Below are 71,098 nucleotides of genomic sequence, written 5' to 3'. Positions count from 1 at the left end.
TGTAGCACAACGGTTTCAATGGGGCTTCTGCTGGCTTTCTTCCCTGTAAAAAGGAGCCAGGCACAGAGGCAGAAGAGAAGGTAGTTAGAAAGAGAGAGGGGGAGACCCCCTCTTTGAGGCATTCCAGTATGGCTTGTGTTATTTGTCCGTGGGCATTGTGCTGGAGGCCCGCTGCCGCGTTGCATAAGCACCCGGGCGGCTTCTCTGGCATGCGGGTTGTGAATTACCACAGCAGATGGTAGGGCCGCACTCCTCTTGTGTGTGAGTGTGTGTGTGCGTTTGTGTGTCTCAGTGTGTGTGCGTGTGCGTGTGTCTGCGTGTGTGTGTGTGTGCATGCGTTTGTGTGTGTCTGTGCGTGTGCGTCTGTGTGGGTGTGCGTATGTGGGTCTGTGGGTGTATGTGTGCATGCGTTTGTGTGTGTCTGTGTGTGTGGGTCTGGGTGCGTGTGTGTGCGTGCGTGTGTGTGTGTGTGTGTGTGTGCACATCAGGGGGATTTCAGGGAGAGGCGAGGGGAGGAGGAGGTTGTCAATGTTCCGGGTCAGGTGCCCCCCCCCCACACACACACACACTCTCAGGGCTCCGGGACACAAAGGCCCGGGGGGGTGAATATCGCTCGCTCGTGGCGTGCCAAGCAACAGGCAGCAGGCCCCCCCATCAATCAGCCCCCCCCCCCCCCCCCCCCTTTAGAGCCGCCCGCGTGACGGGCCGACCACGCAGCCCGCCGCCCCGCCGCCCGCCGACCACCAGGGCTCCCAGTGCTCCCAGTGGGACCCACTACTGGGGCTCGGACTGGGGAAGGGAGCCCCCTCACGATGGTATTAATTCACTGGAATTGATAATGTAGCAGAATGTAGTCATTATCAATAATAGTAATAATAATAATAAAGATACGTATGGTTTATATAGCGCTTTTCTAAATTCTCAAAAAACGCTTTACAGAGTGAACACAAAATAAAATAATTGAATAAGACCGTATATTAGTAAATATGCATTATTATAATAATAATGAATTCAAAATATGTTATTATTCATGAAAAAATAAATTTTAGTATTCACAATGATGATAGAAAAAGTATTAATACGCATGATTCCTGAATTTATGAATTAGTATACTAATTATCTGACTGGCCCTGGCGTCTCTAGAGGAGCTCATCGTCCCTCTGATTGGCCCTGGGGTCTCCAGAGGAGGTCATCGCCCCCCTGATTGGCCCTGGGGTCTCTAGAGGAGGTCATCGCCCCCCTGATTGGCCCTGGGGTCTCTAGAGGAGGTCATCGCCCCCCTGATTGGCCCTGGGGTCTCTAGAGGAGGTCATCGCCCCCCTGATTGGCCCTGGGGTCTCTAGAGGAGGTCATCGCCCCCCTGATTGGCCCTGGGGTCTCTAGAGGAGGTCATCGCCCCTCTGATCGGCCCTGGGGTCTCTAGAGGAGCTCATCGTCCCTCTGATCGGCCCTGGGGTCTCTAGAGGAGGTCATCGTCCCTCTGATCGGCCCTGGGGTCTCTAGAGGAGCTCATCGTCCCTCTGATCGGCCCTGGGGTCTCTAGAGGAGGTCATCGTCCCTCTGATCGGCCCTGGGGTCTCTAGAGGAGGTCATCGTCCCTCTGATCGGCCCTGGCGTCTCTAGAGGGGCTCATCGTCCCTCTGATCGGCCCTGGCGTCTCTAGAGGAGCTCATCGTCCCTCTGATCGGCCCTGGCGTCTCTAGAGGAGCTCATCGTCCCTCTGATCGGCCCTGGGGTCTCTAGAGGAGGTCATCGTCCCTCTGATCGGCCCTGGGGTCTCTAGAGGAGGTCATCGTCCCTCTGATCGGCCCTGGGGTCTCTAGAGGAGGTCATCGCCCCTCTGATCGGCCCTGGGGTCTCTAGAGGAGGTCATCGTCCCTCTGATTGGCCCTGGGGTCTCTAGAGGAGGTCATCGTCCCTCTGATTGGCCCTGGGGTCTCTAGAGGAGCTCATCGTCCCTCTGATTGGCCCTGGGGTCTCTAGAGGAGGTCATCGTCCCTCTGATTGGCCCTGGGGTCTCTAGAGGAGGTCATCGTCCCTCTGATTGGCCCTGGGGTCTCTAGAGGAGCTCATCGTCCCTCTTATTGGCCCTGGGGTCTCTAGAGGACCTCCCCTCTCACAGCTCCAGTGGTGGAGGCAGACGGTGGAGTGTGTCCCTTCAGCTCCTGATTCAACCGGGCTCCAGCTCTAACAAAGCTGTGAGTTTTGACACCCTGGGAGCGATGGTCAGTGTGCAGACTCTACTCTGACTAACGTTCTGTGATTCGTCAGGAGTTCCTCTTTACTGACCGCCCTTGTCTTCTATTGGCTGCTTCGGACAGGTGGAGAGGAAGTTATGCTTATTTGCTTTAATACTTTTCTTTTTTTTTTACTTTTATTGTCCTTCATTTTCAAAGACATTTTTTGTTTTGATAAAACAGCAACGTTTAGTATGTCTAGTCTGTCTGTATACTGGGTCTGTGACTGGGAAAGAGAGTTAAACTCTGGTCTCACTGGTGCTGAAGAGGTCTGCTTCTTGTTCTCTGGTAATTCGAGGCAGCATGCATCCCCTAATGTTGCATTACTGCCATCTTCTGGATTAATTTGGCCCCTTTTCTCCCACGATTCTGATTAATATCAGTGTATTAAAACAAACACTCAAATTAATCACCCAATTAATCATCGAATGAATCACCCAAACCAATTAATTTATTTGCAATGCTTATTGCAAATGTATTCGTGCCCACTTTTTTCTTTGTGTCCACTTTGACTTTACTAACCAGTAAGATGGAGACTTGATTTTTTCTGTGATTGGTTCTGGGAATCCATCTTGTCGGTCATCACAGGTGCATGAAATGACAGTTTTCAAAGTTGGAGAAAATAGGAAATGAGTGGCTATGATTTTGTTTTAGTTTCAAAATCTTGCTCTCTTCCTCTCTCTGCTGCTCTCTCTCTTTCCAACTCCCGAACCTCCCTTACGGAAAACAGAACAAATAAAATCAGCTTATTATAGGAAGAGGTTAAGGACAATGAGGGTAAACTAATCTACTGTTATTCTTCTTCACGTGGGGTTTGGCTCCAGCGCAGTCGTGCCACGAATCCCAAGCCCGGCCACAGCAGCAGAAATGATCTTTGTAGTGAGTCAACACGTCTATCTGCTTGGGTTTCCTTTCTCCGCCGATGTTTGAACAAGGTCAGGTGACACGGACTGCACAGTATTTGTGAATGAACAGGTTTTCTCACTGCTTGTGAATCTGTGTGTGTGTGTGTGTGTGTGTGTGTGTGTGTGTGTGTGTGTGTGTGTGTGTGTGTGTGTGTGTGTGTGTGTGTGTGTGTGTGTGTGTGTGTGTGCCTGTTAAGAGGTGTCTATTCATACATTCCTGCCTCCCACAGTAATCTGAAACCAGTGTGGGGAGGAAGGGGAGGGGGAGGGGGAGGGGGAGGGGGAGGGTGGAGAGAGAAAGCAGGGGCAGGAGTTCACAGACTTCTAGTTATGTGGACAATGCATCTTAAAACACAAACTCAACAACCACACACACAAGGCTCCCTGATCAAAACAAATGAATGAATGAACAAGACATGTGCCCTAAGTTGCAGAGTTAACACCAAGAAGTAGCGAAAGATGATAAATTACACATTAATTATTATTCTTTATGAAAACAATAACAGAAACGAATCGTTTGATGGCTCGCTCTCCAAACAATCTGAGGAGAAAGATGATGCAAAATGTGTTGCACAGCAGAACATGACATTAACGACATATATATTAGTATTGTCTAGAATCGTATCGACTATCTCCCACCGTGCTTTGAGCGTCTGTTTTGACTCACTCCGGTCAACAGAGAACATACGTGTTAGATACGTGTTATATGCATGTTATATACATGTTCATCCACAACAGAGCAGGATCAACATGTAGATCAGAACAAAATAAAAATACAGAAAGCTAACCAGAAACACACACACACACACACACACACACACACACACACACACACACACACACACACACACACACACACACACACACACACACACACACACATACACGAGCAGGGCTGTGTCTGGTTTGTGTCTGGTTGCATCCGTCCCTCCATCCTCTGACCTACAGGCATTTAACCTTTGACCCCCAGCGCCAATATTAACTCTTGTCCAATTGTCCCGCAGCAGCAGACTTCCCCTGGCCGGCCCTGAGAACATTCCGGCAGCCCTGTTGCTAGGAGAGGCTCTTGTCACCGCGCTGACCTGCTCTATGGGCTGGGGTTAGCCTTGATCTTCTCCCACACACACACACACACACACACACACACACACACACACACACACACACACACACACACACACACACACACACACACACACACACACACACACACAGATAACCGATATGCACGCTGGATGCTTCCATGCACAGATATCCCCGTGAGTGAGACACATTTACCAACCCTGAGCCAGCAGACGTCCTCGGGCCTGGAGGTACTGCTCTGCTGCTGGAGGAGAGGCCACCCAGTCTGTCGCTCTATAGATCTATAGATCTATAGATCTAGACCTATAGATCCAGCACTAGATCTATAGAGCTAGCACTAGATCTATAGAGCTAGCACCATGTCAAAATGCAATGCATTATATGTTTGACGTTGTATTAATTATGTTCAGTATGCATACGTGTGTATTTGGTGATATCAACAAATATTCAGCTAAATGTGTTCAGACAAACAGCATTTTAAACTAGGTTCAATTCCCTCCAATGATAATCTGTTGGGGTTGCTAACTGTAAGCAGCTTATTGTTGCCCCCACCCCCCACACACACACACACAAACACACAACACAAAACATGCAAGATACACTAGATTTAACTTTATTATAATCACGCAGAGGACGGGTTCTTCATCACACAATATGTAGAGCGACAGTGACGAATGGAAGGTTGGACGTCCGGTATGACGAGCATGTGTCGAGCTTCCTGTGTGGTTCCTGACCTCTGACCCCTAACCCTAACCCCTAGGAACGCCCCCTCCCCCTGACCCTCAGGGCCGGCCCCTAAACCCCAAGGAACGCTCTTCCCCGAGGCTGTCCCTCAACCCTCGGGAAGGCTCCCTATCCCTAACCCTTGGGAACGCTCTTCCCCTGCGGCTGTCCCTCACCCTGACCCTCGGGAACGCTCTTCCCTGAGGCTGTCCCTCACCCTGACCCTCAGGAACGCTCTTCCCCGAGGCTGTCCCTCACCCTGACCCTCGGGAACGCTCTTCCCTGAGGCTGTCCCTCACCCTGACCCTCGGGAACGCTCTTCCCTGAGGCTGTCCCTCCCCCTAACCCTCGGGAACGCTCTTCCCTGAGGCTGTCCCTCACCCTGACCCCCGGGAACGCTCTTCCCTGGGGCTGTCCTCTGCTCCCTGACCCTCGGGAACGCTCTACCCTGGGGCTGTCCTCTGCTCCCTAACCCTCGGGAACGCTCTTCCCTGGGGCTGTCCTCTGCTCCCTGACCCTCGGGAACGCTCTTCCCTGGGGCTGTCCTCTGCTCCCTAACCCTCGGGAACGCTCTTCCCTGGGGCTGTCCTCTGCTCCCTGACCCTCGGGAACGCTCTTCCCTGTGGCTGTGATCCACCACTCGTATCGCCCATCACTGTGCGGTTGACAGCACTTCAACAACAATGTCGTTTGCACTATTCATACACACTCAACCTCCTACACTGTCCAAACAAGCTTACTGTAATTATAACTAATTGTCCAACATGTTGTTGCACTTTGCATACATATGCTGCTCATACTGTGCACACAACATCGCGTTGGTAAATAACCAACTGTCCGTAAAGTATGTTGCTCTAGTCTACACAGGTGTACACCGAATGTACACACGCTGTTCACACTGTAGGTACAACCTTACCTTTGCACTCTATTTTGAGTATTGTAACTCTCGACTGTCCATTCCTGTGCATACTGTTAGACATAGCACTACTGTACGTTGTTGTAATTGCTGAGTACAGGTTCAAATCGAAATAAACGTGTTTGGCATGGTCAAGCGACAGTGCAGGACTGTTCGTCGCTTGTCGTTTTAGAAATCCAATAGTTTGTGTACTCTCAGTTTCCTCTCCCTGTAGTGAGCGTCAGAGCAGGTCTCTCCAACAATGTGAATCTGAACCGCAGTACCCGTTCTAAACACTTGGTGTCAATGTTATGGTTCCTTTAATGCTGATGTCGGAATATATGTATAATTTATTTAATGTAACATAATATAATTGTGTAATTTAGAAAACAGGAAATAATGCTGTGTTTGTTTATGGTCAGAGGTGGGAAGTGGGAAACGTGTCATTGCTTAAGTACAGTTTTCAGGCATCTTTACTTTACTTGCTACGTTTTTTCCAGTCCTTACAACTGGCTATATACTTTAGTATTAATGTATTTCAGAATAATCAATCATTATTTTATTTAGCATCATTGCGTGCCTCCCAACATCAAGATGAATGTATGATCTGGCCAGTGTCATCCAGTGACAAAATCACGTTAGAGAATGTGAGCATATTTCCGACCTGATCAATTCTAGTTGATGTATTTTATTTAGGTTTGGGTTCCTAAGATTTCCTCCATGAAAACATAGATGGTTTAACTTGGTACATTTCCCGCCTCACAAAGTGAACACAGACTGCATCTGAAACTGTAAACACTGAATCCTCAGATTCTAAAGCTGACCCGAGTGCATTCAGAGTAACCGACCTGGATACGTCAGTCATCTTTCAAAAGACTGGGGACAGTCGAACGGTGCCACGTTGGGCGGCGGCCCCCTTGACGTACCTGCGGCGCGGTCTGACCGGTCTATCGGTACCGATACAGCCGCGTCCTCGACCATCCCTTCAGCGAGGGAGCCCCGCACAATGAGGAACCAAAAGGGTGCGTCTGGGGGAAGGCTACCTCCGAGGCTCTCCAGTCCGCCCGGGCTCCCTCACACATACAGCTGTGTGTGCGTGCCACTAACGAGGGGATAAGGAGGTCATCTCCCGGTAAACAGACGGCCCTCCTGTGGAGCCCCGTCCCACAATGACCACGCTTCAGGACGCGCCGCGCTCCCGGGCCGCCGTGTGGGTGCCACAGGGTCAGGGAGGGGTCGGGCTAGCGTGAGAAAGGCCTGTGGTGTTTTATTTTCTTTATTTGATGGAACCATACGGTAGTGGCCGCTGCCCGGCCACTGGCCCCCCGTCTAGCCACACGCCGGCGGGTTGGACGGCGTGTGGCTATCGGGGGGCCAGCGGCCGGGCAGCGGCCACTGGCCCCCCGTCTAGACACACGCCGGCGGGTTGGACGGCAGGCGGCCGTTTAAACGTGGCTGTGGGAAGCAAGAAGTCTGTTCTGAAGAGGATCAATCGAATGTTTACCTGGTCTCTCCACTGATGCAAGCAATCAATAAGAAGAATATATTGATAAGATAAACTGATGGACGGTGGTTTTACACAAAACATGTTATTCACTTAATCATCAAGAACATTTTGTATGTAGTGTGAGCGCCAAAGCTAGTGTGCTCTGGGCTATATTAAGAATAACTTTCTGTGCTTTGCTTCTGAGCCAGAGCCGCTGAAAAAGACTGAAACAAAAGAAGCACCTGTCCCATCGTCAGCATGTTCCCACACACCCGTCACACACTGGTCTGCCCGGGGCCGACTGCGGTCAACACATCAGCAAAGTGCTGGACACTAGGTTGGGCGTCCGAAATAAAGCCAGCCAATAGAAGGGAGAACAAGGCTTTGATAAGAAGAACAAGGAGATTGAGAAAGCCATTGGCAATTGATTCCATTTATTTTACAATGAAAAAACAAAGGACGTGCTTCAAGAGGTCGGCTTCAACCGGGTCAAGGTTTAGATTGTTTTAAGTTTCAATGCAGCGTCAAAGTTGAAAGTCTATTTCAGCCACATTAAAAATCCCTGTGTAGGATTTGTATTCATGTTTTTATGCTGTTTTCCTCCTCCTTTATGACATTAATTGCCTAACATTAGCTGCCAATTTTGTAATTGTCCCCAAAGGACCCAGGGCCGGGAGTTTGGAGAACGCCTGGGACGTCAGCCAGCCTCCAGAAAATGGGTCCCAAAAGAAGGATTCTAAGACTTTGGGGTGTCACTCCATGTAAACGTGGTAAAGATGTGTTTGTAACAATGTCAATTGTTACAAACACATGGAGGATCCCGGGCTCCTCCAGACCAGGACGCTGGGTGCTGCTGTGGAAATATGGTTTATTGTAAAAGTTTGAAGACAACGATACATGACCTGTTGCTCCATGTGGCCATTCAGGCGATGTCCCTCTGTGTGCGGTGATGGTTGGTTAACCTGTGCAGACTGATAGCTCAACGTGCGACAGGTGTGCTCACTGATAGCTCAATGTGCGACAGGTGTGCGGCCCCGGAGTACAATCAGTGTGACTCTGGCCAGGTGAGGCCGCTTACACCCGCCCTCAGCTATTGTTGGTATTATGTGATCGTCAACAGAGTAATCTATGCCCTTTGGTCAGTGTTACTAAATAAGGCCGTGATTCTGAGAAAACAGGAGCCGAATCCTTTTCTCTGCCAACCGCTTTGTGAATGTTCCACCCAGCCCCAACGGTCGGAGGCCTTCATGTCCCGTCAAGGCGCCGTGGTCCTGGATGTGTTAACTGTAACTTTGAAACGCCAACTCGGCCGTATTAACTGGGTTCTTTATTTAATTTGTAAGTGTCTGTAACGGTTTAAAATCAACACTAGACTGGCCACTGTAAAGAACACAACTTTTACTTTACTATTTCAATTCCACAACTGTGTATTTAACTGAATTTATTTATTTCTGCCTCAGTGCATGCTGGGAAGGATGTAGCCCACCGCGGGATGCTACGATATCTAACGAACGATACGGACTGTCTGCTCAGCTTCCTTCAGTTATCAGCTGATTGGTCCCCAGTCCCACGGTGCGCTGGTGTGTATCCGTGGTAACCCTCACCTCAGTGCCCTCTCCTGGAGCCGGGCCGCTGCCCTTCTCTGACTTTGGCGGCTCAGGACGTGGATCGCCTTAGAGTGGTTGTACTCCGTGTACTGGTTTGTGTTTGTTGAGCCTCTGGCGGGGGCGGGTTTCATGTTTGTTCACTGGTCTGTAATTCACACACTTCTTCTAGACTCTTCTATCGATGGTCTGGCCCGGAGCGGACTCACAGGGCTTCTGAGTGAGTACTTTAGGCTGCAAATAGTGGCATACAAATATCTCCATCAGGCTTTTGTTTGTGATATATAAACATGATATTTAACTAAATGCCTATATAAGGGAAATGTCTTTGTAGAATACAAAGTATCAGCCTTTATAACAGCAACTTTACAAGGATATTAATTTTTCTGATTAAAAAAGCATTGATATGTTGCTTTGAAAAACCTTTACTACAACTATGCTCCATAACCTTTGAATAAGACTTAACATAACATATCACAAATCTTAACATAAATAAAAGCTAAGGTAGCTCAGGTAGGTCATTCCAAGGACATTATACACCTAGATGAAGGTTAAGTCTTGATAAGTGATAATGTTTTATCTTTGTTGTAATTTTAAGTAGGTCACAGATTTTAACTGGGCAGGTAAATTAGGATAGAATCCATTAAATACATGATTGGTTTAGAGTCCAGTGAGGACAATGAGTGGATATACATTAATACACAATCAAACTTATTTATTTTCTGTTGTGTATTGGTCTGTTTAGTTTTTTAATAAAATAGATGTATGCCATGTGGAGAAAGTTACTAAGAAATGGTTACAGTGTCAACGTGATGGTCACATCTCAGTGTAGCTAATTACTTAATTTGAACACTATGTTAAACAGCCAACCGTTGCATCCTAAACGTTTGTGTGCTATAATAAAGGAGCCCGGCTCAAAGCGCACTCCTAATGAGTGTTTGGTTGATAATGGCGTAGAAAACACAATACTATTGTTAAACAATATAAATTCCACTCATGTAAAACCATTATGTTAAATTCAAGCTCTTGTGTTCCTTAACTTATGTTTCAAACAAGTTGCGAGAGTAAAACTCCTGGCTCAAAGAATAGGGTTAAGAGAGGGGGGAACGTGAGGGGATGGCCTGGTGTTGGGGGACAGTGAAAGGGGCTGATTGTATCCGTCTCTTTCTCCCCGGGACAGCCTCGCTTGTAAAGAAAATGGAGAAAGATTTAGGGAGAGAGCGCGCTGGGTGCTAGGGGAAGCAGCTCGCTGTGCAGCTGCTCTGGATGCCTTTGGATTACATCAGAGTGGCTGAGAAAACAAGAGGCAGCGAGAGGGAGAGAGGGTGAGGAGGAGACACACTTCACACATCACACATGTTTCCACTGCTTGCTTTCTTTCCTAAGTACACACACAGACACACACTTGGACACGCGCACACACACACACACACACACACACACACACACACACACACACACACACACACACACACACACACACACACACACACACACACACACACACACACACACACACACACACACACACACACAATAAGTATTAATCACACAATCATGCAGTCACCAGTCACCACAGCTATGCCCCGCTGCGGAAGGCTACAGTTGTCTACGGTGAACTCATCTGTAAACTGCCCACACTGCATTGGTTGATTAAACCTCAGATTATAATGTTCCTTTAATTTTTCCAATCAAGGATGTTTACCATACGTCACGGGGTGTGTCTGAAACTATGAATCCTGAAAAATAAATGTTTATTATTTATTTTACAACGGAAGGATTATCAATAATCTAATAATCTTTCGAAAAAATATATGAATTACGCAATTGTTTTTATGTAACGTATGTTAGACTAGACTCATCTAGACTCATATTGTGTCTCTGAAGTTGAAGTGCTATGACCCCTTAATGCTCCCATTTGAACGTGATGTAAATGTACTCTGTTTAATTCGCTGCCTTTGGTTTCCTGCAGAGCTCGAGTCGACACCTCCAGGGCGGCCTTCACCAAGTCAGTCACTACAGAAGAACACTGCTGGTGACGAGGTATTCACAATGATACTATTGTTATTATCGAGAAAATAATTTGTTAACTTAAGCTAATTATACAGGCTCAAACACTTTGAGATCGTAACAAAACGTTTCACGTCAATTTACAGTACATTCCCGCTTTCATTTCTCCAATATGTCATAATTATAATTATTGTCATAATAATCCCATGTGTAAATGATGAATGAATCGCATGAATGTTTTAGTCTATACCTTATCTTATATACCTTACCTCATATACATTTACATTTAGGGCATTTAGCAGATGCTTGTCAGAAGAAAGAGAACCAACAACATATCGCTGTCGGTACAGTAAGGATGTTGATAGAACCAAGGGCCAAGCACTAACCATCACTAGGTTAACCCATTCCACGTATACAACAGAGATAGCTAGGGTAAGATGCTACACAACCGAGTACCACTTTAAAGTGCCAGGATGTACAACATACACCTCACCTTATTGACCTTACCTTATATCCCTTGGAGCCCCGTTCTGGGTCTTGTAAAGGTATTGTCGTGTTGTCGTTTCAGACCATGTTCTCTGGGGCTCTGATGGTGTTGCTGGTGGTCCTCATCATGTGCAGGAGGGTCATATGGCACGGGATCTGCCTGCTGATTGGTCGGATGTTGTTTAACGAGCCTGTGAGGGATAAACAAAAAACTAATAAAGTTTTGTGAGACCAACGCACCGACTGAGTCAATCATTTTATCTGATTTTCAATGACGAGTCTTCAGCTCATGGAGCTCAGGGTGAGACCACAGGTGGATCAGCGTTGTGTTGTGTGAGGAGAAATGTTCATGAGTCAATTGGCACAATATTGAATAGCTAAAAGTTGTTGTAGGATCTTTGATCATATTATATATGAGCCCTTTTCATCACATGAATGTAAAGATTAAATAGATTTACAAAAGTTCATGAGATTTAAAATGAACTAGGAAATCATTTATGACCCTGACTTTCACTACTGAGGATGCAGATATTATCTGAACGACCAGTCTACCCTGTAATCATTCATGATCGGCCCACAACGCACAGGGGCGCCACCTGCAGGCCAGGGGGGGAACCCTGTTTACTCCAAATGCAACTAGTTGGAAGTTCCCGAATTATTGATTTTTGAGGAAATTTGGGGGAAATGAATCGACCCATACGGTCCATCATCCTCTAAATCACGGAGGATGGATAGTGACTTGCGTACTTACTTACTTGCCATGCATCCAACGCGCCAGCAGAGGGCGGTGTGGTACCACAATAAGTGTTGTGGTAATGCGGTAAACCACAAGCAGTCGATGGCCCTACATTTCATAGTCCACTGACCCTAACCCTAACCCCATCCATGACCTAACCCTAACCTCTGAGTCGAATCAGAGGCGGAAAAGGCAGTACTTGCCCCTACCATCCATCCTACGAAAAAAAGATGAGCTGCCCGCACATTGGTGACTTCCTGCTCCCGGCCACTAGTCTGCCTCGAAGCTCATTGATTGGACACAGAGGTGGCGCGTGTATACATTAGGTATCCTATGTAATACCTTGACTGTAGCTCTTGAGTCAGTTAGCACAATATTGAACAGCTTAAAACAGTCATCTCTTCGATCATAAGCCCTTTTCAGTACATGAATTTAAAGATTTCATATATCACAATAGTTCATGTTTTCTTTGTTAAGTTGTTAATAAATATATATGGCATGAATCCAAAAAGGAAGAGTCGACTGCATCCATGAGGGGTCCTACAGTATGAGGAGGAGGGTGGCCTATATACATGATAGTAAACGTTATTTAATGTAATGACGCGTCTCACAGTATGGCTGGTTGAGGTTGGACTTGAACCGGCGACCCCACGGTCATGAGGCCAACGGACTACTACCACTGCACTACACATATCCCCAAAAGGTCTTATATTAGGTGTTACAGATGGTCAGTTTAGGACGGTACACTTAGAGATGGTTAATTTAGGTACTAAAGCCTAGAGATGATTAGATTAGGTACTAGTTAGAGATGATTAGTTTAGGAACTAGTTAGAGATGGTTAGTTTAGGTGCTAGAGATGGTCATTTTATGTACTAGGCCTATGATTAGTTTAGGTGTTAGAGGCGGTTGGTTACGGTGTTAAGATGATTAGTTTAGGTCTTAAAGATGGTTAGGTTAGAGGTGGTTAGTTTAGGTTAGAGGTGGTTAGAGTCGGTTGGAGGTGGTTAGTTTAGGTTAGCGGTGGTTAGTTTAGGTTAGAGGTGGTTAGTTTAGGTTAGAGGTGGTTAGTGGTGGTTAGTTTAGGTTAGAGGTGGTTAGTTTAGGTTAGCTGTGGTTAGTTTAGGTTAGAGGTGGTTAGTTTAGGTTAAAGGTGGTTAGTTTAGGTTAGAGACGGTTAGTTTAGGTTAGAGGTGGTTAGTTTAGGTTAGCGGTGGTTAGTTTAGGTTAGAGGGGGTTAGTTTAGGTTAAAGGTGGTTAGTTTAGGTTAGAGGTGGTTAGTTTAGAGGTGGTTAGTTTAGGTTAGAGGTGGTTAGTTTAGGTTAGAGGTGGTTAGTTTAGAGGTGGTTAGTTTAGGTTAGAGGTGGTTAGTTTAGGTTAGCGGTGGTTAGTTTATGTTAGAGCTGGTTAGTTTAGGTTAGCGGTGGTTAGTTTAGGTTAGCGGTGGTTAGTTTAGGTTAGAGCTGGTTAGTTTAGGTTAGAGCTGGTTAGTTTAGAGGTGGTTAGTTTAGGTTAGAGGTGGTTAGTTTAGGTTAGAGCTGGTTAGTTTAGGTTAGCGGTGGTTAGTTTAGGATAGAGGTGGTTAGTTTAGGTTAGCAGTGGTTAGTTTAGGTTAGCGGTGGTTAGTTTAGGTTAGAGCTGGTTAGTTTAGAGGTGGTTAGTTTAGGTTAGAGGTGGTTAGTTTAGGTTAGAGACGGTTAGTTTAGGTTAGAGGTGGTTAGTTTAGGTTAGCGGTGGTTAGTTTAGGTTAGAGCTGGTTAGTTTAGGTGTTAGAGATGATGTTTACAGAACACTACCCGAGCATCAGGGAGCCCTCCGCCTGCAGGTGGCGCCGTCAGCCGCTAGCTGGGCGGTGTTCCTTCTGACGCTCACCGTCTGTCCGTCACGACTCTACCATGACGTCATCTGTCTGTGTTCGGCTGGGAGGAGGTTTGTCTTCGGGTTCATTATCTTTGATGGAAGTGTGACGTTCTGATGAGAGGGAAACGTGTAGATTCAATATTTAGAGAAAAAGGTGTGGATATCAAATATTAATTCTGATTGTAAAAAAACTAACGATGGTCAGTCCATCTCACACAGTTCAGTTTTGAACGAGTCTACTTATTGAGCAAAATACTATTCATATATATGATATATATTAGCTAAGTAATAACTTCTATGCGACTTTCGGCATGAGACGCAGACGGTGGCGCGGCTCATGGTGACGTCACGCTGTAGTAGCACGGGTCGCCCACTAGGGGGCAACACGACACGATACGGGGATGTTTTTTTATTATTGATGCATTTTAGCATAATAATTAAATACAATTGGATCAGGAGCTGGACATTTTGATGTATATCATTTTCTGTGTGGTCCAAGGAGGACCAGTTCGCAGCACCATGAAACAGTAAATGAGGAGAGAAACTAGTCGGTCGCTATGGAGACCGATGACTTCCTCAGCAGATGAAGACGATGGTTCTGAGTCCAGTGTGTGAGGAAGGTATCCTGTTGTACGCGTCAGGACGGGTTCGTCTGGAGGAGTTATGAACGACATGAATCATAGAACAGGCCGACACATGTTTATTGTAAGAAATAACCTTTAATTGATTAACAGGAATGGAATCACAGTGATCTGAATGTTGTATTATTGTTCATTTTAATTGTTGTCGCTTTCTGTGTGGACCCCAGGAAGACTAGCGACCACTTTGTGGAAGCTAATAGGGATCCAAATAAAGAATAAAGAATGAATAATCACAATTCATACTAATTAATGCCACAATAATTAATTCATTATCATGTTCTATATCATTGATTTCATCTCTAAACCCTGGAATTAAACCCTAACACCTTTCTATACCCTGTGTGAATATTTATAAACCGATACGTCCCAAACAGTGAGGGTAGAGACTAATACACAGACAGGAATGAACAGCATTGACTAAAACCAAAAGTAATAGAATTACATAACCAATCGTTTGATAGATGATTGTTATCTTCACATGTGATTCTTAGTTTTGTGTCAGCAGACTGAGTTGTGTTAATATTACTGGTTTCTCTCTGTGTGTTTCTATTGGTGTTTCTATTGGTTTCTATTGTTTCTATTTCTACTGGTGCTGACCCAACTGACCTTAACCATTACCGGCCCATCTCCAATCTCCCTTTCATCTCCAAAACACTTGAAAGGGTGGTTGCCGCACAACTACAGTCCCACCTCGACATTAACAATCTCCACGAACCGTTCCAATCTGGCTTCCGTCAAAAACACAGCACTGAAACAGCCCTAGTCAAAATCACCAACGACCTCCTCCTTGCAGCCGACTCTGGATTACTCACCATTCTCATCCTCCTCGATCTCAGCGCAGCATTCGACACCATCTCCCACCCTCTGCTCCTGGACCGCCTAGCTGGTATTGGGATCACTGGTGCTGCACTCTCCTGGTTTACATCCTACCTCACCGGCCGTCAACAATTTGTTCAACTAAGCAACCACAAGTCTGGGTGTTCAGGTGTCTCACTGGGTGTCCCACAGGGGTCAGTCTTGGGTCCACTCCTCTTCACCACTTACCTCCTCCCGCTGGGCACACTCCTCCGTCACCATGGGGTCCATTTTCACTGCTACGCTGACGACACACAGGTCTACATCTCCACCAAACCCACCGCTGCCATCCCCCCCACCTCCCTCATCACGTGCCTGGAAGAGATCCGGAGCTGGTTGAGCAGGAACTTCCTCAAACTCAATGGAAACAAGACCGAGGCCCTGCTCATCGGATCCAAATCCACCCTCACTAAATCACAACACCCCCCAGCTCCACTCATAATTATCGATGGATTCCCAGTACCCTTCTCCTCCAAAGTCAAGAGCCTCGGCGTCATCCTGGACAACACCCTCTCATTCGCACCCCATATTCACAACATCACCCGGACTGCATTCTTCCACCTCCGCAACATCGCCAGACTCCGCCCATCACTGACCCAATCCAGCACTGAAATCCTAGTTCACTCATTTGTCACATCACGCATAGACTACTGCAACGCCCTCCTCACCGGACTCCCCACCAAACTCATCAACAGACTGCAGATCATTCAGAACTCAGCCGCCCGGATCATCACCCGCACCAAATCATCTGACCACATCACCCCTGTCCTCATTCAACTTCACCTGCTCCCAGTACACTACCGTATCCAATACAAAACCCTACTCCTCACCTACAAAGCTCTCGACAACCTAGCCCCCAGTTACCTCTGCGACCTCCTCCAAGAATACACTCCCTCCCGCTCCCTCCGCTCAACCTCTGCTGGACTACTATGTATCCCCACATCACGACTCACTTCAATGGGTGCCCGGTCATTCAGCTGTTCAGCACCCAGGCTCTGGAACTCCCTCCCCCCACACATAAAACAGTCAGACACCATTACAACCTTCAAGTCACAACTCAAAACTCACCTGTTCAAACTCGCACACAACGTCTAACTGATCACTGTTTTGATTGTTGTTGTTTTTTGTTTTGTTTTTATCTTGTTTTTGTTTTATTTATTTCTTATTGCTTATGTTTATTTATTTATTTTTTCCACAATGTCTTGTTTTTAAAAAAAAATGTATGATGACTATATGCTCTGTAAGGTGACCTTGGGTGTCTTGAAAGGCGCCTCTAAATTAAATGTATTATTATTATTATTACAGACCCTCAAATTTAACATACGGAATCCATTCATAGCAGTTAACGAGAAAACACACACATCCCTCACTGTTAATGATCCACTGGCTGCACTGAGACCTTCACTGACCGTCTATGATACTATACTTGTTAGATAAATACAAATATATATACATAGATACATATATATACACAATACTATATTTATGTGTGTATATATATATATATATATCTATATATATATATATATATATATATATGTATATGTATATATATATATATACATGATATTTACATATGTGATTCTATGTTTCTATATACTAGGGACTCTAGCAGGCAAACATAACTGAAAAAGTCACGCAACCACACACACACACACACACACACACACACACACACACACACACACACACACACACACACACACACACACACACACACACACACACACACACACACACACACACACAAAAACACACACAGGTCAATCTAGAGCTGAGTGTGTGAGGAGACCCCACACACTCTAACATCTATCGTCCGGGATTCACCTGCTGCTCCAAGACTAAACCAAGGGAAGATGTTTTCAGTGAAAGTGTGTTGATGGGTGTAGATGAGAGTATTGTCTTCAGGGTCGTAGAAGGACACTTCCCCTCCATCATGGTCCAGCTGGACTCTGATCCTCTCTGGATTCCTCTTCAATGTCAGGGTTATACTCTTACCCTGAGTGTACTTTCCACTGACATGAGATAAACACCAGATTCCATTATCTGGTGAAGCAGTACACTCTCCGTTCCTCTCCACTGACTCTTTAGCAACACCTATTAGCCAGTCAGGATGGTCTCCCACCTCCACCTCCCAGCAGTGTTCCCCTGAGCTGAAGCCCTCAGAACCCAGAACATTACGGTACCTAGTGAACCTCTCTGGGTTGTTAGGGACCATCTGGATTACGTCCATGCGTCTTACGCTGGTCAGATCATCAGACAGAGAGAGCCGGCGTGATGCAGTGTTTGGGTCCAGAGTAACGGGGCTGAAGGTGGTCCTCTGCCCCATCTCCTCCCAGACTCTGTGGGCCAGGTTTCCCAGGTGTTTGGCCTCGTCCAGCAGCGCTCCAGGAAGCAGCTGGGGATCAGAACCGGAGAGCAGGGCTCTGGCGCTGGTCCGGGAGCGCGTGGAAGCGCTGAGGAACGACAGGCCGTCCTTCTGCAGGTCTGCTTCTACAGCCGAGAGACCCTCTGAGAGAGACCGGTTCTGCTCCTGAAGGGTCTTCCTCTCCAGGAGGATCCTCTTCCTCTTCTGCTCCTCTTCCTCTCTCAGGGCCTCCACTCTGGCCTCCTCTTCCTCTCTCAGGAACCGGTGAAGCTGTTCAAACTCTGCTCTGATCCGCCTCTCGGTCTTCACCCGCTGTTTCTTGAGGTGAGGAACCATGGCCTCATACGTCTCCTCCAGCTCCTGGTGTCTGCTCCTCCTGGCCTGTAGAGCCGTGAGGTCATGTGTCAGCTGCTGCTTCAGCTCCTGGACTTGTTCTTCTAGAGGAACCACTGTGTGACCCTGGTGGTGAGGGGACTCACACACAGGACACACAGCTCTCTGCTCGTCCTTACAGAACCACTTGATATCCTTTAAGTGCTCAGTGCAGACCACCTGGGCCTCATCAGAGGGGTCAGACCTCTGGGAGGGTTCAGGGCAGACCACCTGGGCCTCATCAGAGGGGTCAGACCTCTGTCTTCCAGCGTAGGAGTCAGCGAGCTCCTTGATGGAAAAGTTAACGACTATACCCTTTGAGGATTTCCTCTTACAGACGGGACAGTTCTTGTTCTTAGCTTGGGCCCAGAAGTCGTTGAGACAGCTGGAACAGAAGCTGTGGTGACAGCCCAGAGACACCGGGTCCTTGAAGATCTCAGTGCACACGCTGCAGGTCAGGAAATGTTTGAAAAGAGGGTTTTCTTCAGCCATCTTAGCGGAGGTCTAGACAGGAAGTCTCTCCGGATGCGTTCCTTAGTCCGAACTCTTTGTTAATAAACTCCAGGGGTAGTCTGTTCTTACAGATTCAGGAGGTCTAGAAAAGATAAACATTCATCAGCATAACCCGACAACAATAACTCATCAAACAATAAAGATAGGTTTGCATTAAATACATTGTATCCTCATTACTGTAACGCTAGAACAGGCTTCATTGGCCTTTGCTTTACAATCATCTCTAACGAATACTATCCATCATCGGCAACTTAATATGTATACATAACTTTATCTAACTTTATCCAAACTGAATACACCTGAGCTTGCCCGGAATATGAGGCTATCAATCATACCAACGACATGTCTTTACTCACTTTGGTTCATGTGTGGATCATCGTCCTCCGACGGAGTGGAGGTCAAGTGACTGAAACAGTTCTCCTTACTGCAAAAGATCCCTCTGGTCCTTTGAACACTCACCTCAAGTCATTCCTCTTCAATCTAGGGCTTCCCATCCTGAAGGAGACCAACTCCACGTACGTCTGAACGACTAAACTCTGATCCCAGGTTCGTAATTAAAAGATCTGAATAGTGTCTGATTACAGGTTTAACATTAACAGATCTGATCAGTGTCTGATTACAGGTTAATCATTAACAGATCTGATCAGTGACCCCCATTTGGACCTGAAAGAGTTCTGAACGACTTGTTGTGCCGCGCCACTCAAGTTAGGACGACGCTCTGAGACATTAGGACTTATTTCAGAGTTAGAACGGAAAATAATAAATAATGTTGACTTCAGGAATACTAAATACTTCAAATGGATCCCAATCATTATAACATCCATTAAAACATCCACCATTGATTCTACAGCAGTCCTTTACCGTTTTTAATTGGTCAGCTCTACACGTTTTCTTTATAGCCCAGACTACATTGATTGATATTAAAACATTATATTTTCAAACAGAATTCAAAAATCAAATCCATAACACTAAACTTGATGTGAATGAATGTCTTGAGGTTGGAGGATAGGCCAGAGAGCTGTTCATTAAGAGCCCTTTATGATCTTTTATTGTCTTTGTTCTCTGAAGCACAAAGTTCAAGTCATTGCACTGGTCATGTGATGCGTTGGACTCTCTCCCGTCCTATCGTCTGGTTAGGGAGAGGAAGTCTGAAGTCCAGCAGCAAACGGCTGCTGAGCTTCATTCTCTGGTCACCCTATGAGTTCTCTGACCAAAGTAATGAGTTCTGTTCATCTGTTTCTTTGTGTATTAAAGGATCCTCATGAGCTGAGAACACTGGTCAGCTGAGGGTCCTAGCTAGGGGCATCAGCTGAGGGTCCTAGCTAGGGTCCTAGCTAGGACCCTAGCTAGGGGCCCAGCTGAGGGTCCTAGTCAGGGACCTAACCCATAGGGTCCCTAGCCCTAACCCTTGAGAGATCCTCATCATGCCTCATGGTGCATGGATGATGTATAACAAGTTCCCTACTTTCTAGTGGAAACGGCAGCTTGTTGAGTGTGTTGCACTTCAGAGGATTGTTATAGCGCCACCTGTTGTTCATTCTGGCCCATCCTTTGCATCTCTAACTAACTTTACGAGTTCTACAAGCCTGCTATTTTATACAACTTTTGACCATGTCGTTTTTGAGACATGTCGGGAAAATAATAATAATACTAGGGTCCTGCGTTTATGTAGGACCCCTAACTAGGAAATCATTAATGGCCCTGACTTTCACTACTGAAGATGCAGGTATTATCTTATCGACCACTTCTGTCTGCCCTGTAATCATTGAAGATCGGCTCACAACGCACAGGGGCGCCACCTGCAGGCCAGGGGGGGAACCTCGTTTTCTCCAAATCTGACTGCCAGTTCCCGATTTATTCATTCGTTGGAAAATTTGGGAACAATTTCATCGACCGATCATTTTCCAAAACGCGGAGGATGGAAAGGTACTTGCGTACTTACTTACTTGCCATGCATCCGACGCGCCAGCAGAGGGCGCTGTGGTACCACAATAAGTGTTCTGGTAAACCAAAAACAGCCGATGTATCAACATTTCATAGTCTACTGAATCTAGCCCTAACCATGACTTAAATCTGACCTTGACCTAACCCTTACCTTACCCTTTTGATATCAGAAGACCACACGTAGGAAGACGTGGTTATCAGTTAATATTGCCTCCACATGTAAAATCCTTTATTACGCAAGCGGAGGCATTAAGCAAATGTGAATGAGGCGACAGAGGAAGAGGCATGTATTGAAGCCTCCACCATCTGTGGATCTCATTTAAACTGAACTCTGCGGTAACATCAAGGTTTTATTCTTTATCAACAGGTCGGTATTCTCAATTTGACGCTTAGACCAGACAATGGACAGCGTGTTGATTTGGGGTGCAGCATTGGGGATGTCTGGGAGTCTTGCTGAAGGTGAGTTGGGGATGGAGAGCGGAGAGAGAGGCGAACAATTCGCTTCTCCCCAAAATTAACCAACCTTCAAGGGCCTCGGGAAGTTCCAGCCCACAAGACTCGTTGTGGGCTGGAATCCAAACTTTTGGATTCCCATTAATAATATTTTTATCACATTTACCTTACTTGCAATAAAAAAATTTTTGATTGCGTTGTCGATAAGTTTGCTCTCAAATCTATTTTTTGATTGCAGTGTGGAAAGTTTTTCTCTCAAGCCTATTCTGTTTGATTGCATGATAAAGACACAAATCTACCTCCATAGTAAACGAGGCTACAAAGTACAAATTTATGTGACTTTACGCATGAGACGCAGACGGTGGTAGTGTGGCGCTGCTCGTGGTGACGTCACCCTGTGGTAGCACAGGTCGCCCACTAGGGGGCAACACGACACGATATGGGTGATGTTTTTTATTATTGATGCAGTTTAGCATAATAATAATAAAAAATTGGATCCGGAGTTTCAATTTTTTTATGTATAGTTTCTGTGTGGTCCAAGGAGGGCCAGTTAGTAGCACCATGAAACGCTAAGTGAGGAGAGAAACTAGTCGGTCGCTATTGAGACCGTTGACTTCCTCAGCCGATGAAGACGATGGTTGTGCGTCCAATGTGAAGATGGTTTCCTGTGTCAGGACGGCTTCGTCTGGAGCAGTTGTGAAAGACATGAATCAGGCCGACATGTTTATTGTAAGAAATAACATTTAATTGTTAACAGGAATGGAATCACAGTGATCTGAATGTTGTATTATTGTTTGTTTTAATTGTTGTCGCTTTCTGTGCGTACCCCAAGAAGACTAGCGAATAATCACAATTCATAATAATTAATACCACAATAATGAATTCATTATTATGTTTTATATCAGGGGTATTCAACTAAAGCCCAATCATCAGACAGAGAGAGCCGGCGTGCTGCAGTGTTTGGGTCCAGAATAACGGGGCTGAAGGTGGTCCTCTGCCCCATCTTCTCCCAGACTCTGTGGGCCAGGTTTCCCAGGTGTTTGGCCTCGTCCAGCAGCGCTCCAGGAAGCAGCTGGGGATCAGAACCGGAGAGCAGGGCTCTGGCGCTGGTCCGGGAGCGCGTGGAAGCGCTGAGGAACGACAGGCCGTCCTTCTGCAGGTCTGCTTCTATAGCTGAGAGAGAGTGGATCTGCTCCTGAAGGGTCTTCCTCTCCAGGAGGATCCTCTTCCTCTTTTGCTCCTCTTCCTCTCTCAGGGCCTCCACTCTAGCCTCCTCTTCCTCTCTCAGGAACCGGTGAAGCTGTTCAAACTCTGCTCTGATCCGCCTCTCGGTCTTCACCCGCTGTACCTTGAGGTGAGGAACCATGGCCTCATACGTCTCCTCCAGCTCCTGGTGTCTCCTCCTCCTGGCCTGTAGAGCCGTGAGGTCAGGTCTCAGCTGCTGCTTCAGCTCCTGGACTGGTTCTTCTAGACGGACTAGCGTGTGACCCTGGTGGTGAGGGAACTCACACACATGACACACAGCTCTCTGCTCGTCCTTACAGAACCACTTGATATCCTTTAAGTGCTCAGTGCAGACCACCTGGGCCTCTTCTGAGTGGTCAGACCTCTGTCTTCCAGCGTAGGACTCAGCGAGCACCTTCATGGCAAAGTTAATGACTAGATCCTTTGAGGATATCATCTCACAGACGGGACAGTTCTGGTTCTCAGCTTGGGCCCAGAAGTCCTGGAGACAGCTGGAACAGAAGCTGTGGTGACAGCCCAGAGACACCGGGTCCTTGAAGATCTCAGTGCACACGCTGCAAGTCAGGTAATGTTTGAGAGGAGGAGGGTTTTCTTGGCCATTTTAGCGGAGGTCTAGACAGGAAGTCTCTCCGGATTCCTTCCTTAGTTCTGAACACTTTGTAAAAAAAACTCCAGAGGTAGTCTGTTCTTACAGATTCAGGAGGTCTAGAAAAGATAAACATTCATCAGCATAACCCGACAACAATAACTCATCAAACAATAAAGATAGGTTTGTATTAAACACATTGTATCCTCATTAACGCTAGAACAGGCTTCATTGGCCATCATCCCAGCCCCCCACTCTCATCAACAACGACACAGTAGAAACAGTTGACTGCTTTAAATACCTCGGTCTCACAATAGACAATAAACTCTCTTTCAACCAGCACACAACGGACATTCAAAATTCGAGCCAACAAAGACTGTATGCCATCCGCAGACTTAAAGGACTCTATGTTGCACCCCATCTCCTCCTACTGCTGTACCAATGCATTGTCCAGCCCATCCTGCTCTACTGTTCCACCTGCTTCTTCAACATGCTCACTGTCAAACACCGGGTCATACTCACACGTGTCACAAACATAGCTGCCAAATTAATCGGTCTCCCCACACCCACACTGTCAGAGCTTAACCTAAAGGCCATTTCACGCATCGCATCCACAATAGCACAGGACAACTCACACCCACTCAACTGCCACCTCACCATCGTGCCCTCTGGACGCAGGTACAGGTCCCTGTTGTGCAGGAGGGCACGCTATGGCAAGAGCCTGGTGCCTGCAGCCATAGGAGCCTTAAATAAAATGCCAAGATAACTCACTCCTGTTCCACACTATTTACATATTCTGTCTGCATTTTGTTTGCATGCTGTTTTTGTTGTGTATGCTGTATATCTGTTACTGTCTGTTGGCGTGCGGCCCACAAATGTACTATGGAGTGAAAAAGAATTTCCCCCAGGGGACAATAAAGTAAAAGTCTAGTCTACAATTATCTCTAACAAATACTATCCATCATAGGCAACTTAATATGTATATATAACTTTATCTAACTTTATCTAAACTGAATACACATGAGCTTGCCCGGAATATGAGGCTATCAATAATACCAATGACATGTCTTTACTCACTTTGGTTCATGTGCGGATCATCGTCTTCCGACGGAGTGGAGGTCAAGTGACTGAAACAGTTCTCCTTACTGCAAAAGATCCCTCTGGTCCTTTGAACACTCAACTCAAGTCATTCCTCTTCAACCTAAGGCTTCTCGTCCTGAAGGAGACCAACTCCACGTACGTCTAAACGACAGTGTTTGGTTACAGGTTAATCATTAACAGATCTGTGCGTCAGATTACAAGTTAATCATCACGTTTTTAATTTGGTCAGCTCTTCGCGTTTTCTTTATAGCCCAGACTACATTGATTGATATTAAAACATTATATTTTCAAACAGAATTCAAAGATCAAACCCATAACACTAAACTTGATGTGAATGAATGTCTTGAGGTTGGGGGAGAGGCCAGAGAGCTGTTCATTAAGAGTCCTTTATGATCTTTTATTGTCTTACTGTTCTCTGAAGCACAAAGTTCACGTCATTCCACTGGTCATGTGATGTGTCTCTCTCCCGTCCTATCGTCTGGTTAGGGAGAGGGAGTCTGAAGTCCAGCAGCAGACGGCTGCTGGACTTCAGACTTTGTTTCTCTGCTGCAGCCAGGCCGAATGTCAATGTGACCAGGAGGCCTGTTGAGGTAATCATGTACCTAGCTGTGCCTGATGCCTAAGAACAGCCATACAGCCAAACACTATCCTTGTTTTGTAGTTGTACTCCATCAGCTCCGTTCCCCCTCTCTCCCAGCGTCCCTCCAGCCCTGCCGCTGTCCCGTCTGGGAGAAGCCCTCCGTCAGCTACCCCACCTCGAGTGACGCCCCCTTCCAGTCCCAGCTTCTACAGGCCTGTCCCCCCTTTCTCTCTGCCTCCATCCAGCCCTGTCATGTCGGCGGTGAGGACCAGCTCTTCCCCTCTGGTCAGTGCAACTGTAATGACCTCTATGCAGGTCTTACATTCTGCAGCGTGCAGCGGATAGAGGATTTATCATCTTTTTTCTTTATGTAGGTTGTATCAGATAGGAGTCCTGCTCCTCCTGGTCTCCTCCTGGTGTCCTCCTGGTCTCCTCCTGGTCTCCTCCTGGTCTCCTCCTGGTCTCCTCCTGGTCTCCTCCTTTTCTCCTCCTGGTCTCCTGGTCTCCTCCTGGTCTCCTCCTGGTCTCCTCCTGTTCTCCTCCTGGTCTCCTCCTGGTCCTCCTGGTCTCCTCCTGGTCTCCTCCTGGTCTCCTCCTGGTCTCTCCTCCTGGTCTCCTGGTCCCCTGTTCTCCTCCTGGTCTCCTCCTGGTCTCCTCCTGGTCTCCTCCTGGTCTCCTCCTGGTCCTCCTGGTCTCCTCCTGGTCTCCTCCTGGTCTCCTCCTGGTCTCCTCCTGGTCTCTTGGTCTCCTCCTGGTCTCTTGGAGGGGGAGTTCAGATCATGAAAGCAAACATCTTTTTTTATGCAGCTCAAATCATCCTGCCAGTAATCCAGCATATAGCGATATTTGATCACACTAAACCTTAGAATATCAATATTAGATAGAAAATACTTCTAACATTTTGCCAATAGAAAACTCTTTGGGTTAGGGTGAGGGTACGCTACAGGAGAGGACCCCAACAGCTCCCCACGCCTGGCCCAACAGCTGCTGGAGACCCCCAGCGAGGAGTGGCTGCAGCGTTCGGCCGCTACATGGAGCTGTGCAGTGACTTTACACAGCAGGCCCGGTCTCTCCCCTGTGGTCTGACAGAGCCCTCGAGCCTGGGGCTGTCCCGACCAACAGGTGGCTCCTGACGGTGTACGGGAGGGACTTGATGAGCCGTATGGGCCATCAAGGCCTCACCTCCACCTTTGGCTCCATTTTAAACATGGATTCCACAAAGAAGGTCAAAAGGACAACAACAATGCATGAAATATCCCAGCTTGTGAAGGTTATAGTCACAAATGTGTCAATGTTTATTTGATGTGCATTTTTGCGCGTGTAAATCCCTATTTTATGTGTTTATTCCTAGATGTACTTTTGTGTATATATTTAGCTTCTGTTTTGTTCTTATTCTTCGTTATATTATTGTTGTGAAAGCACTCTGAATTAGTTTATTCTGTTTAATTCCAGACGACCAAAAAGCTGGCTGGAGCCGCCAAGGGGACGGCGCTCTTGGTGTCCTCCGTCAGCAACGAGAAGGGGCAGGTCCTGATCAGCGCCCTGACAGCCCAGGAGGGACCTGGACCGGATGGTGTCAGGCCTCATCAGGCGCTACAGCGAGGCGGGCGTGGACCGGATGGTGTCAGGCCTCATCAGGCGCTACAGCGAGGCGGGCGTGGACCGGATGGTGTCAGGCCTCATCAGGCGCTACAGCGAGGCGGGCGTGGCTCCCCCTATACTCCTCTACGTGGACTGTGGCTGCTGCAAGGAGACGGGAGGGGAGAGCAAGCTGAAGGCCAGGTTCGGCGGCTGGCCAGACCTCGTCATCCGGCTGGACGTCTGGCACTTCCTTCGGCGGCTTGCGGCCGGATGCAGGACCGACGCCCACGCCCTGTACCCCATCTTCATGGCCACGCTCTCAGTCTGCCTGTTCGAGTGGGACCCTGAAGATGTGGCCCTTCTGCGCCACGCCAAGAGGGAGGAGCTCCGGAGGGAGGGTGTGCCCGGCATCTCCGAGGCTCTGGTGGACGGCCGATTAACCAAGGCCCAGTTGGCGCAGTACTGCAGGCGGAGGACCCGCGCAGAGGAGGCCCCCGTCCGCCAGGTGGAGGCCCTGCTGCTGGAGCTGATGGGGGACAAAGGCGGGGACCTGCTGGGGGTTCCCCTCCTGGACCGGGGGAGGATGGAGCACATCTGGCGAGTTCAGAAGAGGCACGTCCTGCATCCAGGACCTGCCAGGTGTGCCTCTGTACACAAAGACTGGCACCACCACCACCAAGGAGGGAGTCGTCCTCACCAAGTACAGGTGTGCGCGAGGTTCAACATCCCTGGAGTCCTTCCACTGCCACCTGAACCGCTTTATTCCAGGTGAGTTTTGATGGCATCACCAGCGTCTAACACCCTGATGACCATTTACTTTATTGTTAATAGATGTTCTACAATACAATATTCTCTACTTTCAGGGACCCGGGCCAATGACCTGACCCTCCAGCTCTACCTTCTGGACGGGCTGAACCGGTGGAACCAGGACCGGGCTGCTGCTGCTGTGGCTGAGAAGAGGTCCGCTCTCCTCGGCCTCTCGGGGGATCTGGTACATTGTGTCAACACATGTGGCACCAATGTGTTTGGACAGATGTTTGTCCCCTCCTTCCGTCTCCCCACCAAGTACACTAGTAAGTTGCACTGAATACTGGATACTTCACACTGGGACATGAAATGATGACCAGGCATGTATACGTTTGAAATAAAATGTTTTTAATTCTGCAAAACAGATTAGATTCACATATTTGCATATTCGGTCGTCCAATCTGTCATCATAAATATAATCATAACAAGAAGGTGCTATAATCAAATAATGAATGGGGGCTGCACACTTTCCATCTTTATTAAGACCAACTTTAATATGGGTTCCACACATGTTGATGTACTCATTCAGATAATCCCAATATTGTTCCAACATGGATCCTGAGGGGGAGGAGACGGAGCAGCTGCTGGAGGACCTGGCCGACCAGGCAGAGGATGAGGGCTTCACAGACGACACCGAGGCTAGTCTGGAGCTCTTCTCTGCCCTCATTTCTATCCAGGGGCCCAACAGCAGGGTGTCTCCGTGCTGGGCCAGGGTGTGGACCTGCCTGCCCCCCCCCTGTGGCCACCGGGGTCTTAACTCACACACACTGACACACCGACAGCACCACATGACGGTTGGTCGAGGTCGGACTTGAACCAGCGACCCCGTGGTCATGAGGCGCCGTCAGCCGCTAGCTGGGCGGTGCTCCTTCTGACGCTCACCGTCTGTCCGTCACGACTCTACCATGACGTCATCTGTCTGTGTTCGGCTGGGAGAAGGTTTGTCTTCGGGTTCATTATCTTTGATGGAAGTGTGACGTTCTGACGAGAGGGAAACGTGTAGATTCAACATTTAGAGAAAAAGGTGTGGATATAAAATATTAATTCTGATTTAAAATAACTAACGATGTCTAACAAGGCTTTGTCCAACTCACACAGCGCAGGTTTGAACGGGTCTACATATTGAACAAAATTCTATATCTATACATGTATATCATCTACATGTATATATATACATGTGTGTATATATATATATATGAATATATATATATATGTATGTATGTATGTATGTATGTATGTGTATATATATATATATGTATGTGTATATATATATACATATATATATATATATATACATATATATATATATATATATATATATATATATATATATATATATATACATATATATATATATATATATATATATATATATATATATGTATGTATGTATGTATGTGTGTGTGTGTGTATATATATATATATATATATGTGTGTGTATATATATATATATGTGTGTATGTATGTATGTGTGTGTGTATATATATATATATATATATAAATATATATATATATATATATATATATATATATATATATATATATATATATATATATGTATGTATGTATGTATGTGTGTATATATATATATATATATATATATATATATATATACACATGTGTAGGCTAGATATATATATATTAGTATTTGGTTCGATATGTATAACCTCTAACACCTAAACTAATCATCTCTAGTACCTAAACTAACCATCTCTAGACTCTTGTACCTAGCGTCTATATATATGCATAATATATATTAGGCTAAAGTAATAACTTTTATGTGACTTTGCGGATGGTTGTGAAGTGTGTGAAGAAGGTTTCCTGTTGTACGCGTCAGGACGGCTTCTGGAGGAGTTATGAACGACATGAATCATAGAACAGGCCGACACATGTTTATTGTAAGAAATAACTTTTAGTTGGTTAACGGGAATGGAATCACAGTGATCTGAATAATCACTATTCATAATAATTAATAACATAATAATTAATTCATCATTATGTTCTGATTGATTTCCTGTAACTAAACCCTAAACCCTGGAATCAAACCCTAACACCTTTCTATACCCTGCGTGAATATGTATAAACCGATACGTCCCAAACAGTGAGGGTAGACTAATACACAGACAGGAATGAACAGCATTGACTAAAACCAAAAGTAATAGAATTACACAACCAACCGTTTGATAGATGATTATTATTTTCCCATGTGATTCTTGTGTAGGTGTTAACATAACAATATTGTGCTAACAATATCATTGATTTTTCTACATGTGTGGTTCTATTACAGACCCTTGTTATCAACATTAAACGTACAATTCCATTTATACCAGTTAACAAGAAAACCCCCACACCCCTCACTGTTAATGATCCACAGGCTGCACCGAGACCTTCACTGACCGTCCTCTACCGCCTATGATACTATACTCATACACAACTAGATAAATTGATCCACATATATATATGATACGATCCATATATATATATATATATATATATATATGTAACTGCAGGCAGTGTTTTCTTGTTCTGTGGACTATATGATTCATTCCATACATTGACCACAAGGTGGACTCGTATTATTTAGTTGTAATATACCTGTTGATTTGTTTCTTTGTTCTACTATTTGATTATTACCCGATTATATATATATATACACACCATGTTTCTACATACTAGAGACTCTAGCAGGCAAACAGAACTGACAAGGTTACATTCATTTACATGGCTTAGTGCGTGAGGGGTCACCACACACTCTAACATCTTTGTTCCGGGCTTCACCTGCTGGTCCAAGAGCAAACCAAGGGAAGATGTTTTCAGTGAAAGTGTCTTGATAGGTGTAGATGAGAGTCATGTCTTCAGGGTCGTAGAAGGACACCTCCCCTCCATCATAGTCCAGCTGGACTCTGATCCTCTCTGGAGTCCTCTTCAATGTCAGGGTTTGACCAGCACCCAGAGTGTACTTTCCACTGAGGTGGACTAAACACCAGTTTCCATTATCTGGTGAAGCCGAACACTCTCCTTTCCTCTCCACTGACTCTTTAGCAACACCTATAAACCAGTGAGGATGGTCTCCCACCTCCACCTCCCAGCAGTGTTCCCCTGAGCTGAAGCCCTCAGAACCCAGAACATTAGTGTACTGACTGAACCTCTCTGGGTTGTTAGGAACCTTCTGGATTACATCGCTACGTCTCACGCTGGTCAGATCATCAGACAGAGAGAGTGAGCGTGCTGCAGTGTTTGGGTCCAGAGTAACGGGGCTGAAGGTGGTCCTCTGCCCCATCTTCTCCCAGACTCTGTGGGCCAGGTTTCCCAGGTGTTTGGCCTCGTCCAGCAGCGCTCCAGGAAGCAGCTGGGGATCAGAACCGGAGAGCAGGGCTCTGGCGCTGGTCCGGGAGCGCGTGGAAGCGCTGAGGAACGACAGGCCGTCCTTCTGCAGGTCTGCTTCTACAGCCGAGAGACTCTCTGAGAGAGACCGGATCTGCTCCTGAAGGGTGTTCCTCTTCAGGAGGATCCTCTTCCTCTTCTGCTCCTCTTCCTCTCTCAGGGCCTCCACTCTGGCCTCCTCTTCCTCTCTCAGGAACCGGTGAAGCTGTTCAAACTCTGCTCTGATCCGCCTCTCGGTCTTCACCCGCTGTCCCTTGAGGTGAGGAACCATGGCCTCATACGTCTCCTCCAGCTCCTGGTGTCTGCTCCTCCTGGCCTGTAGAGCCTTGAGGTCATGTGTCAGCTGCTGCTTCAGCTCCTGGACTTGTTCTTCTAGAGGAACCACTGTGTGACCCTGGTGGTGAGGGAACTCACACACATGACACACAGCTCTCTGCTCGTCCTTACAGAACCACTTGATATCCTTTAAGTGCTCAGTGCAGACCACCTGGGCCTCATCAGAGGGGGCAGACCTCTGTCTTCCAGCGTAGGAGTCAGCGAGCTCCTTGAGGGAAAAGTTAACAACTATATCCTTTGAGTCTTTCCTCTTACAGACGGGACAGTTTTTGTTCTCAGCTTGGGCCCAGAAGTCCTGGAGACAGCTGGAACAGAAGCTGTGGTGACAGCTCAAAGACACCGGGTCCTTGAGGATCTCAGTGCACACGCTGCAGGTCAGGAAATGTTTGAGAGGAGGAGGGTTTTCTTCAGCCATTTTAGCAGAGGTCTAGACAGGAAGTCTTTCCGGATGCATTCTTTAGTTCTGAAATCTTTGTTAATAAACTCCAGAGGTGGTCTGTACCCTACGGATTCAGGAGGTCTAGAAAAAATAAACATTCATCAGCATAACCCGACAACCATAACTTGTCAAACTATAAAGATTGGTGTGTATTAAGTACGTTGTTTCCTCATTAATGCTAGAACAGGCTGCATTGGCCTTTACCTTACAATCATCTCTAATGAACACTGTCTACCATCGGCAACTTAATATTAAATAGGAAACATCTGAGCCAAATGTCATTTTCTGTGTTAATATATCCCAGAATACTAAAGTTATCTTGTAACATGGGTTCTGTGTTAATATAACGCAGAATACTAAAGTTATCTTGTAACATGGGTTCTGTGTTAATATATCCCAGAATACTAAAGTTAGTATGTATTGTTTACATAAGGTCATCTTCTCTAACTTTATCTAAACTGAATACACATTAGCTTGCCCTGAATATGAGGCTATCAATAATACCAATGACATGTCTTTACTCACTTTGGTTCATGTGTGGATCATCGTCCTCCGACGGAGTGGAGGTCCAGTGACTGAAACAGTTCTCCTTACTGCAAAAGATCCCTCTCGTCCTTTGAACACTCACCTCAAGTCATTCCTCTTCAACCTAGTACCTAATACGATCAGTTGTACTCTGATCACACGTTCATAAGTAAAGGACTTGAATAGTGTCTGATTACAGACAGAGCCCACATTCTCTGTTACAGGTTTGTCAGGTTTTATCAGCGATGTTGGGTGACGTCTCTTCTGTCGGCATTTGAAGCGTGATCCAAAACAAACAGAGCCCGCTCGCCCCTCCCTTCCGTGTTTGGTGCATCCATTAAAAACTATCATGAACGCAGCGCAAAACCCCACAACACCCATCCCTTGTCAGTGATTGGTTTGAATACTATTAATACTAATATTAATACTACTACTACGCTCGCATGGACATTCATTCTGCACTCGTGGGCGAGTGCAGAATGAATGGGAATCGACGGGTTTTCACCCTCAAAATCCTCAGGGTTTAATTTTTTGTCAAGTAATTTGAAAGTTGCATTCAAAAGGGGGGGCTAAGATAATACACAGAATATTGCATTTCATGACGTTACTGCCAGAGGTCCAGCTTTATTATATTAATAAATATAATATACAATATATATTATATGTATATATACTAGTGCTGTCAGTTAAACGCGTTATTAACGGCGTTAACACAAACCAATTTTAACAGCGTTAATTTTTTATCGCACGATTAACGCAATTTATTTTGCTCAAAACAAAGAAGCAGTAGCCTGACTGCTATGTTCAAGGCAGTATGTTTGTATGTTCATCGTTTAATTGCACTATAGGCTTTTTTTTTGTATCGTCCTGTTTTGATCAGTATATGCCAATGTTGTTATCAATAAAAAAAAGTCTGTCCCTTACCAATGAAGAGATTTATTTTCTTTGTATTTGTACCACGTTGGTCATTTTAATGTGGATTTTAAATGCTCTTGCACAATTGATTGCAGTGCTACTTTATTCTGGTCACCAATTTATGTATTGCACGGTCTTGCTGTGCATGCAATACAATATGTAAAGTTGTGTTGCTTATTTTCGAGCTGGTTTGCTAAAGAGGCTGTTGAGCTTCATTCTCTGGTCACTAGGGCTGTAACGATACACAAATTCACGATTCGGTTTGTATCACGATTTTTGACCCACGGTTCGATACATCCCACGATTCTTTTAAATTTAAAAAGCATTTTATTTAAACAACACTTACATACCAATTATCTTAATTTAACATTTAATAACAAATAATTTGGAACACTGAACAGATTTGAACCGAAAGAATACTATTAAAGTATAGCTAAATTAATAAAGAAATAACCAAAGATTGCAGTTGGAGGTTGCTTTTTGCTGGTAGGCATAATAGGGCCCCTTTAACTGTTTGGTTGGTTTATTCAAATATCCTTATTAGCGCTTCTTATTAGGCTATGTAGCTTAAATAATGACATAATCAGGCCATATAGAATGCAACATGTTTAATAGCCTAACTTTCAATAGATGAGGAAAAACATGAACGTCGCAATAACGAGGCATAGTGTTACGAGTAGCATATGTGTGTGCGGGAGAATGGCAGTGTGCATATGCGTATGCGTGTGTGACGTCAGCGAGTGAGTGGACGAGCGAGGAGAGCGAGCGGTAGCACGTGTGTCTAGTGAAGAAGTGAACGAGTCCGGTAGAATAAAGTACCCATCCTGTCAATAATCGGTGGCCGCTTCATTCCGACCTATAAGCAGACAAACTGCCAGTCAAATCACACAAAACAATAGAGACAGGATCACACAGGCAATTTTTTTCGCGCTTGGCCCACTCTGGATAAATGTCGTTCATATCGCATATGAGGACTTCAACGGCTGTGGAGAAATGCAATCCTCCGTAGCCACGGAGAGCTGTGATCACAGAGAGGGCATCTCGTCACATATTTACGGCATCGATAGGAGGGGGCGCTGTCAGCAGACTATTATTTAGACAAATTATTAGCACATTTCAATCGGACAATTTGACCGAAGAGTTAGAAAGGGCATATCGCGCTTCTGCCTTCTCACACCGCGAGACAGGTTCGTGGCTTTGAGTATCGCGATTTTCGGTTTGATACGCGTATCGTTACAGCCCTACTGGTCACCCTATGAGTTCTCTGACCCAAAGTAATGAGTTCCTTTAATGAGTTTCTTTGTGTATTAAAGGATCCTCATGAGCTGAGAACACGGGTCAACTAGGATCGCTAGCTAGGGGTCCCCTTTAAAGTTGTTCATCATGACGAATGGTGCATGTATAATGAGAATGCAAATGTGTCGTGTGAGGATGTGGGAGGTCAAAGGGGGGTCTGTGTATAGCCGGACATTGTATTGTTTTGTATTTTGGGGTCAACCAGCGAAGCTGCCATACAAACAATGTCATTCAACGTTTTCCTATTATTATTTGGGGTCAAGCAGCGAAGCTGTGAGACAACCATTGTTATTCTACGTTTTCCTACTATTATTATCTCTCCAAGGGAGTCTATGGCAGCCCATAGAACACCATTGACAAAAAAGTTGTGAAATGTGGCACACTGATTCAGGACAGTCCCATGATCCCTCACAGCAAATTTGAGGTTGCTAGCTCATGAGCTCTAGCGCCACCAACAGGTTAAAGTTGGACATACATTCATGTTTATAACTTTTTACCCATTCATCCAATATTCAGAAACAAGGTGTCATTAGAATCCTTCGACCGAGTTTAACGCACCCTATGTCGTTGTTTTGCGACATGATGGATTTTAAGCCATCTTGGTGTATGTCAAAAACCTTCAAAATGCATCTCCTATCACAAATGCTGTCCAATCATCTCGAACCTTGGCAGAGATGATCTTCAGGCCATGATTGATAAAACTTAATGAATACATTTTTCAAAACCGTTTGGCCGTGACAGCCAATCAAATCCGACCGCGAAGACACCAAACAGGAAGTAAGCCAATTTCTCAGCAGCCCTTTGACATATCATAACCAAACCATGAAATCATCATGGGGAAACTCGTTAAATTTGGAGACCTTTGACATCTATGGGGACGCTGTAATTAATGAAGATGTGTTTTAACTCCTCTCTCTTCACATGAGTATATTTCAAAAAAAAAAATCAATGTCTGGTGATACTATCTGACCTCCCCATATAGCTAGTCGATTATTTCTCACGGAAACATCAGAATTTGGCCGCCATGTTGAAAGTTGTCAAAACCAATTGTACAAATCCACAGGCCTCCAATCTTCATGAAACTTGCCCGATATGATCTTCAGACCAAGCTGAACAAATGCGTCAAACAGTTTTTTCAAATTCTTGGCCGTGACAGCCAATCAAACTCGACGTAAAAACAGGCCGAACAGGAAGTAAGCTTATTTTTCAGCAACTCTTTCACATATCATAGCCAAACTTGCCAAACAGGAAGTAAGCCCATTTCTCATCAACTCTTTAAGTATACTTACTGAAACAGTCAAAGTAAAGCTTACACACTGCATGATCATCAAGCCTGACATACCTAATATAGATTCTCAAAATGAAGAGGTCTAAACCCTCCGGTGTGCAGGGACGAAAACGCAGAAAAGAAGGAAGAAAAGAAAGCCCAGTAGAGGTAAGTGACCTCAGCCATTATAGTGTTAAACTAAATAGTATTGTGCATCACCTAATATTGCTGCCACGCAGGCAGTTACCCTACTTTGCTAGCTTGCTACATATTACTAGCTAACATAACTTCACTGATCACCTGCTACATCAGGGATGGGCAACTGGCGGCCCGCATCCTCACTCAGTCAGGCCCGCACATAATAAAAAAAAATAAAAAAAAATCTTTATATATATATATTTTTTTATAATTGATCGAGTTACAGAAAACTCGGTCAAGAAAGATGAGAAGAATTCATAGAATTCAAAGGCAAACCCATGCGTCTAGTTTGCTTAGAAAGGATATCAGTCATTAAAGATATCCACATAAGTCGCCACTACAACTACTACAACTGCAATGAATATCATGCTTGTTGGGTTTGAGTTCATTGAGTTGTTGCACTTAATGTTGGGCCACTGTTTTTCAGCTTTGTGACATTATTGAATGATGATATATGTGAGCCCTTTGCACTGATAACAATACTAACCATTCATGTGGCTGTTTGAGCATGCAAAACATGAAATGAATTGTTGGTTAAATTAACATACCGTTATGATTCTGGAAGATTTTTTAGGTAGTGGCCATCCCCAAAATGCACCAGAATGCAGGAAATCATATCTACCAAATTCGAAATTGTGTAGCTTCTCTCAGCTCATGTTTAGTTGAAGTGTGCAGTCATGTGGCCCTCTGATGGTTATGATGAAAAATGTGGCCCTCTTTATCATGAAAGTTGCCCATCCCTGACCTACATGAATGTAAATGTAAAATGACCAGTGGTTTTTTAATTGGCCAGATGCACTCAGGCAATATTTGCAGAGCCCAGCACCTACAGGAGAATGGACACCTGATCCTTCATGTTCAGCTCTCTCTGAACTTTGTAAGTACAACTAGTACTATTGTTGCTGTTTTTGCCATTAGGAAGCAGACGAGTCAAATTCTAATGCTGCGTCAATTTGATGAATAGAAATGCCAGATACAACTGTTCAACTATAATTTGAGATAGGCAAAGGACTTCTCTCTTTTAATTTTGTAGTGGTATGTACAGTATCCATAATAGCACTTTTGTTTGTAGTTTGAGTGTATAGTTAATCCAGTTTATGGGTCATAACTGGCACACAATAAAGTGTCCTTACATTTGGTAAATATCCTTGAACATTCTTCGTAGCATTTCTGTATTCCAATTTATTAGACTTGATCCTTTTTGCTTATGTGTTCATAGTTAATTGCATGAAAAATATTCTTGAGCATCTGGAGGTTGTTTATGTATGTTTATATGTTGAAAAATTTATCTACGTTTTTTTAAATAATTAAAAAGAAAATGTTCTGAAACTTTTCTGTTGTTTGTTGTCCATGCATCACACATTGTTGAATGCAACGTAGTATAGTAGGGCTATGAATGGGTGAAGAAACTGCTAAGCAACGTTAAGGTAACAGTTAATATGTGTCTTCAGTGATGTTTAGTATAGTAATGTAAATTGACAGGGCAATGCTCTGCTCGCGATGGAAACGGTGGACGCAAAACTCAATCTCGCCTAGGGCTACCAAAGGGCTAGAACCAGCCCTGGGGGAGAGAGCGGGAGAGAGGCGATGACGGACAGAGGCAGCAAGCTTCGTTTAGCTTCGTCATGTACCGTATCGTCATCATCGCGGTTGCCAGTTTGGGATCAGTCAAACCAGAGCCTGTGCTGAATCAAACATAATGTTCCTTGCTTGTTGCCCTCTCAGCCACACCGAGCATTACATTAACAACATGTGTAGGGTTGCCAGGCCAGTCAGAATCAGGTAATTTTAGGTTATCATGATCGGACCTTTATACACGGTCAAAATTCTTAATTCCACCATGTTTTCTTGTACTAATATGAGCTTTATGTTTATAATGTTTCCTTTGTTGTTAAGGAAATTGCTTAGTGTATAAAAAAGGGAGGGCCGGCTCTGAGTGCTACCCCAAATAAAAGACTGGCCCGAACTGCCCCCCCCCAGAAATAATGTCCTGGCTACGCCCCTGGGTGGAAGTGGCAATTCCTCTACGTTGCCGATGACGAAATGACGCAAAGTCTACGCACAATGCGGATGTAAACACGGCTAGACTCACGTGGGGGACCTGTATACCTCCGACCCTCCCAGTGAATGATGTCAGTGAAGGTGGAGCGGTTCTCCAGCCCCGGGAAGGGGAACGGGATGCGGGCGGTGAGCGGGGTCCCAGCGGGGGGGCGCGTCTGGTCCGCCGCGCCGCTCGCCGCCTGCGTCTCCAACACCCTGACCGGAGAGGTTTGCAGCGGCTGCTTCACACGGTGAGACCTGAGGACTGCTGAGCTGGTCCTGGCGCATGCATGTGAATCACGCTGTAGGAAAGGGTCTGTGGGGTCGGGGTCGCTAGGGTCTGCGGGGTCTGTGGGATCTGTAGGGTCTGGTCTGTGGGGTCTGTAGGTAGTAGGTACGGTCTGTAGGGTCTATATAAGGTCTGTGAGTGTTTGGTCTGTAGGGTCTGCTGTGTCTGTAGGGTCGGAGTGTCAGTAGGGCTGGTGAATCTGTCAGTCGCTGGTACACATAAACTAGTCCCAGCGGGAGACGAAATTAATTTGCTCTTGTGTTTTTGAAATCCTCGTTATTTCAGCGTTATCCTCCATTTGTACTGCTGTACTGGTGACTGAAAAATATCGCCTCATCGTTGTCAATTTGATAAAAAAAAGTTGTTTCTCTTCTCTTCACATTGCTGTCCTTGTAGGACAAACACAGACTCATAACTTTAATTGTGGGTGTACCCTACTACTTTTATGTCACAGCGCACATGGTCCATGTTCGATGTATCATAAACGGAGCTGACCCATAATCAGTCTTATTGTTTGACATCGATAATGACGCCTCTGTGAAAGGGATGTGTTTCCCCTATCGGCCACCAGATGGCAGCAGAGTACTTTCAATATTACGTTGTGATTCTCAAGGCAAGCTGAAGGTCTCACTAACTACCCAGGCGTCGCTTCATATGGAAGCATATATGTAGCAAAATTCAAATGGCAATGCAATTTGCAATTTGCAATTCAATAAGTAATTACGTTATGCAATTGACAATGCATTATGCAATTTCATAATGTAATTTGTAAATACGTTATTCAAAGTGTATTTTAATATGCAAAGTCACAATGCAATCCTCAATTAAATTTGCAAAAGTTATAACAATAAAAATACAATAACATTTTGTCAAATTCTTTTGAGTTCCTTTATTCAAATTGAAAAGCTATAGCGTCCCCGTGATTGCAATCCACTTCGCCATGCTCCGTGTGTTGCGATATTCAAATGACATTTCAATCCGCAAAACGGAATCCAAAACGGAATCCAAAACGGAATCCAAAGAGGAAATCCAAAGAGGAAATCCAAAGAGGAATCCAAAGAGGAATCCAAAAAGTCAATATGCAAAGTGGCAAACGTATCAGCCAATCAGCGTCTGGGCGGGAACTACTTCACTTTCTATTGTGTCTGACTGTTTTATGTGTGGGGGGAGGGAGTTCCAGAGCCTGGGTGCTGAACAGCTGAATGACCGGGCACCCATTCGTAATGAGTCGTGATGTGGGGATACATAGTAGTCCAGCAGAGGTTGAGCGGAGGGAGCGGGAGGGAGTGTATTCTTGGAGGAGGTCGCAGAGGTAACTAGGGGCTAGGTTGTGGAGAGCTTTGTAGGTGAGGAGTGGGTGGAGACGGTGGGTCTCCCGACCCTATGTTTCGCACCCAGTGCCTGTAGGCAGCACTTGGGAAATCTTTGTGTTTACCACACTGGCGTCAAAACGTACCAGTGAGGATAAGTCGTCTATCCTATCTCCCAGAACACGCACTCTATCTACTGCATCTGTGTCTTCAACACGATTGTTCTCCACATCATCGGCCAAACTTCGGAGCGTATCAATAATCTCCATTGGTGACCATGGACCTGACACATACGAACTAGAAGTGAGCAAGGAAATTACGAGCAAGTGACGTAGTTCCCGCCCAGACGCTGATTGGCTGATACGTTTGCCACTTTGCATATTGTCTTTTTGGATTCCTCTTTGGATTCCTCTTTGGATTCCCTCTTTGGATTCCGTTTTGGATTCCGTTTTGCGGATTGAAATGTCATTTGAATATCGCAACACACGGAGCGTGGCGAAGTGGATTGCAATCACGGGGACGCTATCGCTTTTCAATTTGAATAAAGGAACTCAAAGAATTTGACAAAATGTTATTCTATTTGTATTGTTATAACTTTTGCAAATTTAATTGAGGATTGCATTGTCACTTTGCATGTTAAAATACACTTTGAATAACGTATTTACAAATTACATTATAAAATTGCATAATGAATTGTCAAATGCATAATATAATTCCAAATTGCATTGCCATTTGAATTTTGCTACATATATGCTTCCATAGCTTCACTTTGAAACAATACAGTGTAATTGATGATTCAATGCAAAGAAACTCTTTAAGCTCTTCCAAAGTCTTTATTCTGATGACGGATATTAGCGTTCAGTTGGTTTTGTCTAATCGGCCTTCTGTGTATAAGGCCCCGAAAGCTGTCTGTTGCCTCCTCCAATCAGCAGAGCCGATGTGGCCTCTACGCTTTGAGTCCACATCTCTGAGACCACTGGGCGGGAAAACGGTTGATAATATAATCTATAATTTATAACGGCACTTGACAAAGCATTTGTTTAACAGAGTGTCTCAGGAGTGGATGACTGAAACCCACAGACTGTCTTTGCTAAAAGGCTGCATTCTTGTTGTCATATACATATTTGATAACCACTGTCATACTGGAATAGGAAAGATATGGCACAGGTCCACTGATGATGAACTAGAGAGCAGCATTTAGATGAGAGTGAGTTTTACAGCATGACTGTGATGTCTGATGTCTCCTCACTCTTTGGGAGCAGATATATGTCTTCTCTTCTCATAGTGAATGTTCCCAAAGAGTTGTCTACTAATGACAGAGAGACCGGGGAGAGCGTAGGACCCTGGAGGCGACAGGAATAACAAAAGGGTCCTAATGTCATTTAGACTTTAGATTTCTCCAACAAGCACCCTCCTTACAATCTGTTTAGATTCTAGCTCATAATCACACCCGCTCAAACAACTTATCCCGGTCATTCTGTACAAATATTCCATCTTTTCTCATTCTGAGGAAGTAAAGAAGGAAAGTCGAACAGAACCTCTTGAGTTGATGCATAAGCAGTTGACCTCAGTGACAGGAAGTACCAGATATTATGACAGGAAGGACTTTTACTCTCACTTTGCCCGTCCTCCCCTCTCTGCAGGGTTCATTAAATCGGGTGACACACACACACACACACACACACACACACACACACACACACACACACACACACACACACACACACACACACACACTGCGTCTCCGGGCTCAGCGCAGCCATCGCCCCAATTTACCCGATCCCTGGAAGTCCTGTCAAAACCCGCTCCACTCCTCCAGAGGAACGCCAGATAATGGGTGTCCCTGCAGCAGAGCAGAAACACACCAGAACGTATACTAACACATATACCCTATATGTAATGTATTGTGTGTGTGTGTGTGTGTGTATGTATATATATATATATGTGTATTATGTTTGTGCTGTTCTGATGTTTTAATAATGAACAGCACAATCATTGAAATCATAATTCAGGAAGGACGTTTGTTGTTAGATATATAATATATTGATAAGGAAAATCATTAAGAGCATTCAATTTGTTAACTTTGTTCTATTCATAACATAAGAGATGATAACGGTGTGTATTTTAGTACACCAGTTAGTTGATCTGCAGTGATGGTGAACGAGTTCCATCAGACGTCACATTCAGACATCTCTGATGGAACGTCTGGTCTGGTGACACACACACACACACACACACACACACACACACAGACACACACACACACACACACACACACACACACACACACACACACACACACACACGCTCGCGCTGGACCTTAGGATATCCATAAGCCAGGGCTGTTCCTTGACATTTATTCAATATTTCGACACGCACAAAAAACCTAAACACACACACAAAAAGACACACACGCAAACACACACACACACACACACAAAGACCCCACACACATAGACACACACACACATAGACACACACACACACATAGACACACCCACTATCTTGTTCTTTCTGTTATTGTGTGTGTGTTTGTGTTCCTCTTGTGCGCTCGGTTGTTAGTTTTCTTGTCATGCGTAGGAAAAAACACCCGGTTGTGTTTTTGTGCGGTTGAAGGCGTCGTGGTGCGCTGCATGAATATATATTCAGAATTATTGAGTACATGTGGCGGCCTCACCTCAGCCTGCATCACGCATCTGATCCGTGGGACAGCGTGGTCAGGTGTGTGTGTTCAGGTGTGTGTGTTCAGGTGTGTGTGTTCAGGTGTGTGTGTTCAGGTGTGTGTGTTCAGGTGTGTGTGTTCAGGTGTGTGTGTTCAGGTGTGTGTGTTCAGGTGTGTGTGTTCAGGTGTGTGTGTTCAGGTGTGTGTGTTCAGGTGTGTGTGTTCAGGTGTGTGTGTTCAGGTGTGTGTGTTCAGGTGTGTGTGTGTTCAGGTGTGTGTGTTCAGGTGTGTGTGTTCAGGTGTGTGTGTTCAGGTGTGTGTGTTCAGGTGTGTGTGTTCAGGTGTGTGTGTTCAGGTGTGTGTGTTCAGGTGTGTGTGTTCAGGTGTTTGTGATCAGGTGTGTGTGTTCAGGTGTGTGTGTGTTCAGGTGTGTGTGTTCAGGTGTGTGTGTTCAGGTGTGTGTGTTCAGGTGTGTGTGTTCAGGTGTGTGTGATCAGGTGTGTGTGCTGATTTCTAGAAGGAGCTTTTCTGAAAGTCGTTTTGGGGTTGCGTCAGTGTTATGGGGGTGGGGGGGCAGAGTTGTGGTTCCAGTCAGACACCCGGAGTCCTGCGGCCTGGCTCACTGCTGGAGGGGGGCCGGGCTCAAGCTTCAACACACACAGTGACATACTGTATAGAGATGTGTGTGTGTTGATGTGCGTCGAAAGGAAATGAGCATTTGGAGGGGTGGGGGCATCAAAGCTGTGGTTAATTACAGGCCTTGAAGGCTGTTTTGTTAGTAATGACACACACACACACACACACACACACACACACACACAGGGGATCCAGGAGGTTTGTAATTGGCTCAGTAAAACAAACAACTATTAGAGGTTTCAGACTCAGGGGGCGGAGCAGCGAGGGAGACAGGAAGTGCTCAGATAACGAGGATGGACGGCAGTATCCCCCCACTGAGTGGAGGAACTCATTAACACAGAGACCGCATCCACTAACAATCACTGATAGAGGAATGGAGGAGAGGAAGATGAGGTCTGACAGAGGAATGGAGACTGGTGGACTGGTGGACTGGTGGACTGGTGGACTGGTGGACTGGTGGACTGGTGGACTGTTGTGACGGGAGGAAGGGAAGAACATGCACCCACACGCACGCATAACTAAAGGTCACTTGTACCCACAGAACTGGAATGGTTCTCTCTTATGGTCTTGTTGAACAACTAAAGTGTGTGTGTGTGTGTGTGTGTGTGTGTGTGTGTGTGTGTGTGTGTGTGTGTGTGTGTGTGTGTGTGTGTGTGTGTGTGTGTGTGTGTGTGTGTGTGTGTGTGTGTGTGTGTGTGTGTCGGGTTCGTGTGGGTATGTGTGCAAGTGTGTGATCTGATCGACATGGTGTGGCATTGTTTTTGACAAATTACTTTCTTGTATGTGACACAATTATCTCAGTCTCTCATGGTCTTCAGATCTCTCTCTCGCTCTCTCGCTGTCTGTCTCTCACTGACTCACACTCTCTCTCTTTTCCTCGCCTTCGCTCTCTCCCTCGCTGTCTCTCTCTCTCTCTCTCTCTCTCTGTTTCTCTCTCTCGCTCTCTCGCTCTCTGTCTCTCTCTCGCTCTCTGTCTTGCTCACTCGCTCTCTCTCGCTCTAGATAAATAGTCTAAGAGTTTAATGAGAGTTTTGATTGAGCGTTCCATCAGTGAACTTCCAGTGGGTCTTATCAAAGGGTTCAGAGATGAGCGAGGGGAAGTTGCGTTTGTTTGTCTTTTCTGACAGTCTGTCAACGTGAGGAGTTCACATTTCTGACACGAAGACATTACCTTTGAGGGAAACAAATTTACAGGCATAAACAATGCATTTTCCACCATCACAATACATGATACGGATATGGAAATTGAGAATGGATTTTATTTATTTATTATTTTAGTCAGTTTGTTTATTTGATCATTTATACATTAAACCAGTGTTGTCTATGCTGCAGCATTCATGTTTTATTAGGACTATAAAAGAGCAGTCATGGATTGTACTCGTGTTAATATATATACAGTATATCTATATATATTATATCCATATTACCCATTTGTTTTACTTAAAACCACCCTTTCCCCTCGCAGTTCTATCATATTTAAAACATGTTTTTATAAAAAAACAAAACAAAAAAAAACATAAAAAGAGTGAAATTATTGGAACAGCTTTTTGGAACATACTGTCAAACAGTCATAAATATGTTATTGTGACTTTGCAGCTATTGATTCGCTACGAAATACGATTTTTATAACCAGAGCCAGCGTGAAGAACGCAAACAGCTCCCGGGGTCTCTGTTCCTGAACGTTTGAGGGATGAGAGACGGAGGCAGGTCTCTTTGAAACCCTTCCTCCTGTCCCGGTGTTCCCTTCCTCTCCTGCTGTCATCAGTTGTCTTTAATCACAGGTCTGATCTTCTGTTTGGTGGTTCTTGTCAGAGATCCTTCGATCATCCATCCCAGCTCTTTCCCTGTTGACTCATTATTGTTGTGCTCACCTCAGATGACACCCTTTAGGTAATTACCCTTTTGCACCTCCCTCCCTCTCTCCCATCCCTCCCTCTCTCCCCCTCTGTCTCTCTCACCATCCCTCCCTCCCTCCCTCCCTCCCTCCCTCCCTCCCTCCCTCCCTCCCTCCCTCTCCCCATCCCTCTCTCCCTCTCCCCATCCCTCCCTCCCTCTCTCCCTCCCTCCCTCCCTCTCTCTCTCCCCATCCCTCCCTCCCTCTCCCCATCCCTCCCTCCCTCCCTCCCTCCCTCCCTCCCTCTCCCCATCCCTCTCTCCCTCTCCCCATCCCTCCCTCCCTCTCTCTCCCCATCCCTCCCTCCCTCCCTCCCTCCCTCCCTCCCTCCCTCCCTCTCTCCCTCCCTCCCTCCCTCCCTCTCTCCCCATCCCCCCTCCCTCCCTCCCTCCCTCTCCCCATCCCACCCTCCCTCCCTCCCTCCCTCCCTCCCTCCCTTCCTCCCTCTCTCCCTCTCCCCATCCCTCCCTCCTCTCCCTCCATCCCTCCCCATCTCCCCCTCCCACCCTCCCTCCCTCTCCCCATCCCTCCCTCCCTCCCCCCATCCCTCCCTCCCTCCCTCCCTCCCTCCCTCTCCCCATCCCTCCCTCCCTCCCTCTCTCCCTTCCCACCCCCCCTCCCTCTCTCGCCATCCCTCCTTCCCACCCTCAGATCATTTTGCCTCCATCTGTCACTCTCCAGAGTCCCTCCCCCTGCCGACAGACACCCAGGTGGCTCTGAACACCTGAGACTAGACAGTTTGCAAACGGATGATCTGATGTGAGTTTTAGTTTGAACAGGTCCTGGGTCCCGCCCCTTGGCGCGTCGTCTCCCTTCCTGTCTTCGTCACGATTCAGCCGTTCATGTGTTCATTCAGATCCACGGCTGGAAACCATTTCTACGTCCAAGTGTGTGTGTGTGTGTGTGTGTGTGTGTGTGTGTGTGTGTGTGTGTGTGTGTGTGTGTGTGTGTGTGTGTGTGTGTGTGTGTGTGTGTGTGTGTGTGTGTGTGTGTGTGTCACAGAGCCCCTCAGGAAACTAAGTCCCCCCTCTGACTGCGAGCCCCCCACCGTGTATTAAAGACCTCTCGATGGTCAGCTGGCGAGACGTTTCAGACCAACGGACCGGGCGGTGTCTCTTAGAGATAATGATGAGCCTTTCTTCCCCTACGGGCCTTTCCTGGAACAGATGTTGTCTTGTTGATAGCCCACATGTAAAGGCGATCTGCGTGACGTTTGGCCTTTATCCTCCTGCTCCGCGCTGGGTAGCGGCTAGGTGATGTAGCTCGTTACTGAGCAGGCTCCTCTTGACACTTCTTGGGGGTTGTATGCTAATTACCCCCCCCCCCCATGTAATGGTTTAGTGAAGCAGAAAGTCAAATTGAATCAAAGAGGCTTAATCGAAAAGGGCATGAGCTAGGCTAAATAGCGAGGCTAGGCTATATAGTGTTTTATAATCCGCAAGGCGTTCAACCTTTTACATTCCCGAGCCTTCTTCACGATACGTGTGGTTATTGGTACGCCCTCACCGTGCACTGTAGTGCTCATCTATTATTCATGACACACACACACGCACACACTCTATCTTTCACACATATGTACCACTGGCTGCTGTGTGGGAGTGAGCCATAGCTCGGCCTACAAATGAGAAAAAGCAGTGTGGCATGACCAGGCGGTCCGGAGAACAGGACCTCATTAATTATGGAGAGACACACACACACACACACACACACACACACACACACACACACACACACACACACACACACACACACACACACACACACACACACACACACACACACACACACACACACACACACTATCTTGCGTAGCCATTGGCCAAGCTTGGATCTCATTTGGGAAGTGATTTGCATTCCGTACCGTGCGTGTGCGTGTGCGTGTGCACGCTCCCACCAAAGGCGTGCTGGGCGGCCGCCCTAATTAGGCGTCTGATAGCGTAGCTCTCGTCGTAAACACACGTGGTAAACCCCCTCTTTGTCCCGCTTATTAATACACTACTCCCACGTAATTGATATTTTTTAATTGGAAGGAATTATGTGCAGGCGCATCGTTGAACGGCCGTGCTCGGTCCCTAGCGCGAACGCTGTCGTCTCTCCCTCCCCACGCCTCCTCCCTCCCCACCTGCTCCACACCATCACCTGAGAAACGCTTTCATCTCTCAGCCGTCCCCCCGTCTGCGGCGGGGGGGGGGGGCGGTGTGTTGTGGCTCCTGGGCGCAGCGACTGTCAACACGCTGAAGTCTGCCGGCGGTTCGGTTCTGTTCCTGTAATAAAACACTTGATGGGCCGTCAGGAGAAGAGCGCCACATCAAATCAAAGAGGCGCTTGTCTGGCTTTGGTTGTCACAAAGTTTCACCTCAAAGACTCAACGTCGGCTTAGAGCAGTAAACACATTCTATTGAGTGTTTTAAACCCATTTCCTCCAGCAGTTATTTAGTGTGTTCATCTTGACCGCCAAATCCACGTGATGCGAGTCCCTCCCAGTGTCACGTTACGCATACAGCTGAGACGCTGTCCTTAGTCACGGGAAATCGTTCAATGATGACCCTACTACAGGGACCCATACTTCAGGATGTATTACAAACTATTATTGCACGGTATTATTGCAGCAAAGATAAAAAAAAACACTGTTAACCATCAGCAGACATGGCCGATTCTACAAATGATCAGAGGCCTCTTACATGAAGATAGATGTGTGGCCCTCCAGGTAGGAGAGGCCGAACGAGGCAGCAGCAGCAGCAGCTCTGTGCTGTCATCCATCCGGAGTAACGAGCCTCTGCAGGCCTAGAGGCAGGCGGCAGCCAGCAGCCAATGAGAGCAGGGGGGCCAGCGCTGGGGGGACGGCATAAATACATGTTGAGCAGGACCCCCCCCCCCCCCCCCCCCCACCTCCTAGAAGTACTGATGCTGTGCAGACCGGGTCCGTGTTTACGTTGCAGCGCTGCTCTCTGCGGTGGTTAGAGGGGGGGGGGCGAGGGTCTCGTACCGGGGGGGCGAGGGTCTCGTACCGGGGGGGGGGGGGAGGGTCTCGTACCGAGAGGGGGGGGGGGGGGGGGGGGGGGCGAGGGTCTCGTACCGGGGGGGGCAGCGGACCCGGGCGTCTGCAGGGCAGCATCATCCTCCCAGTGCCGGCAGCAGCAGTACGCTCTCCGTGTGTCCACCGAGCCGGGCTCCCAGGGCGGGACGACGTGCGTCTCCCGCTCGGCTCCGGACAGACTGAACAGGGCACTGCAGAACACACACATGTAGCACGCACGCACACACACACATATAGCGCGCACACACATGTAGCACGCAGACACACACATATAGCACGCACGCACGCACACACATGTAACACGCACGCACACACACATATAGCACGCACGCACACACGCACAGGCATGTCTGGCCACACTGGCAGCGTACACAGAAGGAAGCGTGTGAGTGAAGCAATAAATAACACAACACAACACCCTTCAACCGGAAGAGTGATGGGGGGGGGGGGGGGGGAAAGGAGCTATAGGTGTGTGTGTGTGTGTGTGTGTGTGTGTGTGTGTGTGTGTGTGTGTGTGTGTGTGTGTGTGTGTGTGTGTGTGTGTGTGTGTGTGTGTGTGTGTGTGTGTGTGTGTGTGTGTGTGTGTGTGTGTTTGGTGAATCGTTTTGAGAAGGAGAAAATATTCTCCGGGGGCCTCCTACCGATGGCGGCCGTCTTTTGGACCCTGACGGATGGGTGCTGGAGACACTGAACGGCGTGGCGCGGCGTGCGTGCGTGCGTGCGTGCGTGCGCACACGGACCGTGTGTGGAGGACGATGAGTGTCTGCGGAGAGTCTGATGCTGTGATCAGATGAGCGATGGCCTTCAGGACACGTGGACCCAGGGTCTGTGGAGCTGTCTCCTCTACCCCACAGAGCGAGCATACAGCCCCCCCTACAGCCCCCCCTACAGCCCCCCCCCAGCCCCCTGCTAAGACCAGTCCCCCTGCAGGCCCAGTGGAAGCTGCACCAGTGTACCAGGTTGGCAGTGACAGACGGCAACAATAACCAACGCCCACCCCCCCCCCCCCCCCCCCTTTACTGCGGCTCCTCATTCACCAGTCCGGTGTGGTTCTTCCTGTTGTGTTTATTGCTGATTGGTTGGAGAAAACAGGAGTTCTGCAGTAATACGCTTGTATCGAGAGAGGCGGAGCTAACGATGTCTACGGCGCTTTCTGCTCTGGATCAGCAAAACAAATGTAAATGACCCAGACCAGCTCTCCCTCGTGAACCAGTCCACCAATTATTCTCTAAACCCGGCCCTCCCTATTCCCAGTCCAGGGGGAGATGCGTCTGTGGTTTTTAATGCGCTCGCAAAGAAACCAGTTTTGTCGAGCTAACAGACCATGTGTTTAATATCCATCTTTGTTCTTGTCTTTTCATTCTAACCTCCTCCTCCTGTTTCCCTCCAGCCGTGCGTCGTTGCGGAGGTGCTCCCAGTGTCAGACCGCTCGCGTCCTGCCAGGTACCGGGTCCGAGTCGGCACAAGCTTTTCATATTCACAATGGTTTAATAGCACTGCACACATCCTTATTAGTGTGTGTGTGTGTGTGTGTGTGTGTGTGTGTGTGTGTGTGTGTGTGTGTGTGTGTGTGTGTGTGTGTGTGTGTGTGTGTGTGTGTGTGTGTGTGTGTGTGTGTGTGTGTGTGTGTGTGTGTGTGTCCAGCGGCGGGCGTGGTCCGTCCATAAGAGAGAGTGTGTGTGTCTCCGGGACCTCTTGCCGAGGGCCCCGACCGACTCGGTGCGGCTGGCAGCCAGGATCCTCCTCACCTCCACGGTACGGTACTGTGGTCCACCCCCTCTACTGTGGTCCATCCCCTCTGCTGTGGTCCATCCCCTCTACTGTGGTCCATCCCCTCTACTGTGGTCCATCCCCTCTGACGGTACTGTGGTCCACCCCCTCTACTGTGGTCCATCCCCTCTAACGGTACTGTGGTCCACCCCCCCTCTACTGTGGTCCATCCCCTCTGACGGCACTGTGGTCCATCCCCTCTACTGTGGTCCATCCCCTCTACTGTGGTCCACCCCCTCTACTGTGATCCATCCCCTCTACTGTGGTCCATCCCCTCTACTGTGATCCATCCCCTCTACTGTGGTCAATCCCCTCTACTGTGGTCCACCCCCTCTACTGTGGTCCACCCCCTCTACTGTGATCCATCCCCTCTACTGTGGTCCACCCCCTCTACTGTGGTCCACCCCCTCTGACGGTACTATGGTCCACCCCCCCTCTACTGTGGTCCATCCCCTCTACTGTGGTCCACCCCCTCTACTGTGGTCCACCCCCTCTATAGGGACTGTGATCCATCCCCTCTACTGTGATCCATCCCCTCTACTGTGGTCCACCCCCTCTACTGTGGTCCATCCCCTCTACTGTGGTCCATCCCCTCTACTGTGGTCCACCCCCCCTCTACTGTGGTCCACCCCCCCTCTACTGTGGTCCATCCCCTCTGACGGTACTGTGGTCCACCCCCCCTCTACTGTGGTCCATCCCCTCTACTGTGGTCCATCCCCTCTACTGTGGTCCATCCCCTCTATAGGGACTGTGATCCATCCCCTCTACTGTGATCCATCCCCTCTACTGTGATCCATCCCCTCTACTGTGATCCATCCCCTCTATAGGGACTGTGATCCATCCCCTCTACTGTGATCCATCCCCTCTATAGGGACTGTGATCCATCCCCTCTACTGTGATCCATCCCCTCTACTCTGATCCATCCCCTCTATAGGGACTGTGATCCATCCCCTCTACTGTGGTCCATCCCCTCTATAGGGACTGTGATCCATCCCCTCTATAGGGACTGTGATCCATCCCCTCTACTGTGATCCATCCCCTCTACTGTGATCCATCCCCTCTACTGTGATCCATCCCCTCTATAGGGACTGTGATCCATCCCCTCTATAGGGACTGTGATCCATCCCCTCTATAGGGACTGTGATCCATCCCCTCTATAGGGACTGTGATCCATCCCCTCTATAGGGACTGTGATCCATCCCCTCTACTGGGATCCATCCCCTCTATAGGGACTGTGATCCATCCCCTCTATAGGGACTGTGATCCATCCCCTCTATAGGGACTGTGATCCATCCCCTCTATAGGGACTGTGTTCCATCCCCTCTATAGGGACTGTGATCCATCCCCTCTTTAGGGACTGTGATCCATCCCCTCTTTAGGGACTGTATAGGAATGTTTCTGCGGGCCGCCATTGGCCCGCGGGCCGCACGTTGAGAGCCAATGCTCTATAGGTACTTCATAATCCTCTCTGTAGAATGTACATTCACTAAGAGCTTGTCAGTGAGGCCTATGATGTAGTACGTTAAGTCTCCAACTCAACTGAACGAGGAGGAAGAATAAGGTTGTTATGCGTTTATTTCTAGTTGAATTCATCGACAAAGCAGAGCGAGGAGCTGTACACCCTAGAAGAGCACGAGTCACGTAAGACCCCTTCCTTCATTACAATCCTTCTTCCTTTTGAAAGTGCTTATTGATGTGTGTGTGTGTGTGTGTGTGTGTGTGTGTGTGTATATATTTTTATTTTATTGATAACAACATTGGCCTATACTGATCAAAACAGGACGACAAAAAAATAAAGCCTATAGTGCAATTAAACAATGAACATACAAACACACTGCCTTGAACACAGCAGTCAGGCTACTGCTTCTTTGTTTTGAGCCAAAGAAAATAAATATATATATTAACGCCGTTAAAATTGGTTTGCGTTAACGCCGTTAATAACGCGTTAAACTGACAGCACTAATATATATATCTAACCTGAGCGTTACTCCCTGCTGGGGTTCATAATGGTTAACGTCTTCTTCTTCTCCAGAGACCTCCAGACGTTGGGTTCTGTCACCCTAAACACACCTGTCTGCGCCCTCAGACCTGGACTCCATGTCCGAGCAGAAGAGGCGGGGCCTGGCCCAGCTGGCGGACATGTTGCAGATCTACCTGCAGCCCGAGGTCCCGGACCTCATGGAGGAAATGACATCACTCCCACTGTCCTGCCAAGACCCCCTCAGCCTCCTTGCAAAGGTGGGCTTAACCACACACTCGCACGCACGCACGCACGCACGCACGCACGCAGGCACGCACGCACGCACGCAGGCAGGCAGGCAGGCAGGCAGGCAGGCAGGCAGGCAGGCAGGCAGGCAGGCAGGCAGGCAGGCAGGCAGGCAGGCAGGCAGGCAGGCAGGCAGGCAGGCAGGCAGGCAGGCAGGCAGGCAGGCAGGCAGGCAGGCAGGCAGGCAGGCAGGCAGGCAGGCAGGCAGGCAGGCAGGCAGGCAGGCAGGCAGGCAGGCAGGCAGGCAGGCAGGCAGGCAGGCAGGCAGGCAGGCAGGCAGGCAGGCAGGCAGGCAGGCAGGCAGGCAGGCAGGCAGGCAGGCAGGCAGGCAGGCAGGCAGGCAGGCAGGCAGGCAGGCAGGCAGGCAGGCAGGCAGGCAGGCAGGCAGGCAGGCAGGCAGGCAGGCAGGCAGGCAGGCAGGCAGGCAGGCAGGCAGGCAGGCAGGCAGGCAGGCAGGCAGGCAGGCAGGCAGGCAGGCAGGCAGGCAGGCAGGCAGGCAGGCAGGCAGGCAGGCAGGCAGGCAGGCAGGCAGGCAGGCAGGCAGGCAGGCAGGCAGGCAGGCAGGCAGGCAGGCAGGCAGGCAGGCAGGCAGGCAGGCAGGCAGGCAGGCAGGCAGGCAGGCAGGCAGGCAGGCAGGCAGGCAGGCAGGCAGGCAGGCAGGCAGGCAGGCAGGCAGGCAGGCAGGCAGGCAGGCAGGCAGGCAGGCAGGCAGGCAGGCAGGCAGGCAGGCAGGCAGGCAGGCAGGCAGGCAGGCAGGCAGGCAGGCAGGCAGGCAGGCAGGCAGGCAGGCAGGCAGGCAGGCAGGCAGGCAGGCAGGCAGGCAGGCAGGCAGGCAGGCAGGCAGGCAGGCAGGCAGGCAGGCAGGCAGGCAGGCAGGCAGGCAGGCAGGCAGGCAGGCAGGCAGGCAGGCAGGCAGGCAGGCAGGCAGGCAGGCAGGCAGGCAGGCAGGCAGGCAGGCAGGCAGGCAGGCAGGCAGGCAGGCAGGCAGGCAGGCAGGCAGGCAGGCAGGCAGGCAGGCAGGCAGGCAGGCAGGCAGGCAGGCAGGCAGGCAGGCAGGCAGGCAGGCAGGCAGGCAGGCAGGCAGGCAGGCAGGCAGGCAGGCAGGCAGGCAGGCAGGCAGGCAGGCAGGCAGGCAGGCAGGCAGGCAGGCAGGCAGGCAGGCAGGCAGGCAGGCAGGCAGGCAGGCAGGCAGGCAGGCAGGCAGGCAGGCAGGCAGGCAGGCAGGCAGGCAGGCAGGCAGGCAGGCAGGCAGGCAGGCAGGCAGGCAGGCAGGCAGGCAGGCAGGCAGGCAGGCAGGCAGGCAGGCAGGCAGGCAGGCAGGCAGGCAGGCAGGCAGGCAGGCAGGCAGGCAGGCAGGCAGGCAGGCAGGCAGGCAGGCAGGCAGGCAGGCAGGCAGGCAGGCAGGCAGGCAGGCAGGCAGGCAGGCAGGCAGGCAGGCAGGCGCACAACACACAACGCAATGGACATACGTTTATGGCTTTTTGCGTCGCCCAGTGTGTGAGGGTAACATAACATATGTCTCAGATCCTCTCTGGTGTGTGTGTGTGTGTGTGTGTGCATTCAACTCTTAAAAGACACCAGGTGTTTGCATGTCCATCGAAACCACAGACTAATTATCCGTTTGTTAACATGAGCCGCTCTTCCTCGCTCTCTCACGCTCCCCTGGTATTTAATGGGACGCCTAGTGTGTGTGTGTGTGTGTGTGTGTGTGTGTGTCAGGGATGGAAATTAACACCCGCCACACGCCATTTGCGGGTGGATTTGTATGGTGGCGGGTGAATTGTGTCACTTCACCCGCCACTGTGGCGGGTAATACTTTCCAGTCAGGTCCGATCAAATTTGCATATCTCATACATTCGTTATATACGGCTCTGCACAGTTCCACAACCATTACTGTCAACATCCGGGCCCCTTCTTCCTCTACGCCTCTTTTGCTGAACTGCGACTGTCAATATCCGGGATAATATCGGTAACAGGGCTCTCAAGTCTCACGCGTTCGGCGTGAGACACACGCAATTCAACCCATGCACACGCTCACACACCACACGGTAGGGTAACCAGACGTCCTCTTTTGCCCGGACATGCCCTCTTTTTGACACACTTTTAAAAAATGTGTGTCGGAATTTCAAAATCGTCCGGGATTTTATTAAAGCCTCATATATGTTCGGATTGAATTTGAGTTGCGTTTCTCTGGGTCGTTCACAAACTAGTTAGGCTACGCCCTCCCCTACTCATTTCTGTTCGCTTCGCATTGGTGGAAGTGAGTAGGGGGAGTGGTTAAGTAGAGCCTTCAGATTGGACGGTTTGACCTACTCAGTTACCGTCGTGTTTTGTATTTATTATTTTACCATTATTGTTTTATAGGGACAAACATTAACAAATTTCTCCTACAGGGGATTGATAAAGTTCTATCTATTGAACAGAAAGAAACACTTGGTCATACTTTCCACACTTTACCACAGCATTGGCCTACTGAATGCCACAGATATATTTTCAGCATTGGACTGAATGCCACACATATTTTCTTCTGAATATTAGTGTTAAGGGCATATAATGCTTACTATCATACGTTAGTTACCATGTCTGTGTGGACACATTTGTATGCAGTCACATGTAAATACAAAAAAACAAATGTTCCTATTGACTTATGATGGTGTAGCCATGCATGTTGTTTTATTATTAATATGTCAATTCGTTTTTTAATGAAAATACTTTGTATAGATGAATTATCCCCAAACTTGTCATCGTAACACCAACTGATGTGTATGAAAAACACTTTTCTTATCTATTGTTACTATTATATTGTTTAAAATGTACGCATATATTGAAAAATATATAGCGTATAAAAAGTGGCTGGTAAAAAAGATGAGTGGCTGGTAGATTTTTAAATCTACCTGCCACAGTGGCGTGTGTCAGTGTGTCAGTGAGGAGGTGTTTTGTGGTCGGCTGGCCGGGGGATTAGGGGTTTGTTCTAATTGAGAGCATCCCTGCCTTCAGTTAGCCGAGAACGGCATCATGGGAACACAATGTTTAAACGAGCTCCAGACTCCAAACTCTAGTGGTGGTTATTTACTGAGAACTAAGATTGTGACAGTGTGTGTATCCCCAGCATCCATTATGTCTGTGCCACTATTATAGCAGAATATTTATGGTCCTGCTTGTCATTCATGGAGTATTCATCAATTGGACTTTTGAAGACGTCAACACAAGCAAATGATTTATGCAAAAAAATTAAACAATGGCTAACAGATGAGATTTTGTAATATTATTATTAATTTCTCAATGTGTGACACACACACACACACAGTCTTGTATGTCCTGATCATTAAATGTAAAACTTGATTGTATCACTTTTAAAGAATAAACTGTGCATACATTTACAGTCGTGTGTGTGTGTGTGTGTGTGTGTGTGTGTGTGTGTGTGTGTGTGTGTGTGTGTGTGTGTGTGTGTGTGTGTGTGTGTGTGTGTGTGTGTGTGTGTGTGTGTGTTAGGGCTGCAACAACGAATCGATAAAATCGATAAAAATCGATTACTAAATGCGTTGGCAACGAATTTGGTCGTCGATTCGTTGTGTCGCGCGATTAATAAGTTACTCATAGGCGCAGCACTGTTTACAGCCAGCCGCCGACAGGTTGGTTCATGGTTCATGCACACGCACAGCGAGCTTTAGTGTGAGCGACCACAGCTTGTATTTTGGTCATATCTTAAAACTGTATAGAGTCAGTTTCCTGCCATAATTCAAACCTGAAAAAAAAAGTTTCAAAGGCTTGTAAGTCTGGGTTTGAAAACTCAACACCTTGTAATAAAGGTTTTGCAACACTGAAAAAAGAGATTATAACCTGAAAAAAAATAAAACTAAAATTCAAACATCTGTAAACATGATTTTGTGTTCTATTTTATCTTCTTCATCATTTTCACCAACACATTTTCAAAGATCAAACAATTTCACCAGCGCATTTGCAGAGTTTCAAATCTGGCACTGTTCTAACAGTGTATTTCATTGTTGCCCGGTTTTGAAACCTTGTAAATGGGATTCTGCAAACAGGTGTTCATACATTGAGAAATACGTTTTGAAAGGTTGAATATTTTGTTTTAAAAACTTGTAAAGGTGTACGTTAACGACATTACAACGTATTTTTTCAGAACTGACTTTTCAGCACCGACTTTTCAGAGATTTGACCACACAGGCGCAAGCTTTGAGTCACGTGAATATTGGCAGTGTTCTGACGCCACTCGTTTTGAAACTCCTGACAGTCGAATCTGAAAACGTTCCTGGGGGCCGGACCATTTAGCTCTAAACCTATTGGTTGCTCTCGGCTGACGTACATTCCAATCACATGTGCCGTTCACCGGGCTGTGCGTGATTGACAGTGCTCTGCCGATGACACAAATAACAAGCGACTTTCGCGGTTGATTTTGATTTCCATTTTCTGGAACCATGGCTGTTTCCCAAAGTGAAGGCTGCAGCCTTGCTATGACGCGTCCTTGCTAGTCGCGTCCTATGGAGATGAGACTCTGGTTCCAGAAAATGGAAATCAAAATCAACCGCGAAATCAACCCGTTGTTATTCGTGTCATCGGCAGAGCACTGTCAATCACGAACAGCCCGGTGAAGCTCATTGAATGTATACATTAGGTATCCTATGTAATCCCTTGACTGTAGCTCTTGAGTCAGTTAGCACAATATTGAACAGCTTAAAACAGTCATCTCTTTGATAATATTATATATAAGCCCTTTTCATTACATACATTTAAAGATTTATTACAATAGTTCATGAGCCTTGTTTCAACTTCATGTTTTCTCTGTTAAGTTGTTAATAAATATATATGGCATGAATCCAAAAAGGAAGAGTCGACTGCATCCATGAGGGGTCCTACAGTATGAGGAGAAGGGTGGCCTATATATGATGACAGATGATAGTAAACGTTATTTAATGTAATGACACGTCTCACAGAATGGCTGGTTGAGGTTGGACTTGAACCGGCGACCCCACGGTCATGAGGCCAACGGACTACTACCACTACACTACACATATCCCCAATAAGTCTTAATTAGGTGTTACAGATGGTCAGTTTAGGACGGTACACTTAGAGATGGTTAATTTAGGTACTACAGCCTAGAGATGATTAGATTAGGTAGGCCTACTAGTTAGAGATGGTCATTTTATGTACTAGGCCTATATATGATTAGTTTAGGTGTTAGAGGCGGTTGGTTTCAGTGTTAAGATGATTAGTTTAGTATAGAGCTGGTTAGTTTAGGTTAGCGGTGGTTAGTTTAGGTTAGAGGTGGTTAGTTTAGGTTAGAGGTGGTTAGTTTAGGTTAGAGCTGGTTAGTTTAGGTTAGAGGTGGTTAGTTTAGGTTAGAGGTGGTTAGTTTAGGTTAGCGGTGGTTAGTTTAGGTTAGAGGTGGTTAGTTTAGGTTAGCGGTGGTTAGTTTAGGTTAGAGCTGGTTAGTTTAGGTTAGCGGTGGTTAGTTTATGTTAGAGGTGGTTAGTTTAGGTTAGCGGTGGTTAGTTTAGGTTAGCGGTGGTTAGTTTAGGTTAGAGCTGGTTAGTTTAGGTTAGCAGTGGTTAGTTTAGGTTAGAGGTGGTTAGTTTAGGTTAGAGCTGGTTAGTTTAGGTTAGAGGTGGTTAGTTTAAGTTAGAGCTGGTTAGTTTAGAGCTGGTTAGTTTAGGTTAGAGCTGGTTAGTTTAGGTTAGTGGTGGTTAGTTTATGTTAGAGGTGGTTAGTTTAGGTTAGCGGTGGTTAGTTTAGGTTAGCGGTGGTTAGTTTAGGTTAGAGCTGGTTAGTTTAGGTTAGCAGTGGTTAGTTTAGGTTAGAGGTGGTTAGTTTAGGTTAGAGCTGGTTAGTTTAGGTTAGAGGTGGTTAGTTTAAGTTAGAGCTGGTTAGTTTAGAGCTGGTTAGTTTAGGTTAGAGGTGGTTAGTTTAGGTTAGCGGTGGTTAGTTTAGGTTAGAGGTGGTTGGTTTAGGTTAGCGGTGGTTCGTTTAGGTTAGAGGTGGTTAGTTTAGGTTAGCGGTGGTTAGTTTAGGTTAGAGCTGGTTAGTTTAGGTTAGCGGTGGTTAGTTTAGGTTAGCGGTGGTTAGTTTAGGTTAGCGGTGGTTAGTTTAGGTTAGGGGTGGTTAGTTTAGGATAGAGGTGGTTAGTTTAGGTTAGCGGTGGTTGGTTTAGGTTAGAGCTGGTTAGTTTAGGTTAGAGGTGGTTAGTTTAGGTTAGAGCTGGTTAGTTTAGGTTAGAGACGGTGAGTTTAGGTTAGAGATGGTTAGTTTAGGTTAGAGGTGGTTAGTTTAGGTTAGCGGTGGTTAGTTTAGGTTAGAGCTGGTTAGTTTAGGTTAGAGGTGGTTAGTTTAGGTTAGCGGTGGTTAGTTTAGGTTAGAGCTGGTTAGTTTAGGTTAGCGGTGGTTAGTTTAGGTTAGAGGAGGTTAATTGGGTTAGAGGTGGTTTGGTTAGAGCTGGTTAGTTTAGGTTAGCATGGTTAGTTTAGGTGTTAGAGATGATGTTTACAGAACACCACCCGAGCATCAGGAAGCCCTCCGCCTGCAGGTGGCGCCGTCAGCCGCTAGCTGGGTGGTGTTCCTCCTGACGCTCACCGTCTGTCCGTCACGACTCTACCATGACGTCATCTGTCTGTGTTCGGCTGGGAGATGGTTTGTCTTCGGGTTCATTATCTTTGATGGAAGTGTGACGTTCTGACGAGAGGGACACGTGTAGATTCAATATTTAGAGAAAAAGTGTGGATATTAAATATTAATTCTGATTTAAAATAAATAACGATGTTATGTTCACCCCACGGAGTGCAGGTACGAACGGGTCTACATATATATATATATATATATATATATATATATATATATATATATATATATACATACATACATACAACGGGGGGCCTAAATCCAGCGATCTGATTGGTTCCTAACTGTTGTATAATGAGCGTATACATAACTGCTATGACGCCCGATCATTTTGTGAAAGTTTGCATATCACTCCGCGCCTGGAAGTAGAAACAGTTACACAGTAAAACATACGTTGGATGATGCAGAGGAGAGGGTGTAAATGTTGTTACTCCGGGAGTGAGCAAGGCGATGGAGAGACTAACGAAAGCTTAGGCACACGGCGAGTGAACTGGATAAATTGCCGGTGAACCGCTCTAGCCGAGCCTTCTCTCGGAGGGATGCTTAAGTGTGTTGCATAGCGACCGTCGATGCATAGCGGCAGCCAGGAGGGACTACTTTTTTGTATTCTTTAATAAAACGGCTACTTTGACTTTCTTGGTTGCTTTTTAAATGTAGTGTCTATGACTTTCGTTTCGCCATAACAGTAACCGTTGTATAAAAGCAATAGATCACTTCAGTCAGTGGCATGTGCTCATTATACCACTGTGAAGGGGGTCGCCGGCCCTCCGCTTAAATATATATATATATATATATATATATATATATATATATATATATATATATATATATATATATATATATTAATAGCGTAATAATAGCATAATAATTCATGCATCATTATGTTCTATCTATCCATCTATACATCCATCCATCTATATATATATATATATATATGCTAAAGTAATAACTTCTATGTGACTTTGCTTATGAGACGCAGACGGTGGCGCGGCCCGTGGTGACGTCACCTGTGGTTACAGGGGTCGCCCACCAGGGGGCAACACGACACGTTATGGTGGATGCTTGTTTATTATTGATAACGTTTAGCATTATAATAAAATAATATTGGATCATGAGATTCAGATTTTTGATGTATATTATTTTCTGTGTGGTCCATTGAGGGCCAGTTAGTAGCACCATGAATCGGTGAGGAGAGAAACGAGTCGGTCGCTATGGAGACGATGACTTCCTCAGCCGATGAAGACGATGGTTGTGAGTCCGGTGTGAAGACGGTTTCCTGTTTTACGCGTCAGGACGGCTTCGTCTGGAGGAATTATGAACGACATGAATCCTAGAACAGGCCGACACATGTTTATTGTAAGAAATAACTTTTAGTTTGTGAACAGGAATGGAATCACATAATAATCACAAATCATAATAATTAATAACTTAATAACAATAATAATAATTCATTCATCATTATGTTCTATATCATTGATTTCATATCTGAACCCTGGAATCAACCCTAACACCTTTCTATTCACTGCGTGACTATGTATAAACAGATATGGCCCAAACAGTGAGGTAATGCACGGATAGGAATGAACAGCATTGAGGAAAACCAAAAGTAATAGAATTACATAACCAACCGTTTGATAGATGATTATTATTTTCACATGTGAATCCTAGTTTTGTGTCAGCCGACTGAGTTGTGTTAACCATATCATTGGTTTCTCTGTGTGTTTCTATTACAGTCCGTCGTTCAACATTTAACATATAGAATCTATTTATACCAGTTAACAAGAAAACACCCACACCCCTCACTGTTAATGATCCACAGGCTGCACTGAGACCTTCCCTGACCATCCTCTACCGCCTATGATACTATAGTCATATATATTCATATATAAACACAATACTATGAATATATATTATATCTATACATATATGTTTCTACACACCAGAGACTCTATTGGGCAAACAGAACTGAAAACACACACACACACACACACACACACACACACACACACACACAGGTCAATCTAGAGCTGAGTGCGTGAGGGGGCACCACACACTCTAACATCTTTGGTCCGGGCTTCACCTGCTAATCCAACATAAAAAAAAGGGAAGATGTTGTCAGTGAAAGTGTCTTGATGGGTGTAGATGAGAGTCATGTCTTCAGGGTCGTAGAAGGACACCTCCCCTCCATCATGGTCCAGCTGGACTCTGATCCTCTCTGGAGTCCTCTTCAATGTCAGGGTTTGACCAGTACCCTGAGTGTACTTTCCACTGTGGTGGAGTAAACACCAGATTCCATCATCTGGTGAATCATAACGCTCTCCTTTCCTCTCCACTGACTCTTTAGCAACACCTATTGCCCAGTGAGGAAGGTCTCCCACCTCCACCTCCCAGCAGTGTTCCCCTGAGCTGAAGCCCTCAGAGCCCAGAAACTCAGGGTACCTAGTGAACCTCTCTGGGTTGTTGGGAACCTTCTGGATTACATCGCTACGTCTCACGCTGGTCAGATCATCAGACAGAGGGAGCCCGCCTCTTACAGTGTTTGGGTCCAGAATAACGGGGCTGAAGGTGGTCCTCTGCCCCATCTTCTCCCAGACTCTGTGGGCCAGGTTTCCCAGGTGTTTGGCCTCGTCCAGCAGCGCTCCAGGAAGCAGCTGGGGATCAGAACCGGAGAGCAGGGCTCTGGCGCTGGTCCGGGAGCGCGTGGAAGCGCTGAGGAACGACAGGCCGTCCTTCTGCAGGTCTGCTTCTACAGCCGAGAGACCCTCTGAGAGAGACCGGATCTGCTCCTGAAGGGTCTTCCTCTCCAGGAGGATCCTCTTCCTCTTCTGCGCCTCTTCCTCTCCCAGGGCCTTCACTCTGGCCTCCTCTTCCTCTCTCAGGAACCGGTGAAGCTGTTCAAACTCTGCTCTGATCCGCCTCTCGGTCTTTACCCGCTGTTTCTTGAGGTGAGTAACCATGGCCTCATACGTCTCCTCCAGCTCCTGGTGTCTCTTCCTCCTGGCCTGTAGAGCCCTGAGGTCAGGTCTCAGCTGCTGCTTCAGCTCCTGGACTTGTTCTTCTAGAGGAACCACCATGTGACCCTGGTGGTGAGGGAACTCACACACAGGACACACAGCTCTCTGCTCGTCCTTACAGAACCACTTGATATCCTTTAAGTGCTCAGTGCAGACCACCTGGGCCTCTTCAGAGGGGGCAGACCTCTGGGAGGGTTTAGTGCAGACCACCTGGGCCTCATCAGAGGGGTCAGACCTCTGGGAGGGTTTAGTGCAGACCACCTGGGCCTCTTCTGAGGGGGCAGACCTCTGGGAGGGTTCAGTGCAGACCACCTGGGCCTCATCAGAGGGGTCAGACCTCTTGGAGGGCTCAGTGCAGACCACCTTGGCCTCTTCAGAGGGGTCAGACCTCTGTCTTCCAGCGCAGGAGTCAGCGAGCTCCTTCATGGAAAAGTTAAGGACTATATCCTTTGAGTTTTTTCTCTTACAGACGGGACAGTTCTAGTTCTTAGCTTGGGCCCAGAAGTCCTGGAGACAGCTGGAACAGAAGCTGTGGGGACAGCCCAGAGACACCGGGTCCTTGAAGATCTCAGTGCACACGCTGCAAGTCAGTAAACTCTTGAGCCGAGTTATTTTCTCTGCCATTTTAGTGGAGGTCTAAAGTCTCTATCCAAAGCAACCCTGCTGCTGTGAATGAATCGTGCAACACGGACCGGACAGGAAGACTCTTCGGAAGACTCTTCCTTAGTTCTGAACTCTTTGTTAATAAACTCCAGAGGTAGTCTGTTCTTACAGATTCAGGAGGTCTAGAAATGATAAACATTCATTAACATAACCCGACAACAATAACTCATCAAACAATAAAGATGGGTTTGTATTAAATACATTGTATCCTCATTAACGCTAGAACAGACTTCATTGGCCTTTGCTTTACAACCATCTCTAATGAATCTAACTATCCATCATCTGCAACTTGATTGAACTTTTAATATACCCAAGAATACTAAAGTAATCTTGTAAAATGCGTTCTGTGTTCATATATCCCCGAATATTATTATTTTTTTTATATTAAAGTTAGTATGTAATGTGTATACACAGTCATCTTCTCTAACTTTATCTAAACTGAATTCACATTAGCTTGCCCGGAATATGAGGCTATCAATAATACCAGTGACATGTCTTTACTCACTTTGGTTCATGTGTGGATCATCGTCCTCCGACGGAGTGGAGGTCAAGTGACTGAAACAGTTCTCCTTACTGCAAAAGATCCCTCTCGTCACCTCAAGTCATTCCTCTTTAACCTAAGGTTTCTCATCCTGAAGGAGACTAACTCCACGTATCGTTTGAATGACTGTTGAACTCTGATCAAAGGTTCATAATTAAAAGATATGAATAGTGTTTTATTACGGGTATATCATTAACAGATCTGAACAGTGTGTGGACCTGAAAGAGTTCTGAACGACTTGTTGTGCCCGCGACACTCAAGTTAGGAGGACGCTGTGAGACACTAGTAGTCATTTCAGAGTTAGAACGGAAAATAAGAAATAATGTTGACTTCAGGCATACTAAATACTTCGAAGGGATCCCAATCATTATAACATCCATTAAAAATCCACCCTGGATTCAACAGCAGTCCTTTACCGTTTTTAATTGGTCAGCTCTACACGTTTTCTTTATAGCCCAGACTACATCAATTGATATTAAAACATTATATTTTCAAACAGAATTCAAAAATCAAACCCATAACACTAAACTTGATGTGAATGAATGTCTTGAGGTTGGAGGATAGGCCAGAGAGCTGTTCATTAAGAGTCCTTTATGATCTTTTATTGTCTTACTGTTCTCTGAAGCACAAAGTTCACGTCATTCCACTGGTCATGTGATGTGTCTCTCTCCCGTCCTATCGTCTGGTTAGGGAGAGGGAGTCTGAAGTCCAGCAGCAAACGGCTGCTGGACTTCAGACTTCGTTTGTCTGCTGCAGCCAGGCCGAATGTCAATGTGACCAGGAGGCCTGTTGAGGTAATCATGTACCTAGCTGTGCCTGATGCCTAAGAACAGCCATACAGCCAAACACTATCCTTGTTTTGTAGTTGTACTTCATCAGCTCCGTTCCCCCTCTCTCCCAGCGTTCCTCCAGCCCTGCCGCTGTCCCGTCTGGGAGAAGCCCTCCGTCAGCTACCCCACCTCGAGTGACGCCCCCTTCCAGTCCCAGCTTCTAGGCCTGTCCCCCCTTTCTCTCTGCCTCCATCCAGCCCTGTCATGTCGGCTGTGAGGACCAGCTCTTCCCCTCTGGTCAGTGCAACTGTAATAACCTCTATACAGGTCTTACATTCTGTAGCGTGTAGCGGATAGAGGATTTATCATCTTTTTTCTTTATGTAGGTTGTATCAGATAGGAGTCCTGGTCCTCCTGGTCTCCTCCTGGTCTCCTCCTGGTCTCCTCCTGGTCTCCTGGTTTCCTCCGGGTCTCCTCCTGGTCTCGTCCTGGTCTCCTGGTCTCCTCCTGGTCTCCTCCTGGTCTCCTCCTGGTCTCCTCCTGGTCTCTCCTCCTGGTCTCCTCCTGGTCTCCTCCTGGTCTCTCCTCCTGGTCTCCTGGTCTCCTGGTCTCCTCCTGGTCTCCTTCTGGTCTCTTGGTCTCCTCCTGGAGGAGGGGCAGTTCAGATCATGAAAGCAAACATCTTTTTTTATGCAGCTCAAATCATCCTGCCAGTAATCCAGCATATAGCGATATTTGATCACACTAAACCTTAGAATATCAATATTGGATAGAAAATACTTCTAACATTTTGCCAATAGAAAACTCTTTGGGTTAGGGTGGGGGTACGCTATGGGAGAGGACCCTCGGCAACAGCTCTGGTGGCTCCTGACGGTGTACGGGAGGGACTTGATGAGCCGTATGGGCCATCAAGGCCTCACCTCCACCTTTGGCTCCATTTTAAACATGGATTCCACAAAGAAGGTCAAAAGGACATCAACAACAATGCATGAAATATCCCAGCTTTGTTATAGTCACAAATGTGTCAATGTTTATTTGATGTGCATTTTTGCGTGTGTAAATCCCTATTTTATGTGTTTATTCCTAGATGTACTTTCGTGTATATATTTAGCTTCTGTTTTCTTTTTATTCTAAGTTCTATTATTGTTTTGAAAGCCCTCCGCTGTGTGGAGCCGCCAAGGGGACAGTGCTCTGGGTGTCCTCCGTCAGCAATGAGAAGGGGCGGGTCCTGACCAGCGCCCTGACAGCCCAGGAGGGACCTGGACTGGACCGGATGGTGTCAGGCCTCATCAGGCGCTACAGCGTGGCGGGCTGGACCGGATGGTGTCAGGCCTCATCAGGCGCTACAGCGAGGCGGTCGTGGACCGGATGGTGTCAGGCCTCATCAGGCGCTACAGCGAGGGGGGCGTGGCTCCCCCTATACTCCTCTATGTGGACTGTGGCTGCTGCGAGGAGGCGGGAGGGGAGAGCGAGCTGAAGGCCAGGTTCGGCGGCTGGCCAGACCTCGTCATCCGGCTGGACGCCTGGCACTTCCTTCGGCGGCTTGCGGCCGGATGCACGACGGACGCCCACGCCCTGTACCCCATCTTCATGGCCACGCTCTCCTTCTGCCTGTTCGAGTGGGACCCTGAAGATGTGGCCCTTCTGCGCCACGCCAAGAGGGAGGAGCTCCGGAGGGAGGGTGTGCCCGGCATCTCCGAGGCTCTGGTGGACGGCCGATTGACCGAGGCCCAGTTGGCGCAGTACTGCAGGCGGAGGACCCGCGCAGAGGAGGCCCCCGTCCGCCAGGTGGAGGCCCTGCTGCTGGAGCTGATGGGGGACAGAGGCTGGGACCTGCTGGGTGTTCCCCTCCTGGACCGGGGGAGGATGGAGCACATCTGGCGGGCTCAGAAGAGGCACGTCCTGCATCCAGGACCTGCCAGGTGTGCCTCTGTACACAAAGACCGGCACCACCTCCACCAAGGAGGGTGTCGTCCTCACCAAGTACAGGTGTGCGCGAGGTTCAACGTCCCTGGAGTCCTTCCACTGCCACCGGAACCGCTTTATTCCAGCCAGGTGAGTTTTGATGGCATTACCAGCGTCTAACACCCTGATGACCATTTACTTTTATTGTTAATAGATGTTCTACAATACAATATTCTCTACTTTCTGGGACCCGGGCCAATGACCTGACCCTCCAGCTCTACCTTCTGGACGGGCTGAACCGGTGGAACCAGGACCGGGCTGCTGCTGCTGTGGCTGAGGAGAGGTCTGCTCTCCTCAGCTACTCGGGGGACCTGGTACACTGTGTCAACACATGTGGCACCAATGTGTTTGGACAGATGTTGGTCCCCTCCTTCCGCTTCCCCACCGAGTAAACTGGTAAGTTGCACTCAATACTGGATACTCCAAACTGGGACATGAAATGATGACCAGGCATGTATACGTTTGAAATAAAATGTTTTTAATTCTGCAAAACAGATTAGATTCACATATTTGCATATTCGGTCGTCCAATCTGTCATCATAAATATAATCATAACAAGAAGGTGCTATAATTAAATAATGAATGGGGGCTGCACACTTTCCATCTATATTAAGACCAACATTAATATGGGTTCCACACATTATTCCGCTAATCCCAATATTGGCTCTGCACCATCCACCATCCAGGGGAAGGGGTACCGCTCAAGGTGGAGTCTGATCCTGCGAGACTACCGCAGGCCCAGGCAGCTCATCCTGACCAACGGGGCCGTGATGTCCCCCACCAGCCTGCAGCTGGTTGAGGTGAACCAGACCACCTTCACCCAGTGGCCCAACAGCAGGGTGTCTCCGTGCTGGGCCAGGGTGTGGACCTGCCTGCCCCCCCCCTGTGGCCACCGGGGTCTTAACTCACACACACTGACACACCGACAGCACCACATGACGGTTGGTCGAGGTCGGACTTGAACCAGCGACCCCGTGGTCATGAGGCGCCGTCAGCCGCTAGCTGGGCGGTGCTCCTTCTGACGCTCACCGTCTGTCCGTCACGACTCTACCATGACGTCATCTGTCTGTGTTCGGCTGGGAGAAGGTTTGTCTTCGGGTTCATTATCTTTGATGGAAGTGTGACGTTCTGATGAGAGGGAAACGTGTAGATTCAACATTTAGAGAAAAAGGTGTGGATATAAAATATTAATTCTGATTTAAAATAACTAACGATGTCTAACAAGGCTTTGTCCAACTCACACAGCGCAGGTTTGAACGGGTCTACATATTGAACAAAATTCTATATCTATACATGTATATCATCTACATGTATATATATACATGTGTGTGTATATATATATATATGAATATATATATATATGTATGTATGTATGTATGTATGTATGTGTATATATATATATATGTATGTGTATATATATATATATATATATATATATATATATATATATATATATATATATATATATATATATATATGTATGTATGTATGTATGTATGTGTGTGTGTGTGTGTGTGTGTATATATATATATATATATATATATATATATATACATGTGTAGGCTAGATATATATATATTAGTATTTGGTTCGATATGTATAACCTCTAACACCTAAACTAATCATCTCTAGTACCTAAACTAACCATCTCTAGACTCTTGTACCTAGCGTCAATATATATGCATAATATATATTAGGCTAAAGTAATAACTTTTATGTGACTTTGCGGATGGTTGTGAAGTGTGTGAAGAAGGTTTCCTGTTGTACGCGTCAGGACGGCTTCTGGAGGAGTTATGAACGACATGAATCATAGAACAGGCCGACACATGTTTATTGTAACAAATAACTTTTAGTTGGTTAACGGGAATGGAATCACAGTGATCTGAATAATCACTATTCATAATAACTAATAACATAATAATTAATTCATCATTATGTTCTGATTGATTTCCTGTAACTAAACCCTAAACCCTGGAATCAAACCCTAACACCTTTCTATACCCTGCGTGAATATGTATAAACCGATACGTCCCAAACAGTGAGGGTAGACTAATACACAGACAGGAATGAACAGCATTGACTAAAACCAAAAGTAATAGAATTACACAACCAACCGTTTGATAGATGATTATTATTTTCCCATGTGATTCTTGTGTAGGTGTTAACATAACAATATTGTGCTAACAATATCATTGATTTTTCTACATGTGTGGTTCTATTACAGACCCTTGTTATCAACATTAAACGTACAATTCCATTTATACCAGTTAACAAGAAAACACACACACCCCTCACTGTTAATGATCCACAGGCTGCACTGAGGCCTTCACTGACCATCCTCTACCGTCTATGATACTATACTCATACACAACTAGATAAATTGATCCACATATATATATGATACGATCCATATATATATATATATATATATATATGTAACTGCAGGCAGTGTTTTCTTGTTCTGTGGACTATATGATTCATTCCATACATTGACCACAAGGTGGACTCGTATTATTTAGTTGTAATATACCTGTTGATTTGTTTCTTTGTTCTACTATTTGATTATTACCCGATTATATATATATATACACACCATGTTTCTACATACTAGAGACTCTAGCAGGCAAACAGAACTGACAAGGTTACATTAATTTACATGGCTTAGTGCGTGAGGGGTCACCACACACTCTAACATCTTTGGTCCGGGCTTCACCTGCTGGTCCAAGAGCAAACCAAGGGAAGATGTTTTCAGTGAAAGTGTCTTGATAGGTGTAGATGAGAGTCATGTCTTCAGGGTCGTAGAAGGACACCTCCCCTCCATCATAGTCCAGCTGGACTCTGATCCACTCTGGAGTCCTCTTCAATGTCAGGGTTTGACCAGCACCCAGAGTGTACTTTCCACTGCGGTGGACTAAACACCAGATTCCATCATCTGGTGAAACAGTACACTCTCCTTTCCTCTCCACTGACTCTTTAGCAACACCTATAAACCAGTGAGGATGGTCTCCCACCTCCACCTCCCAGCAGGTTTCCCCTGAGCTGAAGCCCTCAGAACCCAGAACCTCAGCGTACTGACTGAACCTCTCTGGGTTGTTAGGAACCTTCTGGGTTACATCGCTAACTCTCACGCTGGTCAGATCATCAGACAGAGAGAGGCTGCATCCTGCAGTGTTTGGGTCCAGAGTAACGGGGCTGAAGGTGGTCCTCTGCCCCATCTTCTCCCAGACTCTGTGGGCCAGGTTTCCCAGGTGTTTGGCCTCGTCCAGCAGCGCTCCAGGAAGCAGCTGGGGATCAGAACCGGAGAGCAGGGCTCTGGCGCTGGTCCGGGAGCGCGTGGAAGCGCTGAGGAACGACAGGCCGTCCTTCTGCAGGTCTGCTTCTACAGCCGAGAGACTCTCTGAGAGAGACCGGATCTGCTCCTGAAGGGTGTTCCTCTTCAGGAGGATCCTCTTCCTCTTCTGCTCCTCTCTCAGGGCCTTCACTCTGGCCTCCTCTTCCTCTCTCAGGAACCGGTGAAGCTGTTCAAACTCTGCTCTGATCCGCCTCTCGGTCTTCACCCGCTGTTCCTTGAGGTGAGGAACCATGGCCTCATACGTCTCCTCCAGCTCCTGGTGTCTCCTCCTCCTGGCCTGTAGAGCCGTGAGGTCAGGTCTCAGCTGCTGCTTCAGCTCCTGGACTTGTTCTTCTAGAGGAACCACCGTGTGACCCTGGTGGTGAGGGAACTCACACACATGACACACAGCTCTCTGCTCGTCCTTACAGAACCACTTGATATCCTTTAAGTGCTCAGTGCAGACCACCTGGGCCTCATCAGAGGGGGCAGACCTCTGTCTTCCAGCGTAGGAGTCAGCGAGCTCCTTGAGGGAAAAGTTAACAACTATATCCTTTGAGTCTTTCCTCTTACAGACGGGACAGTTTTTGTTCTCAGCTTGGGCCCAGAAGTCCTGGAGACAGCTGGAACAGAAGCTGTGGTGACAGCTCAAAGACACCGGGTCCTTGAGGATCTCAGTGCACACGCTGCAGGTCAGGAAATGTTTGAGAGGAGGAGGGTTTTCTTCAGCCATTTTAGCAGAGGTCTAGACAGGAAGTCTTTCCGGATGCATTCTTTAGTTCTGAAATCTTTGTTAATAAACTCCAGAGGTGGTCTGTACCCTACGGATTCAGGAGGTCTAGAAAAAATAAACATTCATCAGCATAACCCGACAACCATAACTTGTCAAGCTATAAAGATTGGTGTGTATAGTACGTTGTTTCCTCATTAATGCTAGAACAGGCTGCATTGGCCTTTGCCTTACAATCATCTCTAATGAACACAGTCTACCATCGGCAACTTAATATTAAATAGGAAACATCTGAGCCAAATGTCATTTTCTGTGTTAATATATCCCAGAATACTAAAGTTATCTTGTAACATGGGTTCTGTGTTAATATAACGCAGAATACTAAAGTTATCTTGTAACATGGGTTCTGTGTTAATATATCCCAGAATACTAAAGTTAGTATGTATTGTTTACATAAGGTCATCTTCTCTAACTTTATCTAAACTGAATACACATTAGCTTGCCTGGAATATGAGGCTATCAATAATTCCAACGACATGTCTTTACTCACTTTGGTTCATGTGGGGATCTTCGTCCTCCGACGGAGTGGAGGTCCAGTGACTGAAACAGTTCTCCTTACTGCAAAAGATCCCTCTGGTCCTTTGAACACTCACCTCAAGTCATTCCTCTTCAACCTAGTACCTAATACGATCAGTTGTACTCTGATCATACGTTCATAAGTAAAGGACTTGAATAGTGTCTGATTACAGACAGAGCCCACATTCTCTGTTACAGGTTTGTCAGGTTTTATCAGCGATGTTGGGTGCCGTCTCTTCTGTCGGTATTTGAAGCGTGATCCAAAAGAAACAGAGCCCGCTCGCCCCTCCCTTCCGTGTTTGGTGCATCCATTAAAAACTATCATGAACGCAGCGCAAAACCCCACAACACCCATCCCTTGTCAGTGATTGGTTTGAATACTATTAATACTAATATTAATACTACTACTACGCTCGCATGGACATTCATTCTGCACTCGTGGGCGAGTGCAGAATGAATGGGAATCGACGGGTTTTCACCCTCAAAATCCTCAGGGTTTAATTTTTTGTCAAGTAATTTGAAAGTTGCATTCAAAAGGGGGGGCTAAGATAATACACAGAATATTGCATTTCATGACGTTACTGCCAGAGGTCCAGCTTTATTATATTAATAAATATAATATACAATATATATTATATGTATATATACTAGTGCTGTCAGTTAAACGCGTTATTAACGGCGTTAACACAAACCAATTTTAACAGCGTTAATTTTTTATCGCACGATTAACGCAATTTATTTTGCTCAAAACAAAGAAGCAGTAGCCTGACTGCTATGTTCAAGGCAGTATGTTTGTATGTTCATCGTTTAATTGCACTATAGGCTTTTTTTTTGTATCGTCCTGTTTTGATCAGTATATGCCAATGTTGTTATCAATAAAAAAAAGTCTGTCCCTTACCAATGAAGAGATTTATTTTCTTTGTATTTGTACCACGTTGGTCATTTTAATGTGGATTTTAAATGCTCTTGCACAATTGATTGCAGTGCTACTTTATTCTGGTCACCAATTTATGTATTGCACGGTCTTGCTGTGCATGCAATACAATATGTAAAGTTGTGTTGCTTATTTTCGAGGTGGTTTGCTAAAGAGGCTGTTGAGCTTCATTCTCTGGTCACTAGGGCTGTAACGATACACAAATTCACGATTCGGTTTGTATCACGATTTTTGACCCACGGTTCGATACATCCCACGATTCTTTTAAATTTAAAAAGCATTTTATTTAAACAACACTTACATACCAATTATCTTAATTTAACATTTAATAACAAATAATTTGGAACACTGAACAGATTTGAACCGAAAGAATACTATTAAAGTATAGCTAAATTAATAAAGAAATAACCAAAGATTGCAGTTGGAGGTTGCTTTTTGCTGGTAGGCATAATAGGGCCCCTTTAACTGTTTGGTTGGTTTATTCAAATATCCTTATTAGCGCTTCTTATTAGGCTATGTAGCTTAAATAATGACATAATCAGGCCATATAGAATGCAACATGTTTAATAGCCTAACTTTCAATAGATGAGGAAAAACATGAACGTCGCA

General features: G+C 46.7%; 6 protein-coding genes and 1 long non-coding RNA gene across 8 annotated transcripts; 2 read left to right on the top strand and 5 right to left on the bottom strand.

Moving 5' to 3' along the window:
- Positions 1–8,507: 8,507 nt before the first annotated feature.
- Positions 8,508–11,687, top strand: LOC130403515 (uncharacterized). The gene is made up of 5 exons (XR_008904105.1): positions 8,508–8,667; positions 8,790–9,153; positions 10,114–10,258; positions 10,906–10,976; positions 11,512–11,687. It is a non-coding gene; the product is annotated as an uncharacterized LOC130403515 (long non-coding RNA).
- A 5,477-nt stretch (positions 11,688–17,164) lies between these two features.
- On the bottom strand, positions 17,165–19,383 carry LOC130403517 (zinc-binding protein A33-like). Of its 2 annotated transcripts, XM_056607908.1 has the most exons (3): positions 19,128–19,383; positions 18,515–18,853; positions 17,165–18,463 (listed from the first exon to the last, which is right to left on the bottom strand). In XM_056607908.1, the coding sequence occupies exons 2-3, from the start codon at positions 18,748–18,750 to the stop codon at positions 17,287–17,289; spliced, it is 1,413 nt and encodes a 470-aa protein (XP_056463883.1). In that variant the 5' UTR covers positions 18,751–18,853; positions 19,128–19,383; the 3' UTR covers positions 17,165–17,286. The 2 variants fall into 2 exon arrangements, with proteins under 2 accessions (XP_056463883.1, XP_056463882.1); XM_056607907.1 differs by having other exon boundaries at positions 17,168–18,853; positions 19,128–19,382.
- A 2,287-nt stretch (positions 19,384–21,670) lies between these two features.
- Positions 21,671–23,446, bottom strand: LOC130403579 (E3 ubiquitin-protein ligase TRIM35-like). Its single transcript, XM_056607994.1, has 2 exons — positions 23,431–23,446; positions 21,671–23,004 (listed from the first exon to the last, which is right to left on the bottom strand). The coding sequence occupies exons 1-2, from the start codon at positions 23,444–23,446 to the stop codon at positions 22,070–22,072; spliced, it is 951 nt and encodes a 316-aa protein (XP_056463969.1). The 3' UTR covers positions 21,671–22,069.
- Positions 23,447–28,779: 5,333 nt separating this feature from the next.
- Positions 28,780–32,185, bottom strand: LOC130403128 (zinc-binding protein A33-like). Its single transcript, XM_056607310.1, has 2 exons — positions 31,753–32,185; positions 28,780–31,308 (listed from the first exon to the last, which is right to left on the bottom strand). Exon 2 carries the CDS (start codon positions 31,201–31,203, stop codon positions 29,782–29,784), a length of 1,422 nt encoding a protein of 473 aa, XP_056463285.1. The 5' UTR covers positions 31,204–31,308; positions 31,753–32,185; the 3' UTR covers positions 28,780–29,781.
- A 27,766-nt stretch (positions 32,186–59,951) lies between these two features.
- Positions 59,952–62,367, bottom strand: LOC130403127 (E3 ubiquitin-protein ligase TRIM7-like). The gene is given in 2 exon segments (XM_056607309.1): positions 59,952–61,764; positions 62,148–62,367. A coding segment is annotated over 1 exon segment (1,617 nt). The 5' UTR covers positions 61,604–61,764; positions 62,148–62,367; the 3' UTR covers positions 59,952–59,986.
- An 857-nt stretch (positions 62,368–63,224) lies between these two features.
- LOC130403130 (uncharacterized) lies at positions 63,225–66,195 on the top strand. Its single transcript, XM_056607312.1, has 4 exons — positions 63,225–63,250; positions 63,614–65,008; positions 65,134–65,314; positions 65,605–66,195. The coding sequence occupies exons 2-3, from the start codon at positions 64,274–64,276 to the stop codon at positions 65,308–65,310; spliced, it is 912 nt and encodes a 303-aa protein (XP_056463287.1). The 5' UTR covers positions 63,225–63,250; positions 63,614–64,273; the 3' UTR covers positions 65,311–65,314; positions 65,605–66,195.
- Positions 66,196–66,534: 339 nt separating this feature from the next.
- Positions 66,535–69,773, bottom strand: LOC130403129 (zinc-binding protein A33-like). Its single transcript, XM_056607311.1, has 2 exons — positions 69,530–69,773; positions 66,535–69,087 (listed from the first exon to the last, which is right to left on the bottom strand). Exon 2 carries the CDS (start codon positions 68,980–68,982, stop codon positions 67,561–67,563), a length of 1,422 nt encoding a protein of 473 aa, XP_056463286.1. The 5' UTR covers positions 68,983–69,087; positions 69,530–69,773; the 3' UTR covers positions 66,535–67,560.
- Between the last annotated feature and the right edge of the window lie 1,325 nt (positions 69,774–71,098).

The sequence above is a fragment of the Gadus chalcogrammus genome, chromosome 14 (assembly GCF_026213295.1).
Source record: "Gadus chalcogrammus isolate NIFS_2021 chromosome 14, NIFS_Gcha_1.0, whole genome shotgun sequence".
NCBI classification, from domain to species: Eukaryota; Metazoa; Chordata; class Actinopteri; order Gadiformes; family Gadidae; genus Gadus; species Gadus chalcogrammus.
Note: the sequence above shows the minus strand (reverse complement) of the source record. Positions and strands in the feature narration are given on the sequence as shown.

Coding starts and splice junctions, on each gene's coding strand:
- LOC130403130 (XM_056607312.1), top strand. CDS start 64,274: ATGGTGTCAGGCCTCATCAGGCGCTACAGCGAGGCGGTCGTGGACCGG. Junction 65,009..65,133: donor AACCGCTTTATTCCAGCCAG/GTGAGTTTTGAT, acceptor CTGACCCTCCAG/CTCTACCTTCTGGACGGGCT.
- LOC130403128 (XM_056607310.1), bottom strand. CDS start 31,203: ATGGCTGAAGAAAACCCTCCTCCTCTCAAACATTTCCTGACCTGCAGC.
- LOC130403517 (XM_056607907.1), bottom strand. CDS start 18,750: ATGGCTGAAGAAAACCCTCTTTTCAAACATTTCCTGACCTGCAGCGTG.
- LOC130403129 (XM_056607311.1), bottom strand. CDS start 68,982: ATGGCTGAAGAAAACCCTCCTCCTCTCAAACATTTCCTGACCTGCAGC.